This window comes from Salvia splendens, chromosome 4, assembly GCF_004379255.2.
Source record: "Salvia splendens isolate huo1 chromosome 4, SspV2, whole genome shotgun sequence".
Taxonomy (NCBI): domain Eukaryota; kingdom Viridiplantae; phylum Streptophyta; class Magnoliopsida; order Lamiales; family Lamiaceae; genus Salvia; species Salvia splendens.
Window position 1 is genome coordinate 34,849,546 of NC_056035.1, and position 51,359 is coordinate 34,900,904.

At 38.0% G+C, this 51,359-nt stretch overlaps 4 protein-coding genes and 1 long non-coding RNA gene across 7 annotated transcripts; 3 read left to right on the forward strand and 2 right to left on the reverse strand.

Moving 5' to 3' along the window:
- Positions 1 to 1,022: 1,022 nt before the first annotated feature.
- LOC121801517 (translationally-controlled tumor protein homolog) lies at positions 1,023 to 2,590 on the reverse strand. The gene is made up of 5 exons (XM_042201024.1): positions 2,504 to 2,590; positions 1,930 to 2,003; positions 1,725 to 1,853; positions 1,485 to 1,642; positions 1,023 to 1,259 (listed from the first exon to the last, which is right to left on the reverse strand). The coding sequence occupies exons 1-5, from the start codon at positions 2,529 to 2,531 to the stop codon at positions 1,142 to 1,144; spliced, it is 507 nt and encodes a 168-aa protein (XP_042056958.1). The 5' UTR covers positions 2,532 to 2,590; the 3' UTR covers positions 1,023 to 1,141.
- A 494-nt stretch (positions 2,591 to 3,084) lies between these two features.
- On the forward strand, positions 3,085 to 3,700 carry LOC121800546. Its single transcript, XR_006050539.1, has 3 exons — positions 3,085 to 3,167; positions 3,323 to 3,450; positions 3,632 to 3,700. It is a non-coding gene; the product is annotated as an uncharacterized LOC121800546 (long non-coding RNA).
- A 420-nt stretch (positions 3,701 to 4,120) lies between these two features.
- On the forward strand, positions 4,121 to 4,730 carry LOC121801044. Its single transcript, XM_042200515.1, has 2 exons — positions 4,121 to 4,320; positions 4,436 to 4,730. The coding sequence occupies exons 1-2, from the start codon at positions 4,148 to 4,150 to the stop codon at positions 4,728 to 4,730; spliced, it is 468 nt and encodes a 155-aa protein (XP_042056449.1). The 5' UTR covers positions 4,121 to 4,147.
- A 14,170-nt stretch (positions 4,731 to 18,900) lies between these two features.
- LOC121801045 lies at positions 18,901 to 19,563 on the reverse strand. Its single transcript, XM_042200516.1, has one exon. The coding sequence runs from the start codon at positions 19,561 to 19,563 to the stop codon at positions 18,901 to 18,903; it is 663 nt and encodes a 220-aa protein (XP_042056450.1).
- A 4,000-nt stretch (positions 19,564 to 23,563) lies between these two features.
- LOC121799643 (chaperone protein dnaJ 49-like) lies at positions 23,564 to 27,325 on the forward strand. Of its 3 annotated transcripts, none has more exons than XM_042199070.1 (2): positions 23,564 to 25,071; positions 26,901 to 27,325. In XM_042199070.1, the coding sequence occupies exon 1, from the start codon at positions 24,017 to 24,019 to the stop codon at positions 25,067 to 25,069; it is 1,053 nt and encodes a 350-aa protein (XP_042055004.1). In that variant the 5' UTR covers positions 23,564 to 24,016; the 3' UTR covers positions 25,070 to 25,071; positions 26,901 to 27,325. The 3 variants fall into 3 exon arrangements, with proteins under 3 accessions (XP_042055004.1, XP_042055005.1, XP_042055002.1); XM_042199071.1 differs by having other exon boundaries at positions 27,019 to 27,325; XM_042199068.1 differs by having other exon boundaries at positions 27,028 to 27,325.
- Positions 27,326 to 51,359: the final 24,034 nt, after the last annotated feature.

A 51,359-nucleotide genomic window follows, 5' to 3' on the forward strand; every position in this document is an offset into this window, starting at 1 on the left:
TCATGATTCAACCTTTTATATTGTCAAGGTGCATCATACTGCAAATATTACATTTGCTACATTTGGAAGTAAACCATGTTAACAAACTGATTAAAATAATCCAACCATCCAAGAGTAGAACGTGAAAGTCAAATCTAATATATAAACAAAACTGCAAATATATACACATTCCATGATTACGAACTTATCTTAATGCTATAATACTACTTCCTCTCGTCCCATAAAAATATGAGCAACTGATATAATATGAGAATTAAAACAAAATTAGTATAGTAAGAGAAAGGAGGAGTAAGGTAGTTAAATAGTGTTAGTAAAACCCATATTATTAGTACTCCATTCATCCCTGAAAATTCGTCACATTTCATTTTCTGCACTCGTTTTGAAAAAATGATAATAAATTGTTAAAGTTGAGAGAGTAAAGTAAGAGAGAATAATATAAAGAATACTCTTATCTACATTATTTTCTATCTTATTTTATCATATCTTCACTTTAATTATTTATTATTATTTTTTCAAAATAAGTGCATAAAATAAAATGTGACAAATTTTCAGGGACGGAGAGAATAATATTTAATAATGGTACAAGTTGTAAATAAGTTAATGTATAAGAATAATAAATTTGGATAATTTTTCAGAAATGGAATGTATATATTTTTATGGGTGGGACGAAAATTGAAAGTGCACATACTTTTATAGAACGTGGAGAGTATCAAATAAAGCCATAATACAAATAATTGTCTTAGAAATTAATTAATCGATCATATCCAAATATTTTTTAAAGGAAAGCAAATTATAAAATACTCCTTTATAAGTAAAACAATCTCTAGAATAAGAAAAGTAAACTTTATGCTAAAAATAAAAGTTTGGTAAAGAATCTTTATGCCATGACAATAAGAAAAAGAAAGATGCCTTCAGAAGACTAAAGAGAATCATAAGCATATGCTGCAAAGATGCTCACATTCTAAAACACAATTTTCAAATCATAACAAGTTAAAGATAAACTTAAAATAAGCAATAAATCATGTCAACAAAACTGCAATACCATATTGATAATCTAAATTTAAAGTCCACACGAACTTTGGTGTCTAAACGAGTACAGATAGGAGCACAACAACATAAAAATATTGGCTATAAGAAACACTCAACACTTGATTTCTTTCAAACCATGGGCGAAGTACAAAAATGTTGGATCAGTAGCACCTTCCTTGTAGTAAGCAAACACCAAGGAGCTATCGTCGTGCATGCTCTCTCCGACAAAACTAAGACAATAGAAAAAACTTACATTAGGTATTCATTCTAGCATATTCACTCAAGCAAAATATACGCACTGAAATTGCAATCTTAGCATAAATCAAGACATAAATTTTGGTTCATAAGTAGAAGACCAAGCCCTTATCATTCATTCTTTATATATGTGTACCTAGACATAAACATGGCATAGTAATTCCGATGTTATAAGCAAGAGATAGAGAGAGAATACATACAATTGAAGATCTTTGAGTTTGGAGACAAGATACTTGGTTGCACCCTCAATGGACTTTTTGAACTCTTCTTGCTTCTCTGCATCGAGCTTAGGGGTCAACGTTTTGATGTACTTCTTGATGTACCCAATGAATTGCTTCTTGTCAAACGGAGGTTGCTCCTATAGAAAATATTGTCAGGACTAGGACTATGAAATCCGAAAAATTATTGTCAATCACGTTTAAAAAACTACAAAGGTGAACCTGCAGCCTGAATGTGTCAACAATGTCGACCACTTTCACAGCTTGGTCATCAACACCTTCATCTTCGCCACCACCTTCGGCAGAAGGGTTTGCCCCAATGTCAACATCAACGGCTCCAGTGACTACCCACTGGAGTATAAAATTAATCAAAATAGAGATTAGACTAAACTAACAAGTAAATCATCGCAAAGTAAATAAGGTATACCTTTCCTTCGACTTCCCACAAACAACCATTCTCGATTTCCTTGTATGGGAAAGAGTCAGAGAGGAGTTCATCACCTACAAATAACATAGCATATTTAACAAACCAAATATACTAAAGCAACAACATATCCAACTCAAATTCATCAAACACAAACACAAGGTAAACAATTAGCCTTAGTTAAAAATGCATACTATGTAAGTAAAATAAATCTTAATAATCTAAATGATAGCAGTAACAATGGCAAAACTAAATCTTTGGAAGCTCTTGAATCATCAATTAAACGCGGTGAATATCTAATCCTAAGATATTAAACCTCAAGATATAAACAAATCTCAGAGCAAATAATAGAAAGGCGTAAATGTTAAACCTTGAGGTAGAAAGGTCTAATCTTTACTATAAAAACCTTAAACCAAAATTAAATTCAATCAGAAACAGATCTATCGCCCAACAACGAATTCAATTTAAAGCACCAATCAAAACTCACTACGAAACAAGATAACAGTGCCGAGTAGATCTATACAATAACATAGACAAACTCAAGTTCAAATTTAAAACTAAATAAATACAATTTTACCGGTGAGTAAATCTTGATAGACCAGCATGATTGCACAATTTTCAGCCCTGAATCAAGATTTAGCAAGAGGAAAAGAGAATTGTTTTTAGAGAGAGAGTAGGTATATATACACGAATTCTTTATAGTGTATTTACAATTCTGCCCCGTTTCCTAACTTCACTATCAGGCTTGGGCCTTTTATATAATGGGCCGGAATATAACGTTACGATAAATTCTTATTCAAAGACATACTAATTCACATAGGTGGAAAATTATATTTATTGTGGAATCAGATTTCTAATTATTGACACAAACTCAAAATCTATTGTAGGAAAATAATATTTATTGTGATGAGATTTGGCTGTTACTTGGCTGGTTCTCTTTGAAATTTATTATAGGAGAAACACTATAAATTTCGCATTAATGCCGTGATGGTGAGAAATAGTGTTTCACAGATGTAGAGCTTACCATATAATTATTTGAATTAATTCAAATATTTGAGAAGAAGGAAAGCATTTCTTGGCTCTATATATACACTATTCCACCCTATTTTTTTTTTTATTTCTCATTTTTATTAGAGAGAGAGAGATGAGTTCGCGGTTATGCAGCATATGTTTAAACACAGTTGTGGATGATAACAGTAGAGGAAAAGCTGAGCTGATCTGCGGCCATCTCTTTCACTTAGGTGCGTATATATATTTTCTGAATTTTCTTCATATCATAAATTTATTCTTCACTATTTTTACTCTGTTTTATTTGCTCTTTCTTCATGTTAATTTGGTTCTATTAAACTATCAAGATCCAAAACTATATGAATTTCTAAAAAAAAATTGGTTGTAGATTGTATCGGTTCGGAATTCAATTACAGAAGCGAAATGAAATGCCCAAACTGTAGGGTGGTGGAAAATGGTGAATGGCTAATTCCAGATGAGGAAATGGAGGAAGACGACGACTATTTAGTGCACGTGGTAAAATAAATACAAATACAAATACAAATACAAATAAGCAAGGTGTATCTGTTTTAATTACATTCTAAATTTATTAAATGACTCTGATTATAGATTAATGAATCCTAATTATGACAAATGCATTATGTATCCAATTTATAGTTTATGAAATTGATTAATTCCCTAATTATTTCATTTTCAGCGCCGTCTTGAACTCCACATATACACACATGGACTTGGTGGAAGGGGTGGTTATCTGCAGTCTTCCAGGCAAGTTGTAACACATTTTACCTTTTAATCTTTATTTTTTTTGTATATTTTCTTTTCATAGTTTCTGATATCTCAATTTTTTTGTCATATACTAATACATAGGATTACGAGTGGACATGTTGAAAAAATTAATGGAATAAATTGTAACTAAATCAATTTACAAAATTCTCAAAATATAATTTTTTTTCAAAATTATTATTATGTTTATATTTAATTTAAAAATTGTGCTTATCATTCTTAAACTTATGATGATTTGTACTTGAGCTCCTATATTTTATTTGTGACTATTTCATTGAATATAATATAACTGGTTTAAAACAATGTATTCATGTATCAAAATGCAAATATTTGTCTTACAATCCTAATATAAAAAATCGTATTAAGAAATATTTTATTTTAAAAATAATATAGGGGTGAAATTGGTGTCGAAGAACGTAGAAGATTAGCGATGATAGCCCCAATAGTGCATTACAACCACAACAATGTAGTGCATCCTCCAAATTATGGAGCCAACATTTTGGCCAATACTTGGACCAACGATCCTTTAAGTGCTGACACATTGTTGAGGGATTATGGTTCCAACTCCACTCAACAAATAAGGCTGGACCCATCAATCTCGAGGTATTTCTATAGTAGTAATTGTTTTCTATTGCATCCTACATTTCCCATGTTATCTTACCCAATGTAGTTTTAGTTCATAATCTGAACTACTATTATTCATTAAACTTTCATTTAGGACAAATGGTGGAGAAGTGATGGCACAATATCGTCGTACTAGATTCCATTACAATCCACCTATTTCAACAATGGTGAATACTGAGTCAAGGTACCGAAGACGTGAAGAAATTACATCCGCAAGCACAAATAGGACGGGATACAATTCACTCCCGTCTAACGGGTCATATAACGGCCCGTCTTTAGAGCTTACACTTACGACAAACCCGAGTGAAGATCGATCCCAAGAGGAGCAAAATGGAAGGCATGAGGATCGCTCGGGTCATGGAACAAATTTAGGTTTCAGGTACTCTTAGATTAGTTATTGGGTTTGTACCATTAAACAAAAACGAAATTTGTAGTTAGCATGTAACATTACATTTTATCTTGTTTACTTCTTTTTTTTATCATGACTATTTCTAACATTATAAAATACTTTTGTTTTTTTTGTTCATAATGTGCAAAATTATATTGATAATTAATGCCTTTGTTTGTGTCTAGTGCTTAGCACATTTAGTTTGTGATTTGTCGAAGATTTTCAAAGTACATACATATATTGATATGTGTATAAATTTGCAATCCATGTAATTTGGATAAGAAATTTAAGTTAGAACTATCGATAGCTCCTATATTTTGTGGAGTGCGTTTACCTCGTAGACATTGGTTTGAAGCTCAAGACGGTCTCAGTTTTAGCTCTTCACGGCATCTCCAATGGCGGCGTCGGCACCGGCACGCCGATTTTTCACGGACGCCGGTGCTGACGCCGAACCATTGCGAGCGGCGTCGTCGAAATCGGCGTCAAAATCGGCGTGCCCACGCCGATTCTTGGGCTGACGCCGATCCTCACGGCGCCATTGTAGGCCCTGGATCGGCGTCAGATTTTTAATTTTTTTTTATTTTCCGAAACACTATATATACGCGCTTTGGACGTCATTTTCATTCGCACCGCTTGTTTTAACGAGTACTCTCTCTATCTTAATTTTTGTACAAGATCAACAACAATAAATGAGTAATGCCGGTGGCTGTGGTGGTGGTAGTGGTGGGGATGCTGATGAGTACGAGCGTATGAGATATACCCTAGGTGGGATATACCCTTTGGGATAGCCGGTTCGAACAACGACCTAAACGTGCTCAACTCGTCGCCCCTTTTCAACGAGCAGTGTCAGGGCGTCGGTCCGGCCATCAGTTTTGTCGCCAACGGCAACCAGCATGATATGAGCTACTACTTGGTAGATGGAATATACCCTAGGTGGCCCGTCTTTGTGAAGACGATCCGGTGCGCATCAGATGCGAAGAAGGCCTACTTTGCGACGCGGCAGGAGTCGGCGCGAAAGGACGTGGAGCGCGCATTTGGTGTGCTTCAGGCTCGATGGGCTGCAGTCAAGGGACCAACGCGTTTATGGCATGTCGACTGCATTGCTGATATAATGTACGTCTGTATTATCATCTATAACATGATTGTCGAAGATGAAGGTGTACAACTGACTGATTGGGCCAACGACGATAATGAAGCCGGTCCAAGCCACGGCGTCGCCGCCGCCAACGTACGAGGTGGGGTACCTCACGATGAAGAAGCCCTCCTCCAAGCAAATGCCGACATGCGTCAGACGGATGCTCATATTCGACTCCAAAAGGATTTAATTGAAGAGTTGTGGGCGCGGAGGATTGCAAGGCGTTAGTTTTTAATTTAATTGCATGTATTTTTTTTTAATGTACATTTTTTAAAATTATTGTACATTTTTAAACTTTAATAGTATTATTCAATTTTCCTGTATTTGTCTCGTAAATTAAATTCTGTATGTTGCTACAATTGTTAGTGATGTGGAAGGCTAGGTGAGGGCTATTGGATATCCAGTTGCATGTCCAGATGATGTGTGGCAGGAAGATTTTAGTGCTGATGATGTGGCAGTGAGAAGACTATGTGAGGGCTATTGGATATCCTATGCCATTGGAGATGCTCTCATAGAGAGAATTTGAGATGTCCATGAGTGCATGCATGCATAGCTACTGAAATTTTATAGTTATATATTGAAGCATCAACCATGGACTCCATAATATATCCACTGGCCTTTCATACACAAAATTGGCTTTGGGATTTTTATACGAAAAACATATTAATCCATGTAATTTCGAGTCCAAGATTTGAATTCAGACTAAGATTTTTGTTTTGAGTTGAGAGAAAAATCATACTTCAAAAATCGAAAAAATTTAACCTTAGAAAGTTTAGTAATATGGCTAAAATGTTTTGTATGCGACCTTTAACAATAGGGTTTTACTAGCAAATAAAATCCGACACTATAAGTTGTAAGTTGTAACAAAATATTCGCTAGAATAATTATTGCGGAATCAGTACTGGATTTTCAATGGATATTGGTACCAACTACAATTAATGTACTGATCAGCCATTCAACACTGACGTCTGACGCACATTCCCGAATAACCCCATTTTCTTCCATTTTGGTTCCCACATTCAAGAAGAGATAATAGGTGTCAGAGCATCCACAAATGTGAGCAGGAGACACTGTCCGTCCGTCCGTATCAAAGCACGGAGATGCTGTCCGCCACTACGCGCGCGCCGCTGCTCGATGCATCGAGCACGTCCGTGCCAGCGAGCAGGTGGCGTAGCAGGCGCTAATTGGGCAACGGCATAGCCGTTGCATTTGAATATTTAAAAAAAAAACGGTTTTTAATTAAAAAAACTGATTAAAAATAAAAAAAATATTTTCCACTTCCCAAAAAAATATATCCGTTTTCTAACCACTTTCATTTTTTTTTCACTCCCCCCCAAAAATACACATTTTCATCTATAAATACCCTCACTATCACACCCAAAAATTCACACTACACTACACAATTCTCATCTACATTCTCTCATTTCCATTCTCATCTACATTCTCTCATCTTCATTCTCAATCTTTCTTCCACTCCTACAACATAACAATGTCCGGCCACGACGATCACCCCCCGGGCTCCCACGGTTGGAACCCCGATTGGTTCGGTTCACAACCGTTTCCTAGTCCGGAAACGGAATATTCGGTCCCTCCTCAAACCCAAAGTTCGGGCGTTCCGGGTGGCTACCGGCCTTACCCGATCGACGACCAAGATGCCCCCGAAGGGCAATACGGGTGGACACCCAAGCCTAGAGCGAGATCGACCGGCCCCTCCCAAACTCCGACTCCTCCTACTCGCGGTGTCCGCACACCGTACACTCCAGCGGAGATGGAGCAATTGTTCAAGGCGTTCTTGTAAATCTCCGAAGATCCGGAGGTTGGCACGAACCAATCCGGCGATCACTATAGGTGGCGCATCTGTCGCCGGTACAATGAAAACCGGCCGGCGGGAACAATCGAGTGCAACGAGAGTATGGTGCGCAACGCCATCTATCGAGCCAACGAAGAGATCCAAAAGTTCCAGGGGTATTACCTCCAGGAAGAGCGGTCGGAGGGGAGCGGCCGGAGCGAGGTCGACGTCATCACTGCCGCGATGAACACCTACCAATCCATGAACTACAAGCCGTTCGAGTACCTCAACATTTGACAGGAGACGCAGTCGCATCCGAAGTATAGGGGAGGCGTAACATCCTCCTCTAGCGGCTCCTCCAAACGGTCAAGATCGGTATCCCTATCTGACGCCGGCTCCGAAGACGTGGTTAGCCAACTCGCTGGAGCTAACTTGGGTAGCCCCGAAGCCGGCCCGAGCGGTTCCCAACGCCGACCGCAAGGAAGGAAGAAGACGGCAGCCAACCGCCGTCGCGCCGTGACTCCATCCGGCGATGCTCCCGAACCCGCTCCCGTTCTTGTTCCCTATGCGCCACCTCCACCCCCCACCAACTTGTTGTGGGGGATTTTGGCCCAACTCAATATGGCCGATATGTCAACTATGACCCCCGCGCAACTTCGATCGCACAAGACCATGATATTGGGCATCCAAAAATAATTGGGGGTAGTGCCGCCGGATGAATAGTCTTCCACGGAGATATTTTTAGCTTTAATTATGTAATTTTTAATTTTTAGTATTTTAATTATGTAATTTTTAATTTTTAGGATTTTAATTATGTAATCTTTATTTTTTAAGATTTTAATTATGTCTTATTTATTTTATTTGTAATTTGTAATATTATTTTGATTTTTTTAATAAATTTTAATATTATGGAAATGTTTTTATTTAAATTGAATAATAGAATGATGGGACCTTTGTGCTCGTCCTTGCGGAAGAGCACAACTGTGGGTGTTGTGCTCTTGCCATCTCCAATGGTTCTGGACAAGCCATAGGCCAGCCATAGGCTAGACACAACTCCTCCTGCCACATCATCAGGACAAGCAATAGGCTAGCAATAGACTATCCACAATAAACAAAATTATAAAAAATAAATATTTACCAATCACACAAAATACGAAATTAAATTTACGATACAGATATGGGAAAATTCAATAATAACATTTAAATTTTAAAAAAGTACATTAATTAAAAAAAATTACATTAATTTAAAAAAAACCCTCTTCCACGCACGAGCCCCCGCTTCACTCGTCGTGGTCGTCGCCGTCGCCGTTGTCGCTGTCGTGGCCGCCCGCGTCTGAGCCCCCCAACTGTGCCGCGGTGGCATCCAAATCGATCCGCATACTCTCGAGCATTGAGTGAAGAAACCTCTTCTCCACGGGTCAGTTGCCGCCTTCCAATCATCTAAGATCTTGTACATCTGAGCCCGCGTTTGTTGACGCGCGAAGAAGGCGAGCTCGGCTATCGACTTGCCAACAGGGGGGATGCCGACTGGACCTCTTGGGACCCCTGGCGAGCCCGCTGCGCCCGCCTTTGACCAGCCGGACGAGTGCGGCGAGTAAACGCGGGAGGGGACGGAAACTCCTGAACATCCTCGGGGAGGTCGTGGGAACCGCCGCTGCTGCCGCTGTAATCACCGGTATAGTTCAGTCGCTGCTTCTTCGGCCAGCCAGCCAGCTTCGACACCTGCCCTAAACTTCTCGGAGTCCATCAACACCTCATAGCAGTTCCAGTAGGTGAACTCCTTATAAAGCCCGGGCACGGGGAAGGCTTTCTCCGCTATCCTCCTGCAGTCCTCGTCAGTTTGGCCACTGGTCTGCATGCGGAGGGCGTTGCTGTACAAGCCCGAATATCGGGAGACCGCAGCCATGATTCGGTCCCACCCTTTTAGGCACTCCTCCCCACTGTGTGGCCTCTCCTCCTGGCAAAAAGCCTTGTAGGCTGCTGATATTTTAGCCCATGACTCAACTTTATTTTACCCAAATAATACCCGTAAGTGTACGGGGTTATCGTAGCTAATAGCAAGCAAGAGTATATCGTATCACACAGAGACAATTAAGTGTAAACCTAAGTACCACGAACAAATTTCAACTACTATCCACACAATCAGGAAATTTGGCTTTGAAACTAACAACTACTAAAAGCATGTAAATTCAGAGAAGAAAATAGAACAAATAACAAGAGAGCGATAAAGCAAGTTGTGTAGATGATAGAGAAATATGCAGAATTCAAGGATCCGATGCACAACTCATAGCCTAACCCAATTGAAACCGATTTACCATTTAAAGTTTCCAGAATTGTTGAATCAATCACAATTGTAGATTAAACCCCCTTCCGAGGTGAGAAATCTGTAGATTAGGTGTAATAAGTGAAGTCCCCTTCTAAATCTTAGACCTAACTCCCAAAGGTTTGATTAGATTAAAGATCCCACTCATAATCTCAACTCTCCCGAGTTCTATTGAATTAAGGTGTGAATTATTCTTCTTTCAAGATTAAATATTTCATCTCCCGATTACTCTAAGAACTCCTAACACTCCCAATTAGTGATCAAGCAATTGATAGGAAAAAGCACAAGAATAATTCAAACAATTACAAGAGCAACATAAAAACAAAATCAATTGGATTAAAACTATGAATCAATGCATCTTCACCAAGAATTCTACATGAAGGGTTTAGTTACTCATATTCATGGCGGAAATCAGACAAAAACTAAGAAAAACAAGAAAAACCATGATACGAATTACAATTGGCGGAGGAATCGAAGCTTGACTCTTCAATCTTCTTCCAAGAGTTCTTCAGAGAGATAGAAAGCGTATTTTCGCGGCTCCGGCAGAATGAATCGAGTTGCCCTAGCTCTAGCCTCTTTATTCCCCTGCAAAAATCGCGTCTGAACACTAAAAAAGTTGTCAGTTCATCGGACCCGACCGGGTGTAATTATTGTACAGCAAATTCACCCGGTCGGGTGAAACTCTCTGGAGTCTCCGCCTTATAAAGTTTCCACCCGGCCGGGTGGAATTATTACAAAGGAAATTCACCCGGTCGAGTTGCTCTCAACCGGCAGTTTCTGGCCTTCAACAGGCTTATTTCTGATACCCGGCCGGGTGTCTTTTCAGCCACCTATACTCACCCGACCGGGTGGAACTATTTTTGCTCCAACTTCGCCTATTTTTGCCTGAAATACTCAACAAACACGTGAACTCCGAAACATAGAGGAATTGGCTGGAAATAACAATTTTGAGCACAAAAACTAAACAATTAGGCACATCAACATACCAATCACGACACTATAAATACGAGTTTGTCAACTCCCCCGAACTTAGACTCTTGTTTGTCCTCAAATAAGAATAAGAAATCATGAAGAACAAACTCATTCATAGATGTGGGATTGATGTATTGCTTCAGACAGTTTTTTTTTTCAAAGCAAGGTCGAAGGAAGGAAACATACAACAATCAACCAAACATTAATTGAAGCTACTATCTCGTATGTCACTTGATGTCAATGCTCTCACAAGGTTTTGGGAGTGTGCTTTTTTTTTCTTCATCTTCCCTCTCACTCAAGTGTATAAGAGATAATATAAACACTCAAATCAGGTAACATGTAATGCTTACCATAGGCTTGCTCAACGTCAAACGTTTTCTCTGCTCGGTTGTGGAGGTGAACCTAAAATCAGAAAGGTCTTTATTCGGGTTGTAGTGTAGGCTCTTTGGACGGTAGGGAACATTTAGGCTATAGTGACTGAAGAGTATACTTGAAGCACATAATCTAACAATACCCATTCACCAAAATAGAATTCAGATAAGCTCGATTTCATCATTCTTACTCCTAGCCTCCAAGACCCACTTATTACTTTCTCCAACATAACACATTTTTTTTCTCTTTTTTTTCTCTAGACTTTGTCTAGCTTATACCTTCTTTTTTTTTGAGTGTTTTTTATCTCTTCCTTAACACTTACTACCAATGTGCTTCCTTCTTCTTAAGGCTCTTCACTTTAGAGGGTGAGTTACTATACTACTTTTCAACAAACAAATGCATTTTGGCTATGAGAGCTGACTAGGGGTTTACGAGTGTATGAGGATAATCAAAGAATGTCTAACTTCATCTCTTAAGTTCACATCCGCTATATAGAGATTTGACATGACGAGGAGCAAGTTCTAGAAGTAGAAGCATGTACCCAATTGCATCACACATGAACAAAATATGGCTCAAATCTCGCCGGGACTAGCATTGACCAAGCAAACAAGCACTTCACTCACAATTAAATCATGAACTGATCACGCAAGTCCCTAACCGTTCTAACCAAAATTTCCAAGATAAGACAATTATCATCATTAGCTATCAACCCATTCCTTAGCACAAATTATCTTACATTCATCCATATTCGAATTCGAGTCCCACAGGCGGGACTTACACCAAATGACATCAAATAAGCAAAATTACTAAAATAGTCTCACGAACAAAATCGTTAAACAAGTAGAGGAAAGGGGCAACCGATCCACGTCAAAACCCCCCCAAACTTATTCAATACAAGGAATAGAATAAGTTTGAAGAGCAGTGGATGGTTGAGGTACCTTTATTCCGAAGGCGGCGGAAATCTCGCGTAGTAAGCTTGGTAGAAAGCCTGTTGTGCTGCATCACTAGCGTCGAAGCGAGTGTGCAGGTTTTGCAGTTGTTCCCCATAGTGATCAAGCCGGTTTCCGAAGTTGTCCAACCGGGTGTCGCACTGGGCTCTCCAAGCCATCGCCTCCGCATTTGCCTGATTCCAGCGGGCATCTTGTTGATCCTGGCTCACCTGAAGCGAGCGTATTCCTGCGGCAATTTCTGCCAAATAGGCATCTCTGGATGGTCTCCCCCTCGGTCTGCTCCTCTTGGGCCGACTGCTTTGACCGGCTTCAAACTCAGAGGCGATCTCATCATCCTCCTCTTCCATGGCCGCCGGCGCAACTTGGATTTGCAAAGGCTCCTCGGGGATATTAGGCTGCGGCAAATAGTCCGGTTCTACGAAGACTGGCCTAGCGTCGGGGGCACCTTCCCCTTGAGGGGGGTCATTTTCGATCTTCTCCACATGGGCCGGGGAGTTCATTTTCCAGTTTTCTTGGTAGCTCCATCCCCCGACTGCGAAGATCTGTGGGTCAGGGAATCTGATGCACCTCCCCGGTTCTATCATGAAATAACCCATGCCCCGACTATCAACCATTATAATGGCCGCCCTCTTGAGTGTGTCCCAATCTAGTAGCGTGGGGCCTTGATCCTGTATCCGGTTGTCAAAACTGACTCCGAATTTATATGCCAAAGCTGCCACGATACCCCCACAACACAGCTTCCCCGTCGTCCTCTTCGACTGTCTCTCCAAGTGCTTAATCATATAATGACCCAGGTTGATCCTTCTTCGGTTGAGCATTCCCCACAGTAGGAATAGCATTTCTGTCGAAATACTTCCCGCTTCCGTGTGGCCAAAGGGGAGGTAGACTAGGGCCTTCGCCATATATCTTAGCACCGGGTTTCTAATGGCGTTGATTTTGGCTCTCGATGGGTTGAAAGCCGCTTCATTAGTAATCATTCGCCAGAACTCGTCCCTCCTATAGTCCGCAGGCCGAGGGTCCTCCAAAAGGCCTTCTTCACCTTCCTCCATCAACTGGAAGAGCTCATTAAATTCATTGACGGTATGGTCGTGCGCTTCATTCATGAGTCGGAAGGACATCGACTCGATCCGTTTTCCGGAGTACTCCACCTTTAGTGTGGTGAAGAACTCTACTGTCAGGGCCTTGTATGACCCGAACTTCCTCGCGAACAAGTGCGTGAGGTGGCCGACCTCGATGAGGATGTCCCAAGAATGTTTGATACCGAGGCCGTTGAGCGCGCTCAAACTTGGATATCTAGATGGCATGCTATCTAGTGCCGCCAATGTATCCCATTTCTTCGACTCACCTCGGTGGAGTGTGACACTCACGGTGTGAGGTTTAAGAGTGGTTGGGGCCATGTGATGAGTACCTAGAATGAGGCATGTTAGAAGGATTGTACTCCAAACATAGGGAACAAACATTGGCTACCCATTATCAAAAAGGGGGATAGGCTTAATCCCGATGCACACCAAGTAAACAAGCAAGTCAGGCAAAAGCAATTAGGAAGATAGACTCGATTCCTACAGTTACTTTTCATCATACAAAATACCGAGGGAATATGCACAATCCCTAAAAACATCACACAATGAGGGAGATAGACTCAATCCCTAAAATTCACACAATCCTTAATAACAACCCCCATTATAGGATAACAACTCAAGCAACAATTTCATCCACATCAATCTCGCAAGCAATAGCAATCGCATAGCACAACATCAAGCATCAATTTGCAAGCAATGAAATTTACTCAACCAACATCAATTCAACTTGCATAAGCCACAACATTCCTACCAATCACCGAATACAACTTCATATCCATGGATAGAGAAGATTAGAGGTGAAAAACATACCTTTGTTGCTTAGAGTGAGAGAATTCGAAAATTAGGGCTTTCTCTTTGAGTTCTTGAGTGAAATTCACCAAATCCACAAATTAATCGGACCAAAACACTCAAACAATAGATAATTTGAGATGGGTGTGTTGAATTTGAGGTGGGTGTGTGAGATTAGTGTGAATTTGTGTGTGTTTCGTGAAGAAAACGAATGGGGAGAGGGGGGCGCCGAGTGAGAAGAGAGAGAGAGAAGAGCCGGGTGTACCTGATTTATAATTGGGCTCGCCGAATCGGACCCGGCCGGGTGAAAATCACTGGAGTCATCCTTCACAAAAACAACAACCCGGCCGGGTGGAAATAATAAACTGAAAATTCACCCGGCCGGGTGAAACTTACTGGACCGTCAATGAACAAAAAATTAGACCCGACCGGGTGTAATATTTGAACGCAAAAACCCACCCGGCCGGGTGGGATTTCTGGGCGATTTTTTTCTGCTAAATCAGCATGCTGCACCCCTTAGGTCTGTTTTTTTCACAATTAATCCTGCACAATGACAACTCCCAAGCACAACTAACTCCAACTAAGACCCTAAACAAAGAAAATGAAAACAAAGAGACGCAAGAGGACAAAACACACAAAAAGTAAAAAAAGTTACCTACTAGGGGTTGCCTCCCCGGAAGCACTTTTGGTTAAGGTCGTTAGCTCGACATCTCCATAGTAGATTACTGGGGCTCCAAGGAGAGTTGGAAAACTTCTTCCTTCTGCTCCATAGTATGAAATTTCTTCACATTCTGCCCATTGGCCGTGAACACTCTCCGATCATCAGCTTCAAGCTCTAAAGCTCCGTTCTTCATCACGGTTCTGACTTTAAAAGGGCCGGACCACCTTGACTTAAGCTTCCCCGGGAAAAGTTTCATCCGAGCATTGAATAACAACACCAACTCTCCCGGAAAGAACTTCCGCATTTGATGCTTGTTGAGTCCCTCTGGAACCACCTTGGCTACTAGAAAGTTCACAATATCTGCAAACCATGGCAAGGAGCTCTGAGCATAGAAGAGATGCTCATCCGGGAACTCCTCGTTGATAGGCTTCTTTAAGTTTTCTCCTTCAAAACAACGTTCCAATCTAGATAGGTGATCGGCCACCACATTCTCACACCCCTTTCTGTCCCGAATTTCCAAGTCGAATTCTTGCAGCAAAAGAACCCAACGAATTAATCGAGGCTTTGCATCCACTTTAGCAAACAAATAACGAATGGCGGCATGATCTGTAAACACAATCGTCTTCGCTCCAACGAGGTATGGCCGAAACTTGTCAAAAGAATATACCACAGCCAACATCTCCTTCTCTGTGGTAGTGTAATTTGCCTGAGCTGGATCTAGAGTCCGGCTCGCATAGTAGATTACTATAAACACTTTATCCCTCTTCTGCCCCAATGCTGAACCCACAGCCACGTCACTGGTATCGCACATAATTTCGAAAGGCTGTGACCAATCTGGAGCTATAAGTACGGGAGCACTCACCAACGCCTTCTTCAGAATTTCAAAGGCTTGTAGACATTCTACAGAGAAGTTAAACTTGACATCCTTGGCTAGCAGATTGGAAAGGGGGCGGGCAATCTGAGAGAAATCCTTTATGAATCGCCGATAAAACCCCGCGTGCCCCAAGAAACTCTGCACGGCTTTCTCACTAGACGGTGTTGGCATCTGCTCAATCGCCACGATCTTGGCTCTATCAACTTCGAGTCTTGCAGCAGATATTTTGTGCCCAAGTGATAAGTCGTATTCTAGGCCTTGGTTACGGGTCAGTATGAGGTGCGTAAATGTTTAGATTTGCAAAACAGTTGCTCAAAGTGTGCAGGTTAAGCGTTCTAGCCAGTAGGGAAGCTTTGGAATGAGTCAAGTGAAAAGGGCGTCAGGACGATTACGTACTGACCAGTATACATGCAAAAATGGCTCGAGATGGAGAAGAAGGATAGCTGGGACTGATCAATCACAATTAAGGGCAAAGAAGTCATCTCACCGCAAGGTTTTACCCTAAAATCAAGGGTAAGCCTCCCTATAAAAGGAAGCCACTTGGAGAGAGAAAAGAGACATCTATTTTTCATCATCATCACTCTTAGGTAGAATTCTCTCGGTAGTTCAGTCCTTCAGCCCAGTCTAGAGTCTCGTTCCTCGCCACTGCCATGGTCACTTGAAGATTAAGAAGTTCCTAGAGTTCCAGACGTTCTCATCCAGTCAGCAAGATCGTAGTTAGAAGTTCCATCGCCCGGCGTGGCAAAACACTTTTATTTCGCTTTCGTAGTTAAATTGCTTGTTTTTCCTTACGCTGGATCTTTGTTTGCTTTTGAATTTCACCGCCTAGAAGTACTTTGTTTGAAGATCCAAACATGTTTTATGCTATAAAGTTGTTTTCTGTTCAGTTTACTTCGCCGATCTCTTTTCCTTCTGCCTAGTTAGCTTAGATCTAGAGTTTCTGGTCGTTTTGAGTATCGAATCGTGTGTTTCCAGTTAGTAGTTTATTTCTTCGAGTTAGCATAATCTGTTTACTTTTACTTCATAGAGGTTTGTTTCATGCAAGGTGCAGTTATGTGTTTCCTGTTTTCTTCCAGGCTGATCAGTAGGCGGGATTTCAGTTTCGATGTTTGATTTTCGATTTGGAATTTTTGATTGTAGATCTGTGTTCGTGAGTTATTAATCTGTGTTTTTATGGTGCTGAATCTGGTTTGTTTTCTGATTTTAGTTTGTGATTGTTGAAGAAGATGATGTCCATATCCAAGTTTGGGACCACTTTGCTTTTTAGATGCTTTTTACTTTTTGTCCTTCACCTTTAGTACACCCTGCAGATCTGTCAGCCTAGTCACCACAACTACCACTTACTCTCTGCTTTTCTGTTTAGCCTTTTATAGAAACCTAGTACTTTCCGCATATTTTCTGTTACGCCGCATCCACCATAATTCCACGTACACCACTACATGTCGACCACCATTCACCCTTCCTAGTCAGTAGGACACCATCGTAATTTCCCGTCTAGGTAGAGACTTAACCCAAGCGTGGTAGCTAACCAAACCATCCAAAATATCACCGCAATCTGTCCAACCGTCACCATCTCTGTGGGATTCGACCCCTGCCTTCACTATACTACCCAGTAGAAGAGGGTTGAGGATTTATTGATACCAGGTTTTAGGCTTAACAGGGGATTGTTTCATCCTGATCAGTAGGATACATCCTTGCTTGAACGACACCTACGCAAACCTGCTCTTTCACCAAGCACAATGCCATCCCGCACCATGACGTGACACTTCTCCCAATTCAACACCAAGTTGGTCTCCTCGCACCTCTGCAATACTCTAGTCAGATTATCCAAGCAATGATCATATGAAGACCCAAAAACCGAGAAGTCATCCATGAAGACTTCCATAATATCTTCCACCATGTCGTGGAAGATGGACATCATACATCTCTGGAACGTGGCAGGGGCGTTGCACAGTCCAAAAGACATCCTCCGAAAGGCATAGACACCATACAGGCAAATAAAGGCCGATTTATATTGGTCCTCTGGGGCGATCAGGATTTGATTGTACCCAGAATAGCCATCGAGGAAGCAGTAGTACTCATATCCCCCTAATCTGTCAAGCATCTGATCAACAAACGGGAGAGGGAAGTGGTCCTTCCTGGTGGCTGCATTGAGAATTCGGTAGTCGATGCAAACTCGCCATCCTGTCACCAGTCTTGTGGCTATCATCTCATCATTGCCACCTTGAATCACAGTCATTCCACCCTTCTTGGCCACGACTTGGGTGGGACTTACCCAATCACTGTCAGAAATAACATATATAATCCCGGCTTTCAACCACTTCAATACCTCCTTTTTCACCACATTTTGCATTATCGGGTTGAGCCTCCTTTGATTCTGAGCTTTAAGTTTGGATCCTTCTTCTAATAGAATCATGTGCATGCAGACAGTAGGGCTGATTCCTTTGAGGTCTGAGATAGACCATCCTATAGCTCTCTTATGCTTCCTGAGCACTCGCAGCAGTTTATCGAGTTCAGTGGGAGTAAGTAACGAGGAGACAATTACCGGATACGTCTCATTCTCTCCAAGGAAGGCATACTTGAGGTGTGAGGGCAACGGCTTAAGTTCTTCTTTCTTCTCTTCTTTCTCTTCCTCATCTGCCGGATCTTTGAGGGATAAAAACTTGTTGTTCCTTCTTGGAATCTCCCCACCAGAATTAAGAGCTCCCACAAAATACAGTAGCTCCTCCGTAAATTCAGACACTTGCAGATTGTCTGAAGCCAGTAAAGACTGCGATAGGCATCGCTCGAGTCTGTCTTGATAAGAGATAACATGGGCTACCTCTCTCACACAACCGTCAATCACCTCGATCATGTTGCACGGTTTGAACCTCCAAGCATCCTCATCATCATGTTTTTGCGTCGCATCATAAATGGAGAATGTGATACTCTCATCATTCAGTCGGAGAGTAAGTTCTCCCTTGTGCACATCAATCAGTGCTCTCCCTGTGGCTAAGAAGGGCATGCCCAAGAGAAGTGGGACGTGTCTATCTTCCTCCATATCAAGTACTACAAAGTCGGCTGGAAAAATAAATTCCCCGACCTTGACAAGTATGTCTTCAACGATCCCCTTCGGATATGACACCGTTCTATCAGCCATCTGCAGTGATATAGTAGTGGGTCTGAGCACTCCAATCTTCATTTTCTGGAAGAACGAATAGGGCATCAGGTTGATACTCGCCCCAAGATCACATAACGCTCTCCCTTCTTGACAATCTCCCACTATGCAAAGAGATGGTAAAACTTCCAGGATCCTTCAATTTAGCTGGCAACTTCTTCTGAATAATGGCGATGCAGCTTTCAGTCAAATTCACCGTCTCATACTCCATCCATCTCCTCTTGTTGGAAACCACATCCTTCAGAAACTTGGCATAGCTCGGCATCTGCTGTAGTGCCTCCACCAATGGGATGTTTATCTGCACCTTCCTAAATATATCAAAGAATCTCGAGAACTGTGCATCTGTCTTCTTCTTCTGCACACGTTGAGGATAGGGAATCCTCACGTCGGTGGGAGTGTGAGCGTCTGCAGGTGTTGTAGGTAGAGTTGGGACCGCGTTCTCCTTAGGTGGGGAAGTAATATGTACTGTCTCGGTCTCAACTTCCTCGACTAACTCCTTCTCTTCAGGTCCCTTTTCTGTTACTCTATCCTCTGCTGGCATTGCAGGTCCATCATAACTTTTTCCACTCCTCAACTGCACAGCTTTGCAATCTTTGGGATTTATAATGGTGTTCGAAGGGAACTTTCCCGGTTGAGTAATAGTACTCACAGTCTGGGAAATCTGGCTGATCTGTGTGTCGATGTTATTCAAATGAGTGGCCATACTCTGCACATCTGTCTCAACCTTCTCCATCCTTTGATTGTTCTGTTCCATGAGCTTGTTGGACTATAGCATGAAAGACTTGAGTATGTCTTCCGTGGTCATCTTTTTCGGATCATTAACCACTCCATTAGTAACCGTGAACTCCGGGGGTGGTTGCAGAGCATTATTGGGGTTCCCATAAGAGAGATTGGGATGCCCCTTGTTCCCGAACTGATTATATCCTCCACCCTGAAAGTTGGGGCGTTGGTTATTGTAGAACCGGTTGTTTCCCCCTTGATTCACATAGTTAACGTCCTTCATATTTCCTTGGGGTTCTTGAGACGGGTGCCCCATTGCCATGCAGTCAAACTTCATAGTTAGCGCAACCAGTTTGTCGGATAGGGTGCTCATAGGATCATGATCTGTAGTAGACGCTACCCTGTGCACCTTACTCCTTTCGTTGTTCCATCCTTCGTCATTAGATGCAAGTTCTTCTATTACTTCCATGGCTTCATTCACTCATTTCTTGAGAAAATTACCGCCTGAGCTCAAGTTCAACTCCCTTTGTGCTTCAGGCACACATCCCTTGAAAAATGTAATGACTTGGACTGTTGGGGTTAACCCATGGTTGGGACACCGTTTCATCAACGATTTGAACCTCCCCCATGCATCTCTGATATTCTCTGTAGGATTCATCTGAAAAGCAATGATCTCGTGTTGTCTTTTTATAGCTTCACTAGGGGGGTAGAATTTCTCCAAAATTTTTTCCACCTTAGCATCCCATGTTCTAATCGATCCTGGCTCCAAACTCTCCAACCAATCCTTTGCTGAATCCTCTAATGAGAAAGGAAACAGCCTTAGTCGAACCTGCTCATCTGTAACTCCATTCATCTTTGTTGTGTTGCAAATCTGGATGGACTTGGTGATATGCTTGTTACGGTCGTCAGTGGATTTGCCCCTAAAAGCAATGTTCTCTGCCATCTGGATTAGTCCTCTTTTCAGCTCAAAAGTATTAGCCGCGATGTTGCTATGAACAGTCGGGTTCGCCTGGCCTTGGTATACATATTGATTCTGCACAGGCACAGGTGGTCCGCGGTTAACCTGTTGACGCAACTCCTCCAGCTGTCGTAGAAGCTCAGCATAATTGGGAGGAGGTGGACCGTTGTTACCCTCTCCGTACTCCATCAGACTAGGAGGAACGGGATCAAACAGAAAATGGTCCTGAACTGGTGATCGGATGGGTGAAAGGTCCCTTTGTACTGAGGATGCTCCTATGCGGTTGGGCGAAGAAGCTTGAATTTTATGTGTGAGTCTCCTATAGGCGTTCCTCTACCGGTTTGTTGCTTCGATCTCCGGATCGAAAGGTTCTAGAGGCAAGCCTTTAGAACGTGTGTGTGCATACACCTGAACAAGAAACACAAATGTGAGAACTCAAAAAAAATAAAATTAAAAATAAAGCAGTAAAGTCTGAAGTAGTAATCTTGATTATTATCACGATATCAAGCTATATAACACAAAATTGTCCCCGACAACGGCGCCAAAAACTTGACTCAACTTTATTTTACCCAAATAATACTCGCAAGTGTACGGGGTTATCGTAGCTAATAGCAAGCAAGAGTATATCGTATCCCACAGAGACAATTAAGTGTAAACCTAAGTACCACGAACAAATTTCAACTACTATCCAGACAATCAGGAAATTTGGTTTTGAAACTAACAACTACTAAAAGCATGTAAATTCAGAGAATAAAATAGAACAAATAACAAGAGAGCGATAAAGCAAGTTGTGTAGATGATGGAGAAATATGCAGAATTCAAGGATCCGATGCACAACTCATAGCCTAACCCAATTGAAACCGATTTACCATTTAAAGTCTCCAGAATTGTTGAATCAATCACAATTGTAGATTAAACCCCCTCCCGAGGTGAGAAATCTGTAGATTAGGTGTAATAAGTGAAGTCCCCTTCTAAATCTTAGACCTAACTCCCAAAGGTTTGATTAGATTAAAGATCCCACTCATAATCTCAACTCTCCCGAGTTCTATTGAATTAAGGTGTGAATTATTCTTCTTTCAAGATTAAATATTTCATCTCCTGATTACTCTAAGAAATCCTAACACTCCCAATTGGTGATCAAGCAATTGATAGGAAAAAGCACAAGAATAATTCAAACAATTACAAGAGCAAGATAAAAACGAAATCAATTGGATTAAAACTATGAATCAATGCATCTTCACCAAGAATTCTACATGAAGGGTTTAGTTACTCATATTCATGGCGGAAATCAGACAAAAACTAAGAAAAACAAGAAAACCATGATACGAATTACAATTGGCGGAGGAATCGAAGCTTGACTCTTCAATCTTCTTCCAAGAGTTCTTCAGAGAGGTAGAAAGCGTATTTTCGCGGCTCCGGCAGAATGAATCGAGTTGCCCTAGCTCTAGCCTCTTTATTCCCCTACAAAAATCGCGTCTGAACACTCAAAAAGTCGTCAGTTCATCGGACCTGACCGGGTGTAATTATTGTACAGCAAATTCACCCGGTCGGGTGAAACTCTCTGGAGTCTCCGCCTTATAAAGTTTCCACCCGGCCAGGTGGAATTATTACAAAGGAAATTCACCCGGCCGGGTTGCTCTCAACCGGCAGTTTCTGGCCTTCAACAGGCTTATTTCTGATACCCGGCCAGGTGTCTTTTCAGCCACCTATACTCACCCGACCGGGTGGAACTATTTTTGCTCCAATTTCGCCTATTTTTGCCTGAAATACTCAACAAACACGTGAACTCCGAAACATAGAGGAATTGGCTGGAAATAACAATTTTGAGCACAAAAACTAAACAATTAGGCACATCAACATACCAATCACGACACTATAAATACGAGTTTGTCATGATTCGGTCCCACCCCTTTAGGCACTCCTCCCCACTGTGTGGCCTCTCCTCCGGGCAAAAAGCCTTGTAGGCTGCTGATATTTTAGCCCACAAGTTGACGATCCTATGATTGTTCGAATCGAGGGGATCATCGCAAACACTCACCCACGCCTTGGACAGCGCGACGTTCTCCGCATCCGTCCACTTCCTCCGTGACGGGCTGTCGTCATCAGCTGGCTGCGATGACTCGCCGACCACCCTCTTGCCCTTCCCCTTGCCCTTCTTCTTCTTTGGCGCGCCCCGACCCGCCCTACTCCCCCCGTTTGAACGGGAGTGTCCGCATCCCCGAGATCTATCCCCAACTCCTCTAAGGAGAAAGTATCACACCCAGTGAGCTGCGTCTCCGATGGGGTCGATGTGTGCGAAGAAGCAGTCAAAAAATCAAAACTGGGACGATAGACGTTGTCCCCCGGCGTCCCTTGCATCCCCGGCTGCCACCCCGGCATCATCTGCATCCCCGGTACCCCCTGCCCGCCCGGCATCGCCGGCCCGCCCTGCATCCCCTGTCATCCGGGCATACTACCCCCGGATGCCATCCCGGGCATCATCTGCTGCCAAGGGTACATATTGTAGTACCCGGCCATCGGACCCCATCCACTTTCCACGGGTACCGTGGGAGTTTGAGACCCGCTTGTCACTGGAGTAGACTCGTTGTTGTGCTCCATTTCACGTTGTTGCTCTTGTACAGAAATTAAGATAGAGAGAAAACTCATTAAAACAAGTGGTGCGAATGAAAATGAAGTGCAAATCGCGTATATATAGTGTTTCAAAAATTAAATAAATAAAAAAATAATCGGCTGGCCGATCGCTCGGCGATCGGGAGCCTGCAATGGCGGCCAGCCGATCGACGAGCGCATCGTCCAGCGCCCGAAAATCGGCGTTCGCTCGCCGTTTTTCTCGCCGATTTACCGCTCGCCGGCTGCAATGGTTCGGCAAGCGGACCGGCCATTGCCGGGAATTGGCTAGCCGGTCCGCTCGCCACCATTGTGGATCCCACAACCGTGCTCGTTGGCAAGAGCACGGTTGTGGGTGCTCTAAGAATTGAACAAAATCCGCCATTGTGGATCCCACAACCGTGCTCTAAGAATAAGAAAAGAAAATGGAAAGAATAAATAATTCCTGATTTCAAATTGAAATATGTCAAGTGCTTTGTATGGTTGAAACTTGCAAGATAGCCATGTCAAGATATCCTAAGAAGAAGAATCATGGCATTTCTGATTGATGATGCTAAATTCCAAGTGAATCTAGGCGCACGGGTTTTACTTACATTTTAATGAGCCCTGCTTGTTCTTTGTTCATATTGTTTTGCACTAATTAGGGTGCTTCATTGCTCATTTTAGTTAAGATCCTGTTTTGGGATTTTGTTTGTGTTTCAATTAGTGGAAATTGTGGTATTTTTGTGGTAGATCGAAGGTGAACTCGATGCAGTGGGAGTGTGGGTGAATTTCCGAATTAATGATTTTGTGGATTTTCTAGGTTTTGGCTCCCAAGGTTGAATTTCAGGACCTTTTTTTGAGCGAGCTGTTTCTGTTTGTATGCTTAAGCAGGTTTTTTTGGGGGCAACTGAAATTCGTGATGGATAGCAACAAAGACGAGGCGTTGAGATGTATAAACATTGCGAAAGAGGCAATTGCAGCTGGTAATAAGCAAAGAGCCGTGAAATTTATTGGAATTGCTCGCCGCCTTAACCAGAGTTTATCCGTGGATGATCTCTTGGCCGCCTGTGAGGATCTCGATTCGTCTTCTTCTGCCAGCCCATCTAGTAATGTGAAGAAGGTTTCCACGAAAGATAAGGGTGCTGCTAGTTCTGATGGGATTTCTAACGGGGAGAGGAATTACACGGATGGGCACGTGGTATTGGTGAGACAGATCAAGACGAAGAAGGATTACTACTCGATTCTCGGGGTGGAGAAGAGTTGTTCGGTAGAGGAGATTAGGAAGGCTTATAGGAAGCTGTCTTTGAAAGTTCATCCTGATAAGAACAAGGCACCGGGTTCTGAGGAGGCTTTCAAGAAAGTTAGCAAGGCCTTCAAGTGCTTGAGTGAGGATGAGTCGAGGAGGCAGTATGATCAGACCGGTTTGGTGGATGAGTTTGAGCATAACCAGCACTATCAGGCTAGGAGGAGACGGAGGAGAACAGAGAACGACTACTTTGACGATGAAATTGATCCTGATGAGATATTCAGAGTGTTTTTTGGTCAACGTGACGCCTTCAGGAATGCTCACGTGTACAGGACTAGAGCGCATACTGCTGCTGCACATCAGAGGGAAGATTTGGGTAACACGGGCCCTAGTCTTATGATTCTTCTCCAGTTGCTGCCGTTTTTGATAATCGTTCTGCTTGCTTATCTTCCATTCTCGGAGCCTGACTACTCGTTGCAGAAGAACTATTCTTACCAGTTTAAAAAGATGACCGAGAAACATGGAGTAGAGTTCTTTGTCAAGTCATCTGAATTCGATAAGACCTATCCAGCTGGAACCCCTGGTCGGCATGCAATTGAGAATAACGTGATTAAGGATTACAAGCATATGCTTGGACGTTACTGTCACATGGAAATGCAGAGGCGTCACTGGAATAGGCACTTCCCGACTCCTCATTGCGATAGGCTTCAAAGTTTTGCCGCATGAAGGTGAGTTCAAGTCTTTGCATGATGTTGCAGTTCATTCACTTTCTGTAAATATATTTCAAAATCTTAAATGCTGTGTTTAAAAACTTGTTTGATTCAATATGGTGGGAATATTACTTATGTTGCACCAATCATATCGTGGGAACTGGTTCAAAATTCGTTTGCTTGGTGCTCAATGGAAGCAAACCAGTATCCTGAAAAAAAATTAGAGCTGAAAAAACAGAAATGCCTTTAATAGGCCTTTTTTGTTTTTGCTTGTTTAAATGACTAATTGAGCTGTGGAAAAGGGTGGACGGGTTTGGAGGGAGAGAGATTGGTTGGGCTCAACCAAAATTCTCCTTGTCTGAACATGCACGGATTACATAAGTTAAGCGTTTTATCTTGTGCGCCATACTTTCAATTAGTTCACGAACTAAATAACTAGTGGGACTAACTTGTTTATGGTGAATCTTTGCTGCAATAAAGTGGATTGATCAATTGTTTGTGTGTTAGCTTAGTGGTAGAGTGGTTAATACTTGAGACCAAAGCTCTCGGGTTCAAGTCCATTGTGTGGCTGCCCTAATTCTGTCTGTCCGATAAAAAAAATGGATTGGTCAACAGCTATGTCTGTTCCTTTAGTAGCTACTACGTTTTATAAATGTGTATGCTCAAGGCCTTTATCTGTGTCAGTTTTATCAATTAATACTCTGGTTCAGAGGAAAAATTAATAGAATTGAGCACCTGCGAGTGGTCATCGTCGAACAAGAACTCTTATTGGAGTACTTATCTGGACAGCTTATGGGTTGATAGGGAATAAAATCTGTAACCCCATCCAATTTTGTGTATCACCTTTTATTGATTGTGGGGTTTTAGATTAGAACTATTAAAATGTGAAAGTTTAATTGATTGTTACCTATGCTGTGGTGAGAATTTACTTTATCAAATCTTCCTTTGAAGTGACAGAGCACCTGTTTATATATATATATATATGTATATATATATAGGAAGAGGATTGGGTGAGAATGACAAATGTAGGGGAGAAATAAGAATAATTTTCATCTCTTTAATCTCCAAGATCTACAGTGGATGCATCTCTTTAGGGGATGAATGCAACCTCTGGGTTCGAATCCTATTAGAAGCGAAAATTTATATTTAACCCGTTTATTTCTTGTTTGTTGATTTTGTGCAGCTATTCATTGATTTTATGTGTTTGTTCATCATTCTTATTCCTCTTGAGAAGTCTTATTTTCACTGCAAATGCAAGTACTTTATACGTTGTATATAATTGTTTTAACTTACCCTATATACATAAATTTGACGTTTAGATTCTCACTAAAAGGGCACACACAGGCAGGAATTTGGCATTGGGATTATGGTTTTCTAGAAGCTTTCTCTATTTTGGAAATAATACAAATGACCTAAAAAACAAGTATTTTGAGCTTTGCTTTTCCCATGGCCAATCAAACAAGAATTTGATGCATCAAACTATCAAAGTGTCCGAACAACGTATAATTTGTTGAAGCTGTTTCTTGATTGAATTTAGTATTAGGGATCTGCGAGGCCATCAGCTGTGGCCTAATGCTTCCTACTGTATTTTCATATAAATGTTCTAGGCTTCTATAAGATGTGAAATATTAACAGAGTCGGAGACTAGCTTTCCTCTTGCTTATAGGACCTTTCCATCGTCTGAGTTCCATCTTACTATATATATGCATATTGCATACACCTTTTGAGCTCAGTTTTAAGTCAAGTATAACATTCTAATGTAAAAAATTTTGTTTGATAATCTCTCTTTATTGCTAAATTGATACAGCAAACAATTTATTGTATTTATGCTTGCTTTTATGCTGAAGACTGCAGGCCGTTCTCATATTACTGCTACTTTTGCCTATGCTTTCACATTCATTACGCGTTCTTGCTCAGCTCAGCTCTGCTCTTAAACTGCAAATATTTACAATCTTAACTGTATAGTATGAGCAGATCCTCCAAGTTGATGACCTCCCTGTTGGAGATTCACGCAATTAACAAGCGTATCAGCCATGGAAATCCCTCGCTGGCAGTAGAACTCTAAAGAGGCTTTCTTCCTCTCATTTCTAATTCGAGCTCTTGGGCCCGAGCTCGCTGTTGCCATTGGACTTGAACGAGGATTTTGTCTGAGGAAGGTCTTTTTGCAAAGGAACCATGTGATAGTTAGTTATCATTTCGTTTATGTACATCAACATTGCCACACACTGCGATTTTAGCCAATAATAAGGTAAAGTTTCAGAGCTTTTTGTTACGCGAAATTGCTTCATTCTCGTTTTAATCTTGTTATTTTATTTCATCGTCTTTGTTTGTGTTCCCAAGTGTGCATTTGGTATTCCACTACTGAAATGGCTTTATTTGATCTCATATTAGTATTTCAATTATATTAATCCACTACGAGGGTGCTCGGTTTGCAAGATTGCATCTTAAGATTAAATATGAAGTGTGTTTGTTTCATGAGATTCATTTCCACAACTCAATTCTAGATGGATAATCATGAGATAATTAATCATAGCTAACCCCTTGTGACTAAAATAATCTCACAATTTAATCATAGATTATATTTTGATAGTACTATTTTATCTAGGAAACTGAACCCCATCCAAGAAGATAAAGACCTCACAAAAATAGTAAATGAAGAATGAAAGGGAGTTGTTTCTACAATATTACTGACTTTGTTTGTGTTCTATATTTTTTGTAACAAGTTTTGTTATTATTAGTACTATTAGCTTTTATTTATTTCCATCTTCTTCCTCATCCCAACTTCTATGCGGCTGCCATTGTTCTAAGAAGTACTCACTCCGCCCCATAAAAATATGGGCAATGAGTATTACACGAGAATTAAGACAATTAGTATAGTAAGAGAGATGGGGATAATGGTATGGAAAAGTAAGAGAGAATGAGAATGATAGTTAAAGTAGAGTTAGTGGATAGTGGGACCTACATTATTTAATTAATATAACTTTCCAAAAATGGAATGCACATATTTTTGTGGGACGGACGAAAATGGAAAGTGTACATATTTTTATGGGACAAGGGAGTATTTTTTTTGTAATTTTATTTTTCAACCCCACCTAATTAAACCCCAAAGATATTAGAGCATCCACAATGGGGCGCCCTATAGGGCGCCCTATGCTCCGCCACATCAACATTTTATCATCCTACCCATTCACTTGCAGTGGGATGCCCTATAGGCCGCCCTAAGCATTTTATTTATTTGAATATTTAAAACACTGCAAAAATTGGAAAAAAAAACTTTATTTCATTGAAAGTTCAAACATTACAGTACGAAATAAAAAAAACTACAAATTCTTAATGGCGGTTACGGTTCCAAACTTCTTCAATCATGTCATTCATAAGCTGGGCATGGTCTTGTTGGTTGCGCATTGAGGTCTGTCTAGATAGAACCTCATTGAAGCCCATCGGTAATCCTCGAACGTGGGGCGGGGTCGCCATGCTGGAGCTAGATCCACCTTCATCATCGCCCCAATCGGTGACTCTTCCACCTTCGTTTTCGACTGTCATGTTATGCAAGATGATGCACGCATATATGACATCGGCGATGACTTCCTTGAACCAGAAACGCGCCGGACCTTTCACTATTGCCCACCGCGCTTGGAGCACACCAAATGCCCGCTCCACATCCTTCCGCGCAGCCTCCTGCTTTTGCGCAAATAAAACTCTCATGTCACCCATTGGGCAGCTAATCGTCTTCACAAAAACAAGCCACCTTGGGTGTATGCCATCGACCAAGTAGTACCCCATATGATATTGGCATCCGTTGGCAGTGAACTCGATGGTCGGGCCGTTGCCATTGCATTGCTCGGTGAAGAGGTTGGATGAGTTGAGGACATTGATGTCGTTGTTCGACCCCACTACACCGAAGTAAGCATGCCAGATCTAGAGCCGATGGTCAGCGATGGCTTCGAGGATCATTGTCGGGTGGCTCCCCGACGTGAAGGTACTTGTCGAACATGTCCGCCTTGGTGTCCTAGGACAACTGCCGGAGCGCAACCGTGCACTTCTGCAAAGGCGTAAGTCCGGGTCTGCCGATGCCATCTTCCCGATACTAGAAGTATTCATCACGTGCCTCTAACCTTTGGACAATGTTGAGAAAAAGATCTCGCCGCATTCTAAAACTGCGGTGAAAAATCGTCGGGCCCCACCGTGGTTGCTCGGCAAAATAGTCTGCGAACAAACGTTGGTGAGCTACGTCGTGCTCGCGGCGGACAAACGTCCAACGTCGAATCGACCTCGGGATCTGTGCCGCCATCTGGGCCTGCTTCGCGCTCCATTTCGGCCAAGCATTCCGCCGCAGCTACATGAACGCAATCGAATAAGGCCCAAGTCAAGGCCCGAGTAATGCCCTCAGATTTACTCCAATCGTCGCCGGGTCTCATTTTTTTAGTGAGAAAGATAGGGGTGAAATTGATGTGAATCTAGATATTCAACATCATAAATCGCCAAGACATCGCGGGCCATGGGTTGATTGGGGTCCGAGAATAAGGTGGAGATATGGCAAGGAGTCAAGCCGGATTCAGAGGTCTGATTCAAACTGGAATTTCACTATGAAGCTAAAATCCAAACCCACTCCTCAGACCATCATTGTCTTCATCGTCGAAAGAGCTTCGCGTGGGTATCTTGCATGCCTCCATCGGAACCCGGATGAGGAAGTTATGATCGTTTTAAGAAAAGTCGCGCAATGCAGAACGAAACGCGCGGGCGGGCGTTTTTCCTCATGCTAAACGCCCGGTCGAGCGTTTTTCTCGAAAGATCAATTTTTGTCCAGAAACTTCACGCGGTCGGGCGATATGAGCCTAGGGAAACGCCCGGTCGGGCGTTTCATCCGGGATGTGTCTTTTGACCAAGAATTGCTTTATTTTTGCTCCTTTTTTTTTCTCTTGTATAAATACCCATGTCTAGGGTTTTTGTGGGAGACTTTGAATAATATTATAAGAACAAAGACTCCATTTGTGAGCACCCCTCTTCATTTTTGAAGATTTATCAAAATCCCTTGTGGTTGCATTCCAATCTATTGCTGGGCTTAGGTTGAATGTTAAGGTATGCTTTACTAGTTCTTGTGTTGCTAGTTTTGTGGAGCCATTAGGTTTTTGTTTGTGAAAGTAGCCATTGAGTTTTCTTTCTTGAGCTCGAATCTAAATCATAACACTTATCATCTTCTTCTTCTTTTCCATCTTTTTATTGTCATATTTCTTGTTTGGGTTATTGGATATTATTGCAAGAACAAATCCGGGCAACATATGTTTCTTGAATCCCTAAGATTCACATTATTATTGGTGTGTGGGGAAAGTGAGAGATGTGAGAGAATTATTGGTGGGAAATGGAAGAGAAATGGAGGTTTAAATAGATTAAAAAAATTGAAAAAAAGGAAAACGCGTTGCATCGTCCGCGGTATCGTCCGCGTCGTCAGCAGTGGGGCGGACGATACCGCAGACGATGCTTGGTCGAAGGCCTATCGTCCGCAAACGAAGCATAGGGCGCGGACGATGGATGTGTCTTTGTCCGCATGACTACAATGGCAGACGATAGTCCGCTTGATGCATCGGGCAGACTATCGTCCGCGCCACTGTGGATGCTCTTAACTTGGAAAGGTCAATATAGTTTCTAAGAATGTTGAAAATTTTTATAATAGAAATTTATTATTAAAAAAAAGTTTGGGAGAGACCTAAGCCCCTCACCCCTCCACGTCCACCTGTGTCCGCCACTTAATGCATATCACAACAGTTTTTACAATGAGAGTTTCGCACGAGATTTTGCCAAATTTTAATTCACAAGGATATTCGAAATAGGAACAACAACAACACAATATTTTATGTAAAAATTCAACTGAAGCATGGAGATTGAATATAAAAACGAAGAATGTCACGCCAATATTCAATCAAACTGAAAAAGAGACAAAAAACAAAAAATCCGTTTAAATTTATTTATAATTTATACAAATGACAATTACCATTTTAGCCTCCATAATCGCACATGGAATAAGCGCACGTATTTTGCGTAGGGCACTCCTCAAAACAAGCCCCGCAATGCAGGGGATCATTTCTCGTATCCACGCAATTTCCCCCACAGCAAGCGAACCCGAATCCGCAAACCTGCCCGCATGACCCGCAGTGATGCGGGTCGTTCATGATGTCCTTGCAGTACCTCTGGAAACAACATGTGGGTCCGCCCCACGGGTTTGCATACGGATCCAAACACACAGCCGGGTCATTTGCGCACCACACAACTTTTTTCCTCCCCCTCAAGAAATTCAAGTGTGTAGGAAAATCCTTTTTGATATTTTTTTGGGCACAAACATGGGATCCCACAAGAAGTATTATTACAAGGATGAATGTGTAGTGTAAGAAGTGGCGGCGATGCTGTTGACTGGAAATTAGGCTGCTTTTTCTCAATAATTGGTTTGCTACAAGCATGGAAGAAGGAGATGATTAATGGAGTCGCATTGGAGAGACGAAGATGATGTATGTAATGAAATTTGAGGAAAATTGATGGAGCTTTTTTGGATTTGAGCTTTACATAGCTTGCTTAATTAAGGATTTTATCACTTACTCCCTCCGTTCCATAGTAATGGAGACGTTTCTTTTTGGCACGAAGATTAAGAAAATTGTGTTAGGTGAGTTAAGTAAATGGAGAATAAAGTGGAAAATGAAAAAGGTAGAGCGATGAAGAGAGAATAAAGTAAGAAAGAGTAAAGTTGGTGTGGAGAAATGTGTTGACTTTTACTAAAAAGGGAAATGACTCTATTACTATGGAACGTACTAAAATGGCAAAATAACTCTATTACTATAAAACGGATGGAGTACTATTTTATAGTCCTTAGTAGTTAGTACTAGTACAACTAAATAAAAAAATATTGGGGTGGTAATGATTTAGTTTGAAACATGGTATGGCGTTACCCAAATTAGGTGATGATCAAATTAAAAATGTAATGTTAAGTGAGCATGCATGATAAGTGATGACTGGGATACATAACTACTTTGCGTGCATGAAGGAAAATAATATTATAAGATAATTAATTTATTTGAAGACTATAAAGTCAGAGATTCCTGAGTATGTATTAACTATTCAATTTTTCTAAGGTAGTAGTAGGTTCTCATGAGATCAGCAAGAACTAATCAGGATTAATGAAAATTGAATCACGACTCTTAATTTATTTTAATTCATCGATCATTTTTAATTTATCTCTTTTCTCCTATTTTAATGCGAATGAATTACTGAATAAAACTACTGTATGATAATATGATGAAAAACCAACCAAGACAGAATTCGACAACATAATGGGCATTAGAAAGTACGGTTTGTTTAGTTAAATTCAAAATCTAAAGTTGAAATATCACACATATATTATTTTTCCATTTCTTGAAGGTTTCTAAAATTTGATTAAAATTGTCCTAATGAAATTTTGTTTACAATGCATAACACAATGAAAAATTGTGAGATTTTTAAGCCCTATTAAATTTAATGGGTTATCATACTGGACGAATTATTAAAAATTTTAAAATATTGAGAGGACCTATATTATATACTCCGTATGGATTCTTCAAAAAATTAACATTTTATTATTTTGTTGAAGATTTTAAAATGACTAAATTAACTTACATGATAGTTGTTGTTACCGAATTGAAGCCTTGGGATACAATTGGTGCTGGATTGCTGTTCTACAGTGTTAAAGTGAAAGGCAATCTTATTGGCCTATTCATAAGAAAGAGCCAGTTAATGGGTGGAAAAGTTTGAGCAAGTAAGAAAGTGTAAATCTCAAAAGACGTCAGCCCAAAAAAGTAAGAGTTTGGCTTGTTTTGCAATATGAAAAATCTCAAACTTGAGGGTTGTGAGTATTAACAACCGGTGCTATGTATAAGAGATAAGAGTTTTAAATAATTAATATAAAATATAATAAATATATAAAAAGTAAGAATTCAAAGCACAGTGAAGATTTAAAAAATAGAAATATACTTATCTTGTCTGACTCTAAATGAAGAATTTACTGCTCCTTAATGAATGTAACATTTATACAATTTTAATTTATGATCTAAGTGGAGTAAAAAATAATAAAATTAATGACAAAAAGAAGATGTGTAACTAATGATCAAAGAGTAAAATAAGTGATAGAATAAAGTAAGAGTATTATCTAAAATTAATAATGGACTTTGAATATGTAAAGAACAAACCTTTTATTATGAGAATGTGTCGATAAAATTAGACATCCAAACTGCATCTTTTTAAATCCAGTAAAAGACTTCACAATATTCTATGTTTTGTCGTAAATTGTCTAGCATGCAACTATTTATTAACAGTCATTCAAAGGCACAACTTTCGTCACTTTTCGAGCTAAAAATGGTATTTGTGGTATTTCAGTCAACTGCCACTTTATATTATTATATATGTGATAATTTACACTACGAATTACTCCCTCCATCCCTCTGTAGCTAAGTTGTATTCCTTTTTCGGTTGTCCCACTGTAGCTGAGTCATTTCCTATTTTGGCAAAAAGCACCAAATTTTATTCTCTCTTACTTTATTCTCTCTTCATCTCTCTACCTTTTTCCTTTTCTACTTTTTTCTCTCTTCACTTAACTTACTAACACAATTTCTTAAAACTCATGACGAAAAGAAACACCTCTACTACAGAGGGACGGAGGGAGTATATTATAAGAAGTTATACAAACTTTATAAGTTAGATTTAATTTGAAATAGATATAATTTCATCTAATTCTGGAATTTATTTTAATAAAATTAATAGTATTATTTAATAAATTGGAGACTAATTAAAATGCATAAAATTAGAGACGGATAAAAATATATTAAAATTTTAATTGAGTTGATAAGGGATAAAAATTGTAAAGATTATATCTTTGTGTTGTTGATTAGGTTATGAATTAATTCTGAGAAAAAATATTACAATAAAGGGTTAAATATCAATTTTAACCTAAATAGAAGGCAAACTAAATTCTATAGCACAATTTCAATTTTAATCCAAATAAAAGGTAAATTAATATATAAATTTAATAGCTTAATCAAAATAAACAATTTGAAAAATATATATGGAATATTAAACATATCCATTAAATATATGAATAATTTAAATCATAAAAATTTAAAACTTCTTTGAGAAGTCAAGTTAGAATCCAATAATCACATTTTAGTTGACTATTTATTTCTTGCGTTTGATTTCAGACCATAGCATAACTTGATATACATGGCCTAAGACTAAATGAATTTTAAATATTGGAAAGAATAAATTTCTTACTTCCAGCCACATATACGTATAAAAAGTAAATTATCACTTAAAATAACGATAATATTTTATGCATCTTGTTTGTTTTGAATAATGTGAGAATTTACACTACTCTTTATATTAAGAAGTTATACAAATTTTATAAGTTAGATTTAATTTTAAATATATATAATTTCATCTTATTTCATAATTTAATTTATAAACTTAGTAGTATTGTTTAATTAATTAGAGACTAATTAAAATATGAAAATTAGTTTACAATACATAAATGAAGATTCAATTAATGCTATTGCACCGTTTAAAAGTGTTTCAAAACTTCTTCAAAAAGCTAGCATTTTATTGGATCATTAGAACACTCAAAATAAAGTAAAGAAATACTAAAAGACACTCCATCTTTACATTTCCCTCCAAAAAGGGCATCAAAGTCTTTTCACCCAACTTGCACTTAAGATTATGATAGATTATCATTATTTATTTTATCATTGTAAAAAAAATATGTGTTCCCCTTACACGAATTGCTTATGAAGCCAGACGCACCGGGGAAATGGGCTGAGCTTCTTTTTATAAATTCAGACCCAGTCAAGCCTAGGACCACCGGTGAATTGTGCTGAACCCACCGGGGAAATATAGTCTTTTGTACTCCTTGTTTCTTGTCATTTTGAGGATTATCTTTTGTCTATATAACTAATTATAGTTTTTTTAATTAATGTTTGAAACTACGCGCCAACAAGAATTCATAGAGTATTTTCCTGACGTGACCGATCCAGCTAATGTGACGCAAGCATTTAGGTTGTTCGCGCATCAATGAGAAAAACATGGGCTATTTGGTGGAAATTACCTGGGCAACGTACATTCTTTGTGCTATCGTAATTAGAGCAGCAATATATCCCAGTGAGTGATACAAATTCCGTATTGATTATTCTTTTTATTGATTTAATCTTACTTAATCTTTTTTCAGCCTTTAATTGTAACACCCCGAGTTTTCATGCACGGATTTTGGAGTAAAAAAAATTTGACGAAGAGACGCTTGGAATTAAAGTGCAAGCAAATTTATTCAAGAAGAAAGGTAAATGATATGCTTATTAGATGAACACTTCAAGGAAAATATATATATATATATATATATAGATATATATATATATATATGATGATGATAACCCCTAAATCACGTAATAACCCTATAACCAAATATGGACCACACGTTTTTAAAATTACGCGGTCTAGATTCAAACTTAGATTTACTTCATAAAAAAAGAGCGCGGGGGTAAATATGTCATTTCGCTCATTTAAATTTCTGAATTTCGCTCCATTCTTTCTCTCTTTCTCAGTTCGATTCTTTCCTATTCTCCGCGATTTGGTTTCAGATTTCCATAATCTCCAGATTTCCATAATCTCCAGATTTCCATAATCTCCAGATTCTCCGCGATTTGATTTTTGATGAATATTATCTGTCGATTGGTTTATGTTTCTGATGTACTGAAATTCTTAATTAATTAAATTATATTTTGCCGTTTTTGTGTTAAGATGATAGTTTTTGGTGTATAAAATGATACTTTCAGCCGATAGAATGATACTTTCAGACTATAGAATGATAGTTTTGACGGTTAGAATGATACTTTCACCCAATAGAATGATAGGTATTTTTGGTGTATAAAATGACATTTTTGTTTAATAAAATGATACTTTTTCCTTAAAAAATGATGATATAAGCGGATAAAATGACAGTTAGTTTATAAAAATGATAATTTAGCTGGAAAAATTACATATAAGCTGATAAAATGATACTTTAGCGTGACAAAATGACATAAAACTGATAAAATGATACTTTTGCCCGATAGAATGATACTTTCAGTATATAGAATGATACTTTTGCCGGGTAGAATGATAGGTATTTTTGGTGTATAAAATGATATTTTTGTTCAATAAAATGATACTTTTACCTTATAAAATGATAATCTAAGCGGATAAAATGACAGTTAGTTTATAAAAATGATAGTTTAGCTGGAGAAATTGCATATAAGCTGATAAAATGATACTTTAACGTGACAAAATGACATAAAACTGATAAAATGATACTTTTGCCCGATAGAATGATACTTTCAGCCTATAGAATGATACTTTTGCCGGGTTGAATGATAGGTATTTTTGGTGTATAAAATGACATTTTTGTTCAATAAAATTATACTTTTACCTTATAAAATGATAATCTAAGCGGATAAAATGACAGTTAGTTTATAAAAATGATAGTTTAGCTGGAGAAATTGCATATAAGCTGATAAAATGATACTTTAACGTGACAAAATGACAAAAAACTGATAAAATAATACTTTTGCCCGATAGAATGATACTTTCAGCCTATAGAATGATACTTTCAGCCGATAGAATGATAGGTATTTTTGGTGTATAAAATGACATTTTTGTTTAATAAAATGATACTTTTTCCTTAAAAAATGATAATCTAAGCGGATAAAATGACAGTTAGCTTATAAAAATGATAGTTTAGCTGGAGAAATTGCATATAAGCTGATAAAATGATACTTTAACGTGACAAAATGACATAAAACTGATAAAATGATACTTTTGCCCGATAGAATGATACTTTCAGCCTATAGAATGATACTTTCAGCCGATAGAATGATACTTTCAGCCGATAAAATGATAGGTATTTTTGGTGTATAAAATGACATTTTTGTTTAATAAAATGATACTTTTTCCTTAAAAAATGATAATCTAAGCGGATAAAATGACAGTTAGCTTATAAAAATGATAGTTTAGTTGGAGAAATTGCATATAAGCTGATAAAATGATACTTTAACGGGACAAAATGACATAAAACTGATAAAATGATACTTTTGCCCGATAGAATGATACTTTCAGCCTATAGAATGATACTTTCAGCCGATAGAATGATAGGTATTTTTGGTGTATAAAATGACATTTTTGTTTAATAAAATGATACTTTTTCCTTAAAAAATGATAATCTAAGCGGATAAAATGACAGTTAGCTTATAAAAATGATAGTTTAGCTGGAGAAATTGCATATAAGCTGATAAAATGATACTTTAACATGTCAAAATGACATAAAACTGATAAAATGATACTTTTGCCCGATAGAATGATACTTTCAGCCGATAGAATGATACTTTCTGCCGATAGAATAATAGGTATTTTTGGTGTATAAAATGACATTTTTGTTTAATAAAATGATACTTTTACCTTATAAACTGATAATCTAAGCGGATAAAATGACGTTTAGCTTATAAAATTGATAGTTTAGCTGGGGAAATTAAAATGATAATTTAACGTGTCACGACCGCATTTTCTAAGAATAGAAAAAACGGTTGATCGCGACTAGGGGAGGATTAAAGAAACGGGGAAGAAAGGGGAAAACACAAATCGACCATAGCTCGAAACAAATGGGAATAACTCGAAATAAAATCAGAGTTTTGAACAAAATAGACTTGAGTCTTTTAAGATGCACAACGGAAGCAAATGAGCGCGGTTCCATGTATGAAGACATGAACCTCCGAGAGTCAAAATCTGACTGAATTAAGTATCTTGTCTCAATAGCACTTCCTCCACTACTTCGCTGCTCAACCTGCACATTTAGAAATATATGCAGGGCTGAGTACAAAAAGTACTCAGTGAACACATTGCCAAAAATTACACATATACATTTGAAAATATTGTCAAGCCATCATCACAGTAACACTCGGGGGTGTTATTGAAAAGGCCCGAGCTTACTAAAAATATCACATTGGGTTGCAACCCCTTTTTCCCAGTACTTTAGCCATATCTGATCACATTGTGCCGCTGAGATGGTGTTCTCATACGGTCACCTTCCCTGCCCAACACGTCAGAGGTATCCTTGTGCCTGGAAGGTGGCCACCTTCCACGGTCACCTTCTCTGCCGTTCACGGCCAGAGGTTCCAAGTAGGGACACCACCCTACCCGGACTAAAAATCGAATCGATTCACATATTTCATCATTCATAATTCACTTGGCCATAGCCAACAGATAGGCATCATAACAAAACATTTGTGGCAAGACAACATCATCAAAATCACGAACATATGTTCGTGTTTTCATAAAATACGATTTGTATTTTAGTATAAGCAAGCTCACCTTGATCGTTTAGTTCCCTTAACTTGAATCTTTCGTTCCGACTCCACCCTTAACTCACGGAGATAGCCCTTTTGAAAACAAACAACGTACTTAATAGAAATTCACATACTTATAGAAATGCATGCCCCTACTTTATTTCTTTTATCATTGCTCACCGTTAGAAAATTTTAGAAACTTGCATATTAATTAAATTGGGAAATTTAATTAATAGCACTTCTTTATTAAACTTAATTATTTATGTGACCTGAGAACGTCGTCTCCCTCTTTCTTTCCATTTCCTTAGCGGCCGCCCGAGGGGTCGCGGGGCGATGCCGGCCGGCCGCTTACGCCCATAATTCCTCCGTTAGCTCCTCGTATTTTTCCATCATAAACTCGAATAAAAATCCCAAAATTTATTTAGCACATAATTGAATTATCGCGACTATTTTCCTTTGTTAAGAAAATTTATATGTTTTCCGGACTTGGGATAAATTATTCATACTTCAATATTATTTCAAAATTAATTAAATAATTCCCCACAGTTAATTTAATTATCAACACAAATATTTATTTAATTATCGGTCCAAACTAAAATTAGTGTTCTATACCTTACTAATTATTCTACAAAAACTATAACAACTTGGATCATAACAAATCATTTTATCTTACTTAACCATTTTGATCTAAGCCCATAATTAATTAAAATAAAATTTGGGCTTCCTTCTACTATACACTGAAGTCCCAAATATTTAACAACAGTTGGGCTTGAATTTTAAAAATTTTCGCCTGGCCCAATTGATCAAATCCTGAGTCCAAATAAGAAACCCCCATTCAAATAGCCTATGTCTTCTTTTTCCTCCCTCATTCACCAAAAATGCACAGCCTCCCCCTTTCACCTTCCTCACTGCCGCCGCACACCATACTCACCGCCGCCGCCAGTCGTCGCCATCCTCGGCGCCACCGCCCGCCGCCGACTCCTCTCTCTTCTCCCCCCTCTCTCTCTTCTCTCTCTCGGCTATGCTCACGCCGCCGCCACCGCCGTTTCTGCTGTACGAGCGGCGGCTCGCCGTCGCGGCCCTCCACCTCCCTCTCTCGATTTCCACCGTCATCACATCACCGCTGCTCCACCACCTCAGCCCCCCTTCTCCCGAATCTGCCGCCGCCGCCGCTGTGCATGCACAGGCGGCGGCCCCGCCGCTTCTTCTACACGCCTCGCGCTGCCGGAGCAGCTCCCCGAAGCCACCACAGTCGCCGCCTCCTCGCCAGATTTTCGAAAGGTGAGGATTGATTTATTGTTCTTCCCATTTTTTTCAATTTCTAAGAATTTATAATCTTAGATCTAAAGTTTTGGAATTTAATTTGTGAAGGTTGTGAAATTAGTGACGTATCGGGGTGTGGGGCTGTCCTCGTCGTCTCCCGGCTGCCAAAGACCCATTGTCGGAAATCCGGCAGATTCTTATTCTAGAGATAAGTTCCTAACTTGTGCTTACTGTAGTTGTAGAACTTATGTTATCTATTTTATGAATTAGATGAATTTGAACAATTGTCTAGCTACTAAAAAGACTTGATGGTAAAATCATGCTGAACTTCTGTTTGTTGTTAATTTCAGTTAGGCTGATTCTATTTTCAAATTATACATGCATGCTTGTACCTATACGAAGGAAAAGAAAGGCTTCAGTTTTACCTTGGGAATAAAGTGATGATGGATTGTTGGGTTGGACTCCATAATTATCTGCACTGCAATATCCCATCTCTTGCTCCTAATCTCCCATTCGAAATATGTGTGTGTGTATAAAATGACATTTTTGTTTAATAAAATGATACTTTTTCCTTAAAAAATGATAATCTAAGCGGATAAAATGACAGTTAGCTTATAAAAATGATAGTTTAGCTGGAGAAATTGCATATAAGCTGATAAAATGATACTTTAACGTGACAAAATGACATAAAACTGATAAAATGATACTTTTGCCCGATAGAATGATACTTTCAGCCTATAGAATGATACTTTCAGCCGATAGAATGATATTTTCAGCCTATAGAATGATACTTTTGCCGGGTAGAATGATAGGTATTTTTGGTGTATAAAATGACATTTTTGTTCAATAAAATGATACTTTTACCTTATAAAATGATAATCTAAGCGGATAAAATGACAGTTAGCATATAAAAATGATAGTTTAGCTGGAGAAATTGCATATAAGCTGATAAAATGATACTTTAACGTGTCAAAATGACATAAAACTGATAAAATGATACTTTTGCCCGATAGAATGATACTTTCAGCCGATAGAATGATACTTTCAGCCGATAGAATAATATGTATTTTTGGTGTATAAAATGACATTTTTGTTTAATAAAATGATACTTTTACCTTATAAACTGATAATCTAAGCGGATAAAATGACATTTAGCTTATAAAAATGATAGTTTAGCTGGAGAAATTGCATATAAGCTGATAAAATGATACTTTAACGTGTCAAAATGACATAAAACTGATAAAATGATACTTTTGCCCGATAGAATGATACTTTCAGCCGATAGAATGATACTTTCAGCCGATAGAATAATATGTATTTTTGGTGTATAAAATGACATTTTTGTTTAATAAAATGATACTTTTACCTTATAAACTGATAATCTAAGCGGATAAAATGACATTTAGCTTATAAAAATGATAGTTTAGCTGGAGAAATTGCATATAAGCTGATAAAATGATACTTTAACGTGACAAAATGACATAAAACTGATAAAATGATACTTTTGCCCGATAGAATGATACATTTGCCCGATAGAATGATACTTTCAGCCCGATAGAATGATACTTTCAGCCGATAGAATGATACTTTCAGCCGATAGAATGATAGGTGTTTTTGGTGTATAAAATTACATTTTTGTTTAATAAAATGATACTTTTACCTTATAATAGTATAATCTAAGCGGATAAAATGACAGTTAGCTTATAAAAATGATAGTTTAGCTGGAGAAATTGCATATAAGCTGATAAAATGATACTTTAACGTGACAAAATGACATAAAACTGATAAAATGATACTTTTGCCCGATAGAATGATACTTTCAGCCTATAGAATGATACTTTCAGCCGATAGAATGATAGGTATTTTTGGTGTATATAATGACATTTTTGTTTAATAAAATGATACTTTTTCTTTATAAAATGATAATCTAAGCGGATAAAATGACATATAGCTTATAAAAATGATAGTTTAGCTGGAGAAATTGCATATAAGCTGATAAAATGATACTTTAACGTGACAAAATGACATAAAACTGATAAAATGATACTTTTGCTTGATAGAATGATACTTTCAGCCTATAGAATGATACTTTCAGCCGATAGAATGATAGGTATTTTTGGTGTATAAAATGACATTTTTGTTTAATAAAATGATACTTTTTCCTTAAAAAATGATAATCTAAGCGGATAAAATGACAGTTAGCTTATAAAAATGATAGTTTAGCTGGAGAAATTGCATATAAGCTGATAAAATGATACTTTAACGTGTCAAAATGACATAAAACTGATAAAATGATACTTTTCCCCGATAGAATGATACTTTCAGCCTATAGAATGATACTTTCAGCCGATAGAATGATACTTTCAGCCGATAGAATGATAGGTATTTTTGGTGAATAAAATGACATTTTTGTTTAATAAAATTATACTTTTACCTTATAAACTAATAATCTAAGCGGATAAAATGACATTTAGTTTATAAAAATGATAGTTTAGCTGGAGAAATTGCATATAAGCTGATAAAATGATACTCTAACGTGACAAAATGACATAAAACTGATAAAATTATACTTTTGCCCGATAGAATGATACTTTCAGCCTATAGAATGATACTTTTGCCGGGTAGAATGATAGGTATTTTTGGTGTATAAAATGACATTTTTGTTCAATAAAATGATACTTTTACCTTATAAAATGATAATCTAAGCGGATAAAATGACAGTTAACTTATAAAAATGATAGTTTAGCTGGAGAAATTGCATATAAGCTGATAAAATGATACTTTAACGTGACAAAATGACATAAAACTGATAAAATGATACTTTTGCCCGATAGAATGATACTTTCAGCCTATAGAATGATACTTTCAGCCGATAGAATGATACTTTCAGCCGATAGAATGATAGGTATTTTTGGTGTATAAAATGACATTTTTGTTTAATAAAATGATACTTTTACCTTATAAACTGATAATTTAAGCGGATAAAATGACATTTAACTTATAAAAATGATAGTTTAGCTGGAGAAATTGCATATAAGCTGATAAAATGATACTTTAACATGACAAAATGACATAAAACTGATAAAACGATACTTTCAGCCGATAGAATGATACTTTCAGCCGATAGAATGATAGGTATTTTTGGTGTATAAAATGACATTTTTGTTTAATAAAATGATACTTTTACCTTATAAAATAATAACCTAAGCTGATAAAATGACAGTTAACTTATAAAAATGATAGTTTAGCTGGATAAATTGCATATAAGCTGATAAAATGATACATTAACGTGACAAAATGACATAAAACTGACAAAATGATACCTTTGCCCGATAGAATGATACTTTCAGCCTATAGAATGATAGTTTTGCCGGGTAGAATGATACTTTCAACCGATAGAATGATACGTATTTTTGGTGTATAAAATGCCATTTTTGTTTAATAAAATGATACTTTTACCTTATAAAATGATAACCTAAGCGGATAAAATGACAGTTAACTTATAAAAATGATAGTTTAGCTGGATAAATTGCATATAAGCTGATAAAATGATACTTTAACGTGACAAAATGACATAAAACTGATAAAATGATACTTTTGCCCGATAGAATAATACTTTCAGCCTATAGAATGATACTTTCAGCCGATAGAATGATACTTTCAGCCGATAGAATGATAGGTATTTTGGTGTATAAAATGACATTTTTGTTTAATAAAATGATACTTTTTCCTTATAAAATGATAATCTAAGCGGATAAAATGACATATAGCTTATAAAAATGATAGTTTAGCTGGAGAAATTGCATATAAGCTGATAAAATGATACTTTAACGTGACAAAATGACATAAAACTGATAAAATGATACTTTTGCTTGATAGAATGATACTTTCAGCCTATAGAATGATACTTTCAGCCGATAGAATGATACTTTCAGCCGATAGAATGATATGTATTTTTGGTGTATAAAATTACATTTTTGTTTAATAAAATGATACTTTTACCTTATAAAATGATAATCTAAGCGGATAAAATGACAGTTAGGTTATAAAAATGATACTCTGAGTTGATAAAATGATATGTTTACTGCTTTGTGATAATATGATGGGTTTATTTCATAGAATAATAGTTTTGACTGATACAATGATAAAATGAGCGAAATTCAGAAATTAAATGAGGGAAATTTGTATACGCAAATTTTATCATGAGCGAAATGAAATATATACCCCCGCGCTTTTTTTTATGAAGTAAATCCAAGTTTGAATCTAGACCGCGTGATTTTCAAAACGTGTGTTCCAGATTTAGTTATAGGGTTATTACGGAAATTGGGGTTATGATTATAACGCATCCATATATATATATATATATAAGAGTGATGGAAGTACAAATAGTGCATGATTACATGGACAACACATTCTCAAAGCTACCTTACACCTCTTAGCTGCACACAAAATCTCATTCCCCTTCCCTTTTCCCCCCAAAGCTACCTTACACCTTTCCAAAGTTTTACCAAAGTGGAAATAGTGACAAGTAAAGCAAGAAAGATGAGCTTATATTCAAACCCAAATGAGAGGAACCACATTCTCCCAAAATACAAAATGAGATCAGCAATGATAGCCTTCCAAAAATTTCACCAATTTAGGCATGGAAGCCTATTAAGAAAATATGAAAGGGGAGGCAACCCCTAACTGGATTTGGAGAATCCAGCTCCCAAGGATCAGCCCTCACTAGCCAAGGACTCGGCTATAAATACCAGCCATCACCACTCTCTTCCTCCCACTTTTTAACTCCCAAAGGTTCAAGGAACAATGGAGCAGCAAGGGAAGAAGGAGAGGCAGCGAGATAGGAGCAGCCCCGCAACCGAAAGGAATCACCAAGCAAGGCTATCTCCGCGAGTTAAGGGTGGAGTCAGGAAAATCCAAGTTAAGGAGTTTTAAGCGAACAAGGTGGGCTTTCGAACTAAGATATTTTTAAGGCTTTCTGTTTAAAGTATGTTTACAGTTTTTATGAAAAGTATTTTCGTATGCTTCTATTTAAGATACGATGTTAAGTGCAAGCTTGCTATTTAATGTAAAGTATTATGAAAAATGCTATTTGCTTGGTGTTATTATATGATGTTATGTGTTGCTTTACGAATGCTTATGAAGTGTAGCTTTTGTTGAAGTTTTGAGTTCGGCTTTGACCGATAGAAATGAGTTTGTTCCAAATATATTTACGAGGAAATAGAAGTTTTGAAAGATTTGAGTTCGGCTTTGACCGATAGAAATGAGTTTATGTTTCAAGAATAGTTTTGAGGAAAAAGAAGTTTTGAAAGTCATGTCAAGCCATGTTTTGTTTTGAACTATGCCTATCTGATTGTCTAGCAAGGGCGATGTCTCTACTAGACCAGGAGTTTCGTGAATTCATTTCACCAGGAGTTTTGTGAATTTATTTCACCAGGAGTTTTGTGAAATTTATTTCACCAGGAGTTTCGTGAATTCATTTCACCAGGAGTTTCGTGAATTTATTTTACTAGGAGTTTTGTGAATTCATTTCACCAGGAGTTTCATGAATTTATTTCACTAGGAGTTTCGTGAATTCATTTCACCAGGAGTTTTGTGAATTTATTTCACTAGGAGTTTTGTGAATTTATTTCACCTGGAGTTTCGTGAATTCATTTCACCAGGAGTTTCGTGAATTTATTTCACTAGGAGTTTCGTGAATTTATTTCACTAAGAGTTTCGTGAATTCATTTCACCAGGAGTTTCGTGAATTCATTTCACCAGGCGTTTTGTGAATTTATTTCATCGGGAGTTTTGTGAAATTTATTTCACTAGGAGTTTCGTGAATTCGTTTCACTAGGAGTTTTGTGAATTCATTTCACAAGGAGTTAGTTCAGATACGGCATATGTTCCAGGAAAATAGATCGGCATATTGTTTTTAATAAAGAAAAAGGAAAATGATTTAGTGTTCTCTGATCTTTTACTTAGAACCCTGAGTTCACTCAAAGAGTGTCTTGACAAAACTAGTTTTTCAGTAAAATATATTTCGGCACGTCTCCACTGAGTACACCAAGTACTCAGCCCTGCATATGTTTTAAAAATGTGCAGGTTGAGCAGTGGTGACGGCGGGCGGTGTTGAGCATAGACGATGAAGATCCTTCGATAGAATAGTACTCGGATGCGACGTGTCTCCATACACGACGTTATCTGCTCTTGACTCTTCCGCTGCAGTGCAAAAGTCGAGTTTGCACTCTTTGTATCGTGCACTCTGATATATATTATGTGAGTTATTTCGGTTCAAGCTTCAGTTGTGCCACAATTTCTCCTTTCTTCCCCGCTTCTTTCATCCTCCCCTAGTCGCGATCAACCGGGCTTTCTATCCTTAGGAAGTGCGGTCGTGACATTAATATTCCTGAAGGAGTCCCTTTGAAGCAACAAGTTATGGCTAAATACGCACGAGTTCTTATGAAGAATATGAAACTCTTTGGACAGAGGGTTGGAGCAAATGTGTGTCCTGAAATACATATATTACCGTGCACAATTGATGGTGCATACGTGATCGATGAAATCTGACCTGAGTTCGAGAAAGTTTATGAGAATGGTGTACTTAAACCGAAGGTTAAGAAGAATCTGAGAGACAAACGGTTTATTGGAGAAGTCAAACATGGACAATCAATGATTGTGTCAACTCCAGCTCAGGCATGTATATGTATATGTATATGTATATGTATATGTATATGTATATGTATTGATTGTAGAGATATGTCTACTACTTAATCCGATGTGTCAAACAGACTATGAAGGTCGTGGCCCACTTGTCAGGTTCTTGAGAAGAGGAACAAACATCTTCTTAGATCGTATGAAGTAAATACCAAATATTTTGCTGATTTGGACACAAGCATAAGAAGACAGTTGTTTTAGACTTTGTGTTATCAAATGTTGTTTAGACATTGTGTTTATTTTCGCATTTTGGTTGTTTGATTTACGTCTGTTTGATGTTTGTTGCGTTGTGCAATGTTCTCAATCTTATGGCTATACAGTTGTTAAGGGGATGATCCAAAGATGAGTCTAAAATGTTTGGAATATTAGTCCCTAAAACCATAAACTTTGGCCAAAATTTGATATTTCCCACGAATTTTAAAATTAGCGTAGAATATCACAAACTTTACACTTTGTTTGGTATTTTTTCCAAATTGACCCAAATAAGATATTTTCTTCAAAATCTTATTTTACGTGGCCAACCGTGATATGTTTTATGGTATTTTAAACCACTTTTTAAGTTCATAACAAGTATCATAAAAAGTCACGTAGAAAAATACATTGATTTAATTGTGTCAAGTATGATAAAAAAAAAACTCGTAAGTTAGCCAAATATGGTGATAAATATGCCGTGAGAAATACCAAACAAAGTGCAAAGTTTGTGAGTTCCAGACCAATTTTAAAGTTCATGGGAAATACCAAATTTGGCCAAAGTTTATGATTTTAGGGACCAATATCCCAAAATGTTTATATGTTTTACTCCCTCCGTCCCCAAAGAGTATGAACTTTGGGTTTGGCACGGGTTTTAATAAGTAAGGGGAAAAGTAAGAGAGATAGAGAGAAATAGTAGTGGAAATAATGTTAGTGGAAAGTGGGGTCAACATTATTATAATGGTATAAGTGTTAATAGTAATGATATAAGTTGTAAATAAAATGATGTGTAAGGGTAGTATGTTATTTGAATTTTTTTAAAATAGAAAGTTCACACTCTTTAGGGACGAACGGAAAAAGAAATAGTTTATACTCTTTGGGGACAGAGAGAGTATAAATTAGTCTGATATATACTATGCAAATTCAGGGACAATGAGTCAAGTTAATATGTAGAGTATAAGAGACTTGCTCAGCTCATCGTAAATGTACGATTTATTTGATGTGTTCAACGTAAAGGGAGTGTCAAACAAACATGACCCTTAATTGCTTAGATTTAACTTAAGAAATTAGTTAGTTATAAGTGTAGAAACATCCAAAACAAGTTAGGAGTTCTTTTATAAATTTTCCACAACTTCTATGTGTGGAGTCTTTCCCAGCTCTAGTCAGCCTTCAACAAAAGTTTCTTGATTTTTGTTGTTTTTTAGAGCAATTTTAGTTATACTGTCTCTTTGTGGGATCAATACTTATTGTACTACTTTTAATCTTGTTTTAATTTCTTGCATTTAGTAAATTTTTAGGGAATTTATTAGTATTTGATTGTGGTAGAATTTTAGACTCTATATATCGCGTCCACCTTAAAACTTAGGTTAAATAATTTACAAGAACATATGTTGTCGGTTATCGATCTGCTTCCAACCTCGAATTTGCTCAATTTGGATCGACCTTAAGTAATTATCCAAGCCGTTGAAGTGTACAATGTACACCATTAGCCACAACTTTGAAGTTTTGTTGAATTATCTCAACTACGTGGCATTAAACAAAAAATCGACAATAACTCCTTTCCCCAAGCAAAAAAAAGCATTAATGGGATGAACAAAATCAGGTTTTTAAGTGATGAAGGATTCGAACTAGATTCAATTAAAAGACAATGTTTTTTATTATAAATTGAAATGATTTATTCGTCCTAAAGTAAGTGTTATGTATATAAATCTTACTCTCGAATAACGGAATAAGTGTCCATGTTCAGCCAACGTACTAAGGTTATAGTATTATGAAAAAACTTTTTCTTTTACCATTGTCCTTTTAGTTTTTGAGCAAAACTAAAACTTTTTCATTCCATCCGTTTTGATGATGAACAAAAAATCATGGTGTGACCCTGGCCCTATGATTGGCAATAATGTTGGCCTCTAATCATATTTGGACAAAGTTGGTTCTAGTCTTTATGACGAAATGAAACTTGTAAAAGAAATTGTCTTGTTCTCTTTTCACATCATCTTTTACATGTGAGTTTGGACCAAGGTCTACAAATTAATTAAAGTATCTTTTGGTACAAAACCAATTGTATTCTTTTTATTATTATTGATTTGATTCTGCCCGTGACAGACAAGATTTTGCTTGTGCGCAAATTCCTTTGTGTTTTAAGACCCACATTTGATGCTATTATTGACATTCGGTTGCATATCAATCCTTCAATATTTTTGTTCAGGTATGCACACATTATAGGTCGCAAATCATAGACTATGTAGAAGTCGTTAATTTCGTGTCATTATCTCTCATTTTACATATGTAAAAATATGAATTTCACTATTACAATTATTCTTGAAATCACTTTCATATATAGTACTAGCTAGTATAATTATGCGATTACTATATAAGAGGATATTATATCATCAATATCCGTTCTATGGGAATATTGAGCATCGAGGCCGATGAGTTAAGTTATTCCTATGTAACCTGACAATGGATTTATTTTTTATACTTCATAGTAATTCTAAAACGATTATTTTAATATATGGTCTTATCCTAGAACCCTTGCTCAAGTGGAGACATCCCCACTTATAAGGAATTTATTGAAAGCCAAATTTCAAGCCCATGCCATTGTAATTCTACATAAAAGAGAGTGGTTGTTATAGAACTTTCAAACCAGCCATTTCAACCAAAGAATGGAATAAATTCAAGAAAGCAAGCGAGTTGATGGACTTTGTTAGGGTTTGCATTGTCATGTATTTCAAATTTGTACCAATAAGCGTATGTTTGTTCATAGATTTCCATTCATAGATGAGTTATCTACCCTACCAAAAGTTTAAACAAAACACATCTTAACAGTGGTTGCAGATCAGCCAATTTGAAAATTAGGGAGTATTTACAAAATCTCATCAATTGACGAGATAAGTCACAACTTAACTAGTAAGTCGGGATTCAATCCACGTCTTAAGATAGTCGAGGGACCATTATGGTTCTTTTTCTAAATTCTCATCGACCATCAGTATATTAACGGTTTGGATTAATTATCTAACCATATGGATATTTCTTTGTCATTTTAACAGTTCATGGACAAAAAATTGTAAGCAGAAAATGTTAGAATGACTCTTTTGCCCTCAATCCATGGTCCAAGAGTAGGGATTGATCAATCAATAAGCTGCACTCTCTGTTTGGGGTCAAGTCACTTTCATTACAGCCTCACTTGGTATTTCAAGAATTGTATTTCACCAAACCATACAAAACATAATTAAATTTGGGTCAGAAACATATATGTTTTCATTGGAAACCATCACACATTTTATCTAGACGATGATACGTGGGCCCAGATTTTGATGGGGATTCTGATCTGGCATAAAACTTGAATATGAGTACATGTTTTCTTCGAAACAATGTACTCCAACAAGTTTTGGGATTGATTGAGAAATTTACCATATGTTGGGGGTGTTTCTCGAAATAGGAAAACTTAATCACCCTTAAATTTTCTTTCAAATTGGCCCAGCTAATCGGAACTGAATAATTCTGTACTGACAGGTCAAGCTGCAATTGGGCAGCATGTGATTATATATTTTTAATATGTGTATATTTAAAATTTATTCATACAACATTTAACTGTAAATGCAACATTATCATAGATCGATAGAGAAAGGAAGAGCGGGCAATATAAATATATAATTAATAAATTTTTTAATGGAATCTAGTTTGAATTGAATATCTGTAAAAAAAAATGTAATTTATGAATAAAAAATAGTTGAATACATCCTAGTACTCATATGGGATAAAGGATAAATTTCTTTTGTATTCCACCCCTGAATATGACTGATAGTGATGAGAGACAAAATACAAAATATACAACTATTTTGCCCATGCGTGCCATTTACAGCAAAACACCTTTTAAAACTTTCTAATTTACAATACATATTTTGGCTTATTATTTTCACCAATTATAAAGAATCAATATTAAAAAATATTATCCTATAACAAAGAGGAGACATAAAGAGCAAATTAAGCACAGTACATTGCATTAATCATTGTCTAATCATCTGTAAAGCTAACACCAAACTAGCCGTGACGGCAAACAACTAGTACTCCACTATTTACGTTTATCGATATGGAGTATATGAGTTTGCAGTATCTTCTCTTCCTCCTTTCTTACCAATTAAATTTAGTCATTTCTTTTTTTTATAGAAAACAAAATATTTAATTAATCTTACTTTATTTCATCACATGCTTTAATTTCTCTTTATCATTTCTACTTTAATCGTCTCTCTTACTTTTCAACATAATTTCTTAATCTTCATATATACCTAAAAATACCTAAAAGTTTTGACTCAACTTAATTGAAATGAATGGAGTATTATATTCTCAGAGCCGGAGCCAAGATTTGACGTAAAGGAGTGACAAAAATATATTTATAAACATATTTTGTAGTAATGAGAAAGGGCATTTAAAGGAGAATATAAAATAAAATTTCAAATTTGAAGAAAAATATCATTGATATAAACTTTTGAGAGAGACAAATGCCCCACCAACCTTACATCTAGATCCGCCGTTGTATATTCTTTTTAAGACGAGAGAAATCTACATTACTACGACCTAATCACTATTGGGTAAATCAGGCTTTTTAATTCAATACTTAACCCCATGCTGAAAACGGAAGTACTCTTTCCGTCCCTGAAAATTTGTCACTTATTTCCTTTTCGCCCGTCCCTAAAATTTGTCACCTTTCATTTTTACAATTTTTGGTAGTGAATCACACATTCCACTAACTTGTTCACCCTCACAATTTATTATAAAACTAAT

Coding starts and splice junctions, on each gene's coding strand:
- LOC121801517 (XM_042201024.1), bottom strand. CDS start 2,531: ATGCTGGTCTATCAAGATTTACTCACCG. Junction 2,004..2,503: donor CTATCAAGATTTACTCACCG/GTAAAATTGTAT, acceptor TGTTATTTGTAG/GTGATGAACTCCTCTCTGAC. Junction 1,260..1,484: donor AAACTCAAAGATCTTCAATT/GTATGTATTCTC, acceptor CTATTGTCTTAG/TTTTGTCGGAGAGAGCATGC.
- LOC121801044 (XM_042200515.1), top strand. CDS start 4,148: ATGATAGCCCCAATAGTGCATTACAACCACAACAATGTAGTGCATCCT. Junction 4,321..4,435: donor CTGGACCCATCAATCTCGAG/GTATTTCTATAG, acceptor ACTTTCATTTAG/GACAAATGGTGGAGAAGTGA.
- LOC121801045 (XM_042200516.1), bottom strand. CDS start 19,563: ATGGAGAAGGTTGAGACAGATGTGCAGAGTATGGCCACTCATTTGAAT.
- LOC121799643 (XM_042199070.1), top strand. CDS start 24,017: ATGGATAGCAACAAAGACGAGGCGTTGAGATGTATAAACATTGCGAAA.